The 72,089-nt window shown below is 30.8% G+C and overlaps 1 protein-coding gene across 2 annotated transcripts; it reads right to left on the reverse strand.

Moving 5' to 3' along the window:
- Positions 1 to 16,553: 16,553 nt before the first annotated feature.
- Positions 16,554 to 46,991, reverse strand: LOC129976711 (alpha-tocopherol transfer protein-like). Of its 2 annotated transcripts, XR_008785175.1 has the most exons (7): positions 46,684 to 46,991; positions 38,122 to 38,280; positions 37,764 to 38,006; positions 24,097 to 24,290; positions 18,943 to 19,053; positions 17,544 to 17,772; positions 16,555 to 17,392 (listed from the first exon to the last, which is right to left on the reverse strand). XR_008785175.1 is itself a non-coding variant. In XM_056090416.1 (6 exons), exons 2-6 carry the CDS (start codon positions 38,276 to 38,278, stop codon positions 17,605 to 17,607), a joined length of 873 nt encoding a protein of 290 aa, XP_055946391.1. In that variant the 5' UTR covers positions 38,279 to 38,280; positions 46,684 to 46,991; the 3' UTR covers positions 16,554 to 17,604. The 2 variants fall into 2 exon arrangements, 1 of the variants encoding a protein (XP_055946391.1); XM_056090416.1 differs by having other exon boundaries at positions 16,554 to 17,772.
- Positions 46,992 to 72,089: the final 25,098 nt, after the last annotated feature.

Raw genomic sequence — 72,089 nt, forward strand, 5'->3', positions numbered from 1 at the left:
TCTTAAATTCTCTCAGTTTAATGCCCCAGCGGCTAACTCCAGGATTCAACAACGGAGAACTGCTATTTCGAAACAAGATTCCTCAAATCTTATGTATATGTTCATCTGGTTCATCGCCCTTTGTTTAAAGAACATGGTTCTGCATTAACCCCTCGTGAAAGGTTCTATAATTCGAGAATCCAAAACTGGCGCTTCTGAAGGATTACATCAAAGATATGCCCCATAGGAAAACTTCATTCGTAATCCTCAGTTCGTAATAATTTGGGGGACTTAGAATTCTAACAGCCAACTTTAAGAATTATTTTGAGATCTAATAATTAGTACCTCGAAACAAAATTCAACAAAGATATATTATATATAGCCTGGTTGGTAGGGCCTTGGATTGGCGTCCCTTGGGTTGTGAGTTCGAACTCCGCCGGCAGAAGACTCTCCGTGTGTGTGGTGGCTGGCACAAGTATAAATTTGTCGTGGTCACAAAGTCCTCCATGTTGAGAATAATACCACTGGGGGTACTGGATCAGGGTGATTGTTCTCTGACTCAGGTCTAAATTACGATCTATGGATGAGTGAATGAAATGCATGAATGAAGTCCACCCCGTAAAAAGGGTTGTGACGTATATGTAGCTAAGTCGTACTCTTGTCCCTAGATGGCGACACTGAAAAAACAAGAGACCCTTGGCTTAAAATCACTGACTTCTAAAGTCAGTGGGCTTGTCTATGACCAGTACCATTAGAAACAACAACATATACTAAATGGAGGCATGAGATGTCCTAATGGCATAATCCAGAATTCAAAAATGGAGAATTACAATTTTGAAGTAGGGTTCTTCAAAAGATATGTGTACTCGATCTTAGTTCATAATCCTTGACTCAAGAAGTTTAGGCAGAGTAGAGTGTTCGAGAAATGGGAGCTACTGTTTTAAAACAGCGTCTCAAAAATTTGTTAATTTATTAAATTAATTATTAAATTAAAATTTGTTCCCAAAACGTTTATTAATGTTTACTTTAAATCATTCCAAAACTGCAAAAAAAATCTCTTTTTTTTTCAATCTTTTGTTTGTAAACTATTTCAGCATATTACTAAATTCGTTATCTTATAGAGACAAACAATACAAGGTTAAACAATGTTTTAGAAATATGGCCTTCTATATAGAAATCTCGAGAGTGTGCTCGTGAAACACGTTTTCGACTTCTTCTTTCAGATAATAAACAAAAAAATAGATGAAAAAATGTGTAACATTGTAAATTATAAACACAACATCTGGAATATTTCTTCTTAAATGGACTCAATTTAAGACAAAGGACATCAAGTTTCTTACTTTAAATTCCTGCTACCTGTTTCGGATGCTTTAGGCGATCTACAAACTCTCTTTCTAAGAATTGTTGTTATTTAATAAAATCGCCTCTCATGTGTTGAAAATTCTTGACCATCTTACAATCACTTAATAAGGCATTTGTGTGTTTTAAATCATTTGACTGCCAATTTTTTACAATCTTTATCTCTGCAATCGCGGAAAAATGGAAAATAATAGCTTCTATATTAGATATATCTATTCAATTTTTTTCAAATGTTTTTAAACCCCTGCGGCTAGAACATGATGGCCAAATACACCCTTCCTCCCCCCCCCTCCACCAAAAAAATTACAGTTACCTGGAACTATTTAACTGATTTTAAAAGGTTAGTGGGATGTACAAGTCCCATTTGTAGTCAAAGGGTTAAAGTTGCAGATTTTATTATTTTCAATATGCATTCAACTCATTTACCTAGAAACGTGAATTTCATTTAGTCGACTAGTTTTTCCAGTTTATTTAGCTATTATACGACTAAGTTCAACGTTTAAGTTGTTCAAAGCAATTCATTCTGAATAACAACAATCATATCTAATATATAAAAATGAACTTCTGTTTGTTATCATTTTATGTACTTCCGTACCATCGTTTATCCGATTACGTACCGAACCGATATATATATATATCCTAAGCCACTTGAATAGAGTAAATATTATTTATACTTTTCCTTTACACATCATTCAGTTTTAATGTTGTTGTTACTTATGGCACTTTACGACAGTCATCTGTCACCAATTTAAGCCGAGTGAGCATCTCTTGTTTTTTAAGAAGCACCAAGAGTACGACTTAGCTCATTCATGCATCACATTCACTTGCACAACCCTTCTTCACGGGGGGGGGGCACATTCACACCCTTCACAGATAGAACATAGAAGAAGAACAACCATGCCCGACCCGGCACTCGAACCTAGGAAGCCCAGATCAGGAGGAAGACGCGCTACCCCTATACCAGGACGCCGGCTTCAATGTTAATGAATGTGTTCATTGCCTACAAGAAAATAAATATCATTCTTTCTATCATTTCCAATTAAACAAGATAGTTATTTCAAATGATCTGCGACAGCAACGGCCCGGGTACCAGCCATGCAATATAATAATCATGCATCAAATCTTGAAATGATATTTTTTTTTAATTTAATCACTTTTAATGAGCTATTTTTTTCTCTCCTATTCTCTTCATGTGTGTGTATTCATTTGCGTGTGCGTGAGTGTGAAGTGGCGAGCAACATTGAATTGTGAGAATATGTATTTCGGAAGTTTTCTTTTATTTTGATTAAAATTTTAAAGTTTAAAAGGTATTGAAATTGATTACTGAATTCAATTGTTATATTTATCTATACATAGTATGAAATGAAGTCTCTTGACAGCGTCTGTATGTTTGAAAGAGAAAAACTCGAGAAATGCTTAACTGATATTGGAGATATTTGTACTATTTTCTAGGGCATTTATTGGTGAAGGTTTAAATATAATGAAGCCATATCAAAATAAAAAAAGGAATTTTATAGTAGAGATTTTAATTATTTCCTACTATGATTTGAGCATGCGAAAAACAGCAATATCTGTCCTTTGCACTTATCCGCGCATGTGTGAAAACCTCAAATTGCTCATGCGCAAATAATAAGAGCTTTGGTATGCATATGCGATATATTTCTTTGCTTACGTCTGATTTTAAATAGAGATACAAAACTCATTAAGCCCCAAAAAAGGAAATCCAACCTCGGTCAGAGCACATTAAATGCCAAAACGCTTCGTTTGTTGCGCGATAATGAAAATGTAGAGGAGAAAAACGTTCGGTTAGCGAATATCAGACAAAAAATGTCCACATTTAGGAAAAGTGAGTCTTCTGTTGCACGAGCAACGCTGTGCGAGTACTGCTAGTGATTGATATCTGAAGCCGTTTCAGTTGCATGAATTAAGTCACAAAATAGGCATCATAAAATTTACAAACGGAGACATTGAAAAAGTTGAAATAAGCTAAACTGTATCCCAATTTACATACTTTAATTCACAGTCAATACAATATATAACCTTCATTCATTAAATTTCAAATAATTATTTTGTTATAAAAACTTTGTAATAAAATTTAAGGAACAATCATGAATGAAAACTTTCACGTATTTCCTTTCCTTTCTTTTCTGAACACAGTAAACTCGTAAACAGGAAGAAAATTAAGGACAGGCCAGTCTATCGATAAAACTACCACTAGGTTAAACAAAATAAAAAGAAAATTAGACTTCACAAGCGTTTTATTATTTAGGGTCAACGACTCTAACTGATATGAAGATTTTTAGAAGTGGTAGCAGTAAATAAAGACACGTAAATGTATTTCTTTCGCGAGGGGTTTACACTTCTTTTATACCAAGTATAAATTGCCGTTTCGGTGTCCCTGAATTTTTCTTTTTCACTACGTATCATATTGAAATGATGGATATTTACACAAAGAAATATGGTAAAATAAAAAAAAAGTCAACATACTTAAATTTGGAAACTATAGAAAAAATGGAAAAAAACACAACCTTGCATCAGAAAGAACAAAGAGCAAAAAATGTCGGAATTAATCTATGATAAATGATTATTTTTTTTTTGACGGAAAAAAAAAAACAGCTTAGTTCTACAAAAGCAGGCGCAGTAAGAAAAAATACGATACAGTGGCTTGTAGTTGTCCTGTTTGAACAATTACTTGCCATAGACCGAACAGCATTTTTCAACCTTTCTGCGCATGGCTGTCTACTGGCCGAGTGCAAACCCGGTATTAGTTTAAAAGAGAATGAAATTGTGTAAAATTTTTGTAAAAAGAAAATGTGACATCTAATACCATCAAATAATTTTAAAACTTTATAAGCAAAATAAATAAATTAATTAAATTAAAAGGAAATCTACGATCGAAAATTTCAAGTTATCATGTGAGAACATTATTATTTTTAAGTCATTATTTGTCTTAATTAATTTAAATCATTAACCAGTTTAAACCAATTTGAAACAATCACGAGACTTCTCTATCGGACTCTTTCCCTCTCTCTCTCTTTCTCTCTCTCTCTCTCTCTCTCTCTCTATATATATATATATATATATATATATATATATATATATATATATATATATATATAGTTACGAACCTGTGATGCTGCTTCCCAGCATAGTTGGTTCCATGGGAGGTCCCAGAGCTTGGCGACCATTTGGCGACGAATTTGGAGACTTTGGGGCCGAAATAGATTATACCCGAAATATCGAGAATTTTCCTGATCCGTCCAGTAGGAACGGAGATACGCCTCGAACGTTCCTGATTGGTTGAGAGGCTTCTAGTCCCGCCTTCTGAGACCTATAAAAGGAAGCACCCGCAGCTGCCTAGCAGTAGTGGTGAATTGAGTCGTGGACCATTGGAGTCGAAGAGTAGTCGGAATCAACGGTAAAGAAGAGTGGCCTTCCAGAGATAAGCGGAGCAGCGACGGAGTCGAGCTAGTGTTGAACTAAGCTGTATGCTGTTGTTGCTGCACGTCTAGGCTGAAGATAATCGTCTTCTGTGCTGTATATGTGTGTTTCTTTTTTTTCTGTCCTATTTAATTATAATCGACGACTAGTTTAAGACTTTCTTTGCTTATCATGAAATGACAATTATACTCTTTCACAATTTTTGTTACTGTCAATATAATTTTGTTTAAAATCATTGAAATATGATGCATGTTAACAGGCAAAGGAAATTAAACTTAAGAATTCATATATTGATATTATTATGCTTAATTTGTATATCTATGTATTCCATTATTTACTACGTCAATCAAAAATTGAAAATGAAAACAATTATTTCAAAAGTTTTAACAAATATTAAAATTAATTATTAAAATACATTTTATATAGTGAAAAAACCCAAAAGCATCCTATAAATGTTTTTTAAAAATTTTATCATTTCTTTCTTCCACTTTACGCTTCCATGAAAAAATTCCTTGCCAATAAGTATGTTCCAATATCTCTTTTTTAGGAAAAGATAAAATATAATTCATATAAATTACATTTTCAACATAAAATTTAACAAAAATATTTTTTCAAAGGTTTTTTTTTTACATTTATAAAATAGGCTATAAGTATGGTTTATATATTTAGAAACTGATAATAGTTTAGTACTTAAATACTATTATCAAAAGTTCGTTTGATGGTATAATCTTTTCCATTTTAAGTCAGAACGGAAAGTCGATGTCAGAAGGAAAGATATTTATTCACTTATTTATCAATTGCGATTAAATAATTCACTTATTGCAATAACTAATACATAAGTAAATTAAATTATAAGATTGTTTGAGGAGAAGGGGTTTTCAGATACATTAATTTTATAATTCCCCCGGGGGGCACCTCAAAATAAGGATGAGATACCTCCGGTATGGTATTTGGGTTTCACGACCCCGAATGATACACGAAAAGGTGAAGGTCTGGCTCCTCTCATCGATGACGGGACGTACTTCCTTCGGGAAGAGTTGTATCGTGGCCTGTGATGGCCCTTAGGACTCAACCACAGTTCCCACCAGTGTTGATGTTGCGGCGGTCTGGTCTTTCAGTAATATTTATTATCCGTGAGCCGTCGGGTGGGTCGGGTAGTCAGTGATATGACTTACATTAATTTTATGAGAATGAATGAAATTGTGTAATCATATTATGCCTACACGGATTGGACAAAAATATGGAATCACCTCGTGAAATTCATATTTATAAAGAAATGTTTTTTCTAGTAAATTGTGCAGGTGGTGATTGTGTTTTCGCCAACTGCCCCTACCTGTACAACGACGTGTATGCAATATGCAGATCATTTGTTATCGGTGCACTGTTCTTCGAAGTTGCAATTGCATCATATCAGAGCTAACAGGCTTCGAACACGGGTAAATTTTTGGAACACATATGGTGGGTTCTTCCATAAGCAAGGTAGCTGAGGTGTTTTGTGTTTTAAGAGGATCGAAGATTTATTCTGTATATTTGGAATGTTGAAAAACATCATCCACTAAATCACAGAGTGGACGAAAGTGTGTGTTGAATAATCGTAACAGACGATCATTAAGGGGGGTAATGACGAAAAGGAAGCAAACCACAGCTACCAAAGTTTATGCTGAAATGAATGTCATGCTCACAAACCTTGTCGGTACCAAAACAATCAGAAGGGAGCTCCATAAGCAGGCCCTTTCTGGCCGAGCTGCAATTCACAAACCCTTCATCAGTGATGCCAATGCTCGAACCAGGAAAAAGTGGTGTTTAATTCATAAGATCTGGACTGTGGAGCAGCGGAAGACAGTAAAATTTTCGGATGATTCTTGCTTGCATTGTTTCCCACTTCTGGCCGAGTTTACGTCTGGCAAACGTCATCCCAAGCCTATAACACAGACTGCTTGTTGCCAAGAGTGAAACATGGTGGAGGTTCTGTGATAGTTTGGCCAGTCATATCGTGGCTTTCTGTGGGCCCCACGATAACTCTGATAAGCAGCATTATTGACAAGGATTATGTAAACGTTTTGGCTGATCAAGTCCATCCCATGGTACAAATTATGTCCCGTAAAGGTGATGTGGTTTTCCAAGACGACAATGCACCTGTTGACACAGTTCACATTGCCCAGGACTGGCTTTCTGAGCACGAGGATAATTTATGACATTTCCCATGGCTACCAAAGTCATTTGACTTTAATATTATTAAACCCTTATTATCTGCATTGGCGAGGGAAGTACGCAGTCGCTATCCACTACAATCATCGCTACCTGAATTTACCACCGTTTTTCAGGAAGAATGGCACAAGATTCCCTTGGCAACAAGGCAGAAACTGTATTTATCCTTTCCGAAATGACTACAAACTGTTTTGAATGTCACCCGTTATCCTACACCATATTAGGCAAGGAACCGTTTTATTATTTTTTTAGATATTTTGATATTCTTGTCGAACTTCTGTAATAACAGGTTGTAATTATGTTATTATTATTATTATTGGTTCATAATATTCATCAAGAGTCTGCATAATTTATATTATTAAAATAATCATATATTCAAATAACTGATAAAGTTACAAGTGTTCATTGAGTTTACGTTTTCCCAAAAATAAAGAAATAGTCAAAGCCTGATAAATAACTGACCAATCCACACTAACTCAAATATTAAATAAGAGCATAAGTGTTATTGAAAGATAATTCAGCAAATTGTCACATTTTATAAAAATGATTTGTTAAGCAAGAATGTGTCAATGTCTTCAAAATAAAAGTCATGAAAGCTATGATATTTTAATTGCCTCACATATGAGCATGTGTTTTTCTAATAGAAACCAATCCCATGATATTAAAACGCTAAGAAAAGAATTAATGTCCGATTAATCTCGCTTTTAAATTTCTCGGTATTATAAACTCGCAACTTTTTTTTTCTATTTTTTTGTTTTATAAATTACGTAGATACAAAATATAATCCTTCTTCTTCAGCTTTCTAATATATAAAAAAAATACGCGACTAAATATTTAATGAAATAATGAACACGGTTTGAATTGCCGAATAAATAAATGTCAAAATGTTGACGATGTCAATATAGATAATGTTTGGAAATTAAGAATAGAAATTAGAAATATTTGTAAGTATTGCCAAAATTCAGAAAATATTTGTACGAATCTTTATTTGGTGTCATTAAAAAGACAATTTTTAAAAGGTTTAAATAGTGTAATGTTCATTTTTGTGCAATACTATTTTTGGAATTTATTACAGAAAAAATTAAAATTCAGTTTATTTCAAATTATTTAAAATTTCAAAACAATTTCGAAATGCAATGCTTACCTTCAAGTTATATATATGCTTGATTTGATGCATATAGACCAAACGATCACATACATATTCATCTTTATTCGTGGTAGCTTTATAAATTCAGATTGGTTAATATAAATTCACTTTATAAATTCACGAAGTCCAAAATTAATATAAAAATATTACCTTTATATCGGGTCTTTTTTCTTTATTTAAAAAAAACAAATGCGAAATATAATTGATTGTTTTTTTTCCCTTGAAATAATATATCCTTGATTGCCTAGTATCCGTTTTTATTTTTATTTCAATTTTTTTCAAGTAAAACACAAATTTTTCATTCAAAATTTTTTTTATTAATTTTTTATTTTATTTCAAGACGTGCCTTATTGCAACACGAAAAAATAATTAAAAAATGAGATTATGAAATATTATTGGGCTATCTAATCTTACTTTGATACAGATCACATAGATTTTTATGAATCCTCTATCGCTCGTTTTTCTTATGTCTTTTGTGAGTAACTATCTGCAAAATTTTAGAGCTCTAATGACAACAATAGAATATTATTTTTATTATCTTCGTCCTGTATTATTCTTTTGCTGTTTAATGCAAAAGGTAATGAAACAAAATTCTAATTGGCACATTGCTTTAAAACTTCAAATCATTTGTAATGAACAGATTGACTGCCACGGAGGTTAGGCGAGCCCATTAAATTGTAAGAAATTGTATATACCCATATAAATTGTAAGAAATTCAGCGGTACAGACAATGTGTTAACCCTTTCGGCAAACGAGAAAGATGTCAAACGAAATTCTCTAGCAAGAGATACACTAGATAAGAATTTCGTTTTATATTTTTTTACCACATGGCTTTACGAAAGCATGACTTTGGCTGCTCTAGCAGATCCTTTAGACGACTTTAATCGAAGTTTAGAATTTTAGACTCTTAATAAAATTTTGCATATCTGTTATTTGTATTTCAGAGATATTATTTGTATTTCAGATGATCAAGAGTAGAAAGAAATATCTGTCATTGTCGTGGCGCCATCTGAGTTTTTGATGAAGAACTACAGAATTTCAATTTAATCAAAATCATGTTCTTGCCTTTAAATCGTATAGAAAAGAAAAACAGAAAAGAAAGTTTAATATTCAGTCTTCTAAACTGAATTCGGAAATATCCACACAATTAATATTACATAATATTTTTTTAATTCTAAATTAATATTATGAATGAATATATTGAGAGTTGCTACCTCTTTACACAGTGAGTTGAAATTAAAACTCTTTAAAAAAAAATCCCAACTGTGTTTTGAAGAAGTGAACATTGCGCCATTATAATAAAAAAACATATATCACACAAAGAACGCAATATAACATTAAAAAATATACATCATATACATAACATATATAGCATAAAAAATATACATCACATAAAGAAAAAAGATGCAAACCTGGCAAAAAGACACTGTATCAGAAGCTTTAGCAGTGAAATTTATCAGGAATTTATACTTTTGAATCACTCAAAGCACATTTGCTTTCATTGAAATGGTGCAATAAATTGAATACGAAATTGACAGCTTGCTTTTCATTTCAAATATATATATATATATATATATATATATATATATATATATATATATATATATATATATATATATATATATATATATATATATATCAGCCAGCAATGTGTATATACGCTGGCTATAACGTAAACATTCCAAATCTAAATATTTTAATTGGAATGTTGGCAATTTCATGCATTTTATTTTCACACTATTCAGGTGATTCTTTGGTCATTTTATATTTTTTATGTATTATGATTACGCTATTTCCATTTCTTTTTAGATAAAAATTGTTTTAAACAATTGTAATTATTAATCTTTGTTCAATTATAGGCTAATTTTATTTTATAATATCGTACCTGAGAAATATGCGCTCCCTTTCATGTTCAAGAATATTGAAGTTCCCTTTCATATAGAAGGCGCGCTAACAGGAAAGTTAAAAAAATTAAATAATGCAAAGATAAAAACTGTCGTGGCGCCATCTGAGTTCTTCATACAGAACTACAGAATCTCTTTTAATCAAAAATCAAATTTTTGTCTTTAAAGCGCACAGAAAATAAAAATATAATATTTAATCAACTAAAATAGATTCTAAAATATTTGTGCAAGAAATATCACATAAACTTTTTAAAATTCAAAGTAAATATAGCAAAAGTGGTGTTTCTAAAAATAACGTACGAAAAAATTCATTTCTTAAAGAAATGTTCGTTGATTTTCAATACAAAAATTATTACTATTTTTTTAAGAATTTCATTAAAAAATTGATGAATCAAATATATTGAAATATTCGATGACTTTCAGTAAAAAAATTATTTCTGTTTTTTTTTTAAGAATTTCATTAAAAAATTGATGAATCAAATATATTGAAATATTCGATGACTTTCAATGCAAAAAGTATTTCTATTTTTTTTAAGAATTTCATTAAAAAATTGATGAATCAAATATATTGAAATATTCGATGACTTTCAGTGGAAAAATTATTTCTATTTGTTTAAGAATTTCATTAAAAAAATTCATTAATCAAATATTTTTGATTAATTAAATCAGTAGAGTTTGATTAATCAAAAATATTTATGTAGTGTTCACATTCATAATTTTTAAGACAGTGTACTTACTTTTGCTATTATTTATATTTTAAGATTCTTCAATCATAAGAAAAATAAGCACTTATGGGAAGATAGAGAAAAGAATATTTTCTAATTTATTCTGGCAAAGCAGTAAAGGTATTTTGAGCTATGCTGACTTAAAACCTAAAAAGCCATTTTAAATTTAAAAGAGTTAAATTTAATTTTATTAAAATTAAATTTATTTTAATTAATATAATGTAATTAAAAATTATTTTTAGTAAAAATAAATTTTATTTAAATTAATTTTTAATTTAAACTGGCAGTAAGCTGCGTGATAAATCGTGCAAGATCAGCCAGCCAATGAGGACATACAAAAATTTCCATGAAAGAAATTGGCGAACATAAAATGTTTTATCGCCAAAAACGTTTTTCCCTGTTGATTTCCGAAAAAAAGTGTAAATAGCAGAACTTTCTGCTTCTAACCAAATTTTAAAATTCTTTAAAAAATCAAAAGAAAATGCTTTAACATTCTAAATTTCATATACAGCATCACGATGTTTATTTAAATGCCTTAGACAAAGACTTGATTATAATCAGACTCTACACACACACACACACACACACACACACACACACACACACACACACACACACACACACACACACACACACACACACACACACACACATACACACAAAAAAAAAGTTCATTTTTCTTGATATTATTGCAAGTTTTCTCAAGATTTTTAAAAGAGTTATCATTGCTGAAAAACCTACCGCATTTTTAAAAAAACTTTCGGTGATTTTTCATATTTATTACTCATAAATTGAGAACTATGCACATCTTGATTGGTTTCTACATGTAAAATGGGGTTTATAATTGATTCCTTGTGAGAATTATTAATGTCCAATACAATACAGCTATTTTTAACGGGTAAACACAGTACAGCCTGAATCACTGGCAATGTTTTAAATGATTACAAAAAGAGGATTTAGAAGAGTAGACATCTAAAAAGTCCATAAAAAAGTTTTTTATTAAGCTGAGAAGATAATTCAGAGATGTTGAATCATTTTATTTCGGTTTATCCATCAAAATATAAATGAAAGCGCCAACCACAGTACAACCAAGATTTTCACCTTTCCTATAATATATTGCTTCCTAGACGTAATCTATTCGAAATCGTAAACAAAAAATAGCATCTTAACAAAGAGTAGTATCGAACTCCAGGGACCATTAATTATTGTTGCTGTTACTTATGGCACTTGCCATAGACAGACCCGCTAACGAAGTCAGTGATTTTAAGTCGAGTTTGTGCAGTAGCTTCTGAGCGTAAAGGCTCCTGAGCACAGGAGGACAGAATTCTGATTTCTAGCTCATGTGAAGATGACACTCACACACTCGCTTGCACAACCCCTTTTTTACAGGGGGCCTCTTTCAAACACCTCACAGATAGAAAGCAGTTTAAAGAACAACCATGCCTGAACCAGGACTCGAGCCTGGGACGCACAGATCACGAGGAAGACGCGCTACCCCCAGGCTGAGATTAATTGGTATTATTAAATATCTTTTTTTAATTTTGAAAAAGTGTACAATTTATTTTTGTCCAATAACATTTTCAAAAATTGGTTTTTGTGGAAAAACGCCAAAATTCAATTTAATTTTTAATTAATCAAAATTTTGATTAAAAATTCAGAAAAATAGTTCCGACATGCTTTCCCACTCTCCAAAGTATATATGTGCAAACTTTGACTTCTTTAGGTCAAACATAGATTTGCCCCATAGAGCGCCAAAACACAAACACGCACAGCCATCTTTATTATTAGTAGAGATAGAGATAAGAAATGAATCACATTATGGAAAGTTAGTCTGCAAAAGACCTTCCTAAAATTATGGAATAAAATGAAGCATAATAAAGTGTAAATCTTCTTTTGAGAATTCTTCAATAATACACTGATCATAGTTGAAAGATTATTTTTAAAAACTTTCTCTGACGAATAAATCTGAAAGTTTTTAGAGTTAAAACATCTATTAACTTTATATCCTATTTCATTAAAAAAATTCTTCAGCTTATAATTATTTCATGTAAATGCGTTAGAATCTCTCATGGTGTGCCGTCTATTAATTATTGTTTAAACTAATAGAGGATTATTAAACATTTTATTTTCGAATAATTCTGACAGTTATTTTTTGCTATAACTTTTGGCTTTCAAAAAGTAACTATAGGCTGCTTGTTTCTACAGTAGAAATAAATTTGTTTTAAATAATACGATGTTTTTTAACACAACAGCAATTTTTCACAATATGAATTTATTACTGCTCAAAATAAAAAGTAAAGCACTCTTCTGAAATGAACATGTATGGAGGCTTGAAATTCATCAAGTATAAATATTTACACTTGTTTTTTTCTCAGTAATAATAACAATAATTCCTTTCGTGCGTCCTCAACACTTCCCTACCTTTTGGATTCATTTTGTTGCACGTACCTCAAACGTAACTAACTGTCAAAAAGTAGAAAACCTGATTTCAATTAAACAAATAAAAATTTATAAAAATTAAAAAACTTTCAATTGACATATAACCATTATAAATCTCAGTAAAGAAATCTACCTTTTTTCCCCCTATAAAGTGCTTACAAAAAAAAAAGGACTACTAAAACGTTTCCTAAGAGAATAGTAATAGATAATACTAATAGATGGCAGCCTGTAAATAATGTTCGTTATTTACGGGCTGCCATCTATTAGTAGATACCAAAACTATTTTCTGGGCATAAGGAAAACCAATCATATGGATGCAAAAATCTAACATTGAATATAAACCAAAGAAATATTTGATAAAATATCAATCCATCCTATATATTTTAACTATGGCATTCATGCTTATCCAACTAAGCTGGTGAATTAATGCAAAACATTATATAAAATCAAATGCAATGGATTTTGTATTGAATTGCAATGCATCTAAACACTTCTATACATGTAAACTGAGATAAATCGAATTTGCAATTAAATAATTGCTTGTTGCACATTATCGATAACATATGAATCAAATTCATATGCAGTATTAGCCCCTGTAACTGTTATTCGCTCGCATTTATTTGTCCGATTCATAAATAAGAAAAATCTAATATGCATATAATTTTACGTCATGCAGTTTTTGAATTCTTATATTCAACCATTCCAGTGCTTAAAAGCTGTCAACCTTTATTTTAATACTAATTAATTAATTAATGTCAATTAATTAGTATTAAATAAGACATATCGCATAGACAAACACTCTTCACCAGTAAACTGATTTTGATGAGTATACTCGTCAAGGAAAAAGTACAACATTTTGCGAAATGACGAATTTATTCAATGACAGTAATTATATTTCTATAGGGAATTAAATTTCAGTTGTTTCCCAGTATATCAGTCAACATAGTTTGACAAATGAGAAGAAACTTATGATTTTATTCCAAACATAGAAATAAAAATAAGAAAATATCATCCACTGATAATCCAAATTATATCAGTACATGGAAGATTTTCCACATATTTCCAAAGTTTTCGAAGAATGCGGAAAAAGAAATACCTTTGTGGAGGAATCGGTACTGTTTACCATTATTTAAACGAATGTGTAGAAGTCTCAGAACTAAGAAATAATTTGAAAGTTGAAAATAATGACTTAAGCTGAATACTAATGGTGCTAGAAAATCTTAAAAGACTGAAAGATATGTTGTTGAAAATTTAGTTTTTTGTGGGGGGAGGAAACTTTAAGTGTAAAAATGTTTTCCTTTCTTCCGTTGTGGGACGTACATTTGGATGAATAAGATAATTTTGAGAAGGTTTTCTCAAAGTGTTGACCTGCTGCTCGTAAAACAGGATGATGCGGAGGAAAATCAATGATTGATCACCTGATCTCCGATCTGGCATCCACTTCGAGGGCCAACAGCCTCGAAGTGGATGCCAGATCGGAGAATTTGTTAGTAATATGCATGGATTACGTTAAAGACAGCAGTCGGCCACAACAAATCCTGTGGATGCTGTTTCGTTCAGTGGTGGCAGGGTGGTCTGCTGTACACACGAAGAGTATATCAATCAACAAATATTTCTTAAAATTAAATAGTTTTAAATGGATGATGCTTTTGTTCAAGAAAATATTATGAGAAATCAGCTAATTGTAAAATAGTTTTACAGTCAGAATAATTTAGAAATAGACTTTCGTTATTTTATTCGCTCTATTCCTTGTACCAAGAATGAAAGCAATTCTTTGAGTGGATATAAATGGGAAGAGGAAAATGAAAAAATGATGGACACCCCTTTCCAAAGCAGACGGATACGAGCAAAACCACCTGGTTCCTTAGCAAAAATTTAGTTCATTCTATTATGCCCATTCTATCATGGGTGGTCTTCTCTGGGATCTCATCCCGCTGTCTGCTTGCTGACTACCTAAATCTTTATACAAAAGAAACTCAAGCTGCTCTTGGTGATGTGAATATTGGCCTTTACAGGTTATACCAGGCAATTTTTAATTAGTATCGATTTACATGATATTCACTATCATTGTTACTCAATATCTAAATCATTAGAGTTTTAGTTTAGTTTAGTTATATTAACGTCCTGTTTAAAGCAACACTAGGGCTATTTTGGGACGGACCTCGAAATTTTGAACCTCGTTCAGATGACGAGGACGACACCTGAGCAGGCACCCCCCTCTCCACACCACGGCACACCAGCGGGAAGACGTTTGGTCATGACGAATTTAACGTGCAACAGACCCCCTTACACGACGGCTCTTCGGTGGAATCGGGACACGAACCTGAAATTCTCCGGTTCCGAAGCCGAGACCTTACCACCAGGCCACCGCGGCCCTCTAAATCATTAGAGAGATGCATACTTTTTTCGACTTGTAAAAACCATTTAAATAATATAAAGAATGTATATTACACTGTTTTTATCTATTAATGTACTGCTTTAAAAATGACTAAATTATGATCCTTTATCCTATTGGTCATATTTAGTAAGAAATCTTTAATCCCTTACGTCATCAAGAATAACTTAATTATGAAGTTTCTTTATTTTAGAAGGGCATTCGCTGATTTGCGGACCTTCCTCGAGACTGGCATTGAAATAGTCTAAAATTGCCTATAATAACTATATTCTAAACTTCATACCTTGGCCGCTTTGTTAATTAAAAAAAAAGAAGAATCTGTTTTCTTTAAAATGTTATTATGCAAGAGTATATTTCTAAATATTATTAGTAGATCCGGGACACTATAAAAAATGTTTCAGCAATATATTTACTGGCTTAAGCAACACGATATGTAATTATTTAGGTCATTTAGAACATATTTCCATTTAGAAGTATATACCGATGTATAATGGCTTAAAAATTGGACCCAATAATGACATAATATACATTCGATAAGTAATATAAAGAAACAGTTGGTACAGATATTGATATTCTGCTTTAAAGGATAAGGATCTGTGTAAGAAAATGAATATTATTATAAAGGACTTTAATATTTTATGTTTACTTTTTCTGAATATTTTTCTGCAAATTAGCATCAAGATAAAAATTTGTAATTTTGAATTTCCATTTTGACAATTTGTTCTATGTATTTCCGGGTATCTCAGAATTAAGAGAATTGTTTTAACGGAAACATTCGAAATTTTCGAAATCCTTTATTCAGGCATATCAGCTCAACAATAATGTGTAAAAAAATAAATCATACAAAACAACAATACGTGGAAAAGCCACCGATAAATAAATTATCATACAAATATTTATGAATATAATAAGGAAAGGCATTTCGAAACAAACTGGGAGGATAAACGTAATAAAACTGCAAAAAATGTTGCAATAATAATAATAATAATATAACAAATAATTTGTAAGATTTTTCAGATAAGCAAAATCATAAAATATTTTTTAGACACAAAAGACAGTAATTATTAAATATCTGTATTATTACAGATCTTATTCCATTGTTGTTTCACTTACATTAGATTATCACCAATTTAAATAATAACTGGAGGAAAATAATGGTTTGGAAAAAAATTTCCACATATCACACATATGACAATTCTAATATGAATATGCTTATTGATATAAAATATTATCCATAAGCAAATCTAAAAGATGTTGGGAAAATTTGAAAAGGCTACCAGACAAGCAAAATCCATATTTTTGGCTGGGGTTCTAATCATGACTTAATAACTGACCAGTAATTAAACTAAAACATTTATTATTTGCTAAAAGTTAAAAAATTAATCTATTATTATAGCATAAAGGCTTATTTAGTACCATTAGGGACTTATGAGGATTATGAAAAAAGTACGGACTTGAATTAACGAACATTTTGCAAGAGAAATCAACTCATAAGTTACTAAAAAATAAATAAGCACTTTCATTCTTGAATTTTGAAAGACAAGCTGCAATGCACAGTAAAGACTTTTTCTGCGGTTTTCGCCAAATATGTGAAATTTCAAGCTTCAAATATTTATCTTTCTAATAATATGACCCATTTATTAGAAGCACAGAGTCACTTCCAGTCCTATTTTTAATAGTTCATCGTTCTTACTTTCCATTGTCAGTTCAGATATCACTCATAACAGAAAGACTTTCAAACTTTTCAATCCTAAACTCTTGATAAAAGTTTTTGGGAGTTTGCAGTGTTTTGTAGCTAGGAGAAAAAGTAAAAATTAATACAAATAATTATTCAGAATACAGTATATATTAAACTAACCATAATAAATCAGAATGCAATTTTTATTATTTAAATTACTGAAGAAATTTAATTTACTGTAGAAAATTAAGTTCTAAATTTTAATTACTTTTCTAATAAAGTTAGTAATTTGGGCACCAATATGATATAAAAAAAAAAGGTTTTTAATATCAATAAAAGTTTGGTTGTCCTTCTACGGTATATTCTTTATGGTATTTATTGGCTATTTTAATCCAGTCTTCAGTATCATTATTAAGAAGAGTTCCACCGTATTCCGCTGGAAGTACAGAGCGTGGAAAATAATGAAGCAGTCCTTCAGGTTTTGAGTGGAAGATGACCTAAAACAGATGGAAAAAATACATATATCAGATAAAATCAAACCTGAACAATTACTGAATTAAATAAATTTGGATAAAATATGTCGGCCTTTTAAGAGAACCAGTTACGTATTTTATTTATTAAACGGCTTAACTTCATGCTTCTTCGAAAGATTGGTCAAAGTTAATTTATATGCACAATATTTTAAGTCATCAAAGAGAAAAATGAGAATCAAAACATACTCGCAAAACATTGCTCGCTTTGTATTTCAGATAAAAAATACGACTTATAATGCTATTCGTGTTCTTGTATTATTATATTATATTATATTATATTATATTATATTATATTATATTATATTATATTATATTATATTATATTATATTATATTATATTATATTATATTATATTATATTATATTATATTATATTATACGCATATGTGATGATATTTTAAACTCTTAATTTAATCCAAATTAATTCCCAAGATTTTATCTTAATTTAGCCCATAGTAACTTCATTCTAAAAATATTCTCTTATTTCGTGATCCAATTCCACTCTCGGTTTAATTAATTCCTCTGTAAAAATAATGCGCCATCAATACTACGTATCAAGGGAAAGTGATATCTTCGGTTGCCCTTGAAAAAGTGTCAAAGGTCACCACGTGTATTGAATTGGACCCTAGCCAGAAATCCTATGTTATATAAGACTAGTGAACATTTGTTTCGGCCCTTTTTTGCCTTCTTTTGTGCCGCGCATTCTTGTAAATAATCGTGTTTGCCTCTCGAGAGAGAATAAAACGAAATTAAAGATACAAAGTCTCTTCACTGCTTGTCCAACCTGCATTCTGCTGCAACCAAAAATACGTTACATATTATTTGGTCGACAGGATTCGAAATCCTTTACATATTATATATATACACACTTTTGAACTCATAATAGTTTTCAGAAGATGAATTTGGTGAATAAAAATCTGTTTTAATTGCTTACAGAGTTCATTCACTTAATTAAAAGAAAAAATATTTGATTTTAAATACTTGCAGTGACTAAATATTACCTTCAGTTACCTTAGTTACTTATAGAGTTTCTGAATTTGATGGATGAACAGAAAGACGCATTGGTATAAATACTTATTTCTGATATTTGAAATTTTTACGTGGTATATTAAATAATTAGAAATGGAATATTTACCCTATTTCTTATTTTTTCTGAAAGAAATGGTTTCACTATTGCCCATAGGGTTTTCATTACAAAGGATTCGTTGACTAAATGGATTTCCTTATATCTTCCTGGTACGCAATTCTGAAAAACATAATTGAAAAACAATATTTTTTATTATTTATTATTATATTATAACATCAATATATTTGTGCAATAAAAAAAATAATGAACTTATAAGAAAGTCTTCTGGAGAAACTGAAAATGCAAGAGATGATATCAGGGCAGAAAATATAATACCGGTCTAAACATTAAATTAAAATAATTATAAAAAAACAATGCTGCACGTTAAGAAACGAAACCGTAAAAAGTAAAAATAATTATTTTCTTGTATATGAATTACAAAATATTTTGTATTTCTCAAACCATTTTGATGAATCTCCACATTTTTTATCTCCCTGAGATTGAAGAAATTCTTTTCTAGAATTATAGACTGCTTGTATGCGAGCATGTGAACATTAAAATTAACTAACACTATGAGTTTCGGATGTTGCACCAGCTACAAACGATATGATTTCATTTGCAAATGCCTCCTAAGAACTCTACACACAATTTTCAGGTCTACTTCCAACTTGATATACCGAATTTTGAGGGCTTCTCCCTTAGCTGTCTTCAATATGCTCAATTACATCTTCTCTTACAGAAGATTATGTGGCGGATTGTGATGCGCGAGGATAGAACCTGGGACCTTGTGGTTCACAGCCCAGTAACATGGCCACGATACAAAAGCAATTGCTCGTGTAGCGTGGCTGTTAACTGGCTTATAAGCTTTCACCACAGACTCTCCCTCCAGTGAGTCGGAGGCGAGACGAACGATATGGCTGTTGAGTGGTGATGTATTGGCTGTTGAGTAATGTGCAACCCATTTGAGTAGCGCCAAGCGTTGTGGCGAGCATGTGTGGTTGCTGTTACTGCGTCAAGTGAGTCTGACGGCTTTGTGTTGCTGCGACAAGCGATTCTGACGACCTTGGCTTTGCTGTGAGTAGGTGGCGCCACAACAGCTGTACGAAGGTTGAAGGTTCATCGTCCGAGGTCATCAATGTGGCATATTGGTATACGCGAGGATAGAATCTGGGACCTTGTGGTTCGCAGCCCAGTAACATGGCCACGATACAAAAGCAATTGCTCGTGTAACGTGGCTGTTAACTGGCTTATAAGCTTTCACCACAATGACGTGTTGAGTCTCCTTCACATATGCGACACGTTTCTTGAAATTTTGCATATCAAAACGGATTGTTTTATGATTAGACCTGCGTGTTCGCATTTTGTTCGGAATTGGCGTTGAACAGAACAGTACCAAGAGACTCGTTAACCTCAAACTCAAGCACGCAAAACCCTTTTGGCATTTACGAAGGCGTTGTTTTTCTGCGCATTTTGTTTTCGCAGAAACGCTCATTATGATTGGATTTTTAACGCCATCTATTGACGACTATGAAAATCTTGCTTATTTTACATCTTATTATTTTTTTAATGAATATGTTTATTATATTTTGAGTAGTACACCCATGAAATTATGGCATTTATTTTAATTTATCCTCTATTAATGCGAACACTTTGATTTTTTTGTACTATATTGAAAAAATGCGAACATTACTGGTATTCTGATTTTCGTTGTTTGTCAAAGTCTGGAATTTCTTATGTATTACTTCGCTTTAAACTTTCCACATAATAAGAAATTTATTTTTCAAGTGTGTGGATTCTGCTACGTTTCTTTCAGTACATTGAAATAAATTGCAATTTTTTTATCCATTTTATTAATAGAAATTTCATGGTTCCCATATCAAAAAGAGAGTGGATTAATCAAATCAATGATATATCAATGGTAATGGTAATAATTAATTGATATACCAATTAACTATAAATGACATGGAACTATTTGGACATGGCATTAACAAATGAAGCATAGTAAAAATTTGTTATACTAATTACTTATAAGCCACATTAGCAATTGATATGTCACAAGAATGTAAAAAAAAAAGTTAAATATGAATCCTAAATAAGTACTTAAATCACAAATAGAAAATTTTCTAAGAATTCAGTGACTTTTATGAATAAAAAAAGTGAAACAATTTAGTGAATTATTAAAAAAAAAAAAATTTCAAATCTAGTGATTTGAAAACACTACGAAGATAAACAACAATAATTGTTTAACTTTCAATAATAACAATATACTATAAAAAGTCGATGTTTTATGTAAACTGTAAGTATAGTGTCGAGAGAAAAATACTAGTAAATGTCCGATGATATACATATTAATGCCTTAATTAGTACAATTTTAAATGTCCAATGCCTTTATTTTTAAATATTTCTCGAATGCCTGAATTTTATCAAGCATTTTAATGTATTATGCATGTTATATAATTTGATGATTTACAGTTTATTTATTCTGAATAATTGGTAAAATTTGTAAAGAGACTAGGAATTGGTAAACTTTGAAAAGAGACTAGGAATTGGTAAACTTTGTAAAGAGACTAGGAATTGGTAAACTTTGTAAAGAGACTAGGAATTGGTAAACTTTGTAAAGAGACTAGGAATTGGTAAACTTTGTAAAGAGACTAGGAATTGGTAAACTTTGTAAAGAGACTAGGAATTGGTAAACTTTGTAAAGAGACTAGGAATTGGTAAACTTTGTAAAGAGACTAGGATTTGGAAAATTTGTAAAGAGACTAGGATTTGGAAAATTTGTAAAAAATTTGTAAAGAGACTAGGAATGGGAAAAATTTGTAAAGAGACTAGGAATTGGAAAATTTGTAAAGAGACTAGGAATTGGAAAACTTGTAAAGAGACTAGGAATTGGAAAACTTGTAAAGAGACTAGGAATATAAAATCAAGTATTAATGGCTTAAGACGAGGGGGAGGCACAAATGCAGGATACGATCAGCACGAGAAAGTTTACAATGAAAGCAAAACACTTTTTTTTCGGGTAGGCTTACTTTTCAAAAAGCTTTTTTTCAAGCATGCAGCGGAATTTCCAAAGGACAAAATGTATAGCTATCATTTGGAAGATTTTAAATTTGCGAACAACAAGGTAGCTTGTAAATAACAAGACTTCAGCCTCGTTGTTTAAGTTGAAATCGAAGGAAATTCTTCGCTCTGCCCGTATCCACTGTGCTGGCGAAGCGGTAGTGAGGCTCACAATATTATCTCCCTCCCCTCTCTTATTCCTACAGCAATTATAAATGGTATTCAGACACGGTATTTGCTTTTCGCCTTTTCATCAAAAATGATTTTTAAAAAAAGTGGCATTAACGCACTATCGATTTATTCATAGTCCCTCTAAGACTTGTCACTAGAAATTGTACACCATTGTTTCCCGATTGCTATGCCCTTGATTTACTTTCAACATAGCTCGAAGGGTGTAGCTAAGAGATATTCCTGTGACAGATGTTTCCTGAGTTACAATCCAGCAGATATTCGCTGTTACAGGATACCCTGAGATGTCTGATGATGATGATGTGTCACCACGGAAAGAGGGGTTGCAGTAGCTTCTGAAGGTAAAGACCCCTGATCACCCGAGGGCAGAAGTCTGAATTCTAGCTCATATAAAGATGACACTCACACACTCGCTTGCACAACACCTTTTTATAGGAAGGCTCTTTCACACACCTCACAGATAAACATAGGATGAAGTAAAACCATACCCGAACCAGGACTCGAACCCGGGAAGCCCAGATCACGGGAGATACGCGCTACCCCTAGGCTAGGAAGCCGGTTGCAGTGTCTGATATCCTGGGGTTTATTTTATTATTATTGCTTCGTTCTAATTTCTGATGTTGTCTTCCTGTTGTAAATGTCCAATACTCCTTCTTAAAAATGACTCATCTGTGAAATCCGATGTTTCTTCAAATAATTGAAATGCGTTATGATTCTAATATACACTATCTACCAATAAGTATTTGGACACTCATGCAAATGATAATATCTGCAGTCCTGATCTACGTCACGCCTTCTCTACTTAAATATCGTGTAGGTAACAGAATTCACATTAATTGCATATAACATGCCACGAAAGTCAGAGCTGTCTGACTTCGAGAAAGGCGTAATTGCCGAATATGATAGAAATGGTCAATCCTTAAGGGGCATATCTAGTGAGTTAAACATTCAAAAATTGATAATGGCTTTTGTGATTAAGTAGTGGAAGGTGAGAGGTGATTGTCGGAATGAGCTTCGTCCCGGTAGACCAATGAAATTAAGAGACATAGACCGACGAGTGCTGTCCAAAGAAATTCGAAACACCCACCCCAAACCAATGGTCCACATACTCCAGGAGTTCCAACAAGCATCGGGAATTGTTGTTTCTATAAGTGCATTTGTTTGGTTTTCATGATCATGCTACCACCCATAAGCCTTTGATTACAAAATCCAACCACGCTGTTCAGTTGAGATGGTACACGTCGAAATTGGACTGTAGATCAGTGAAAACAGGTTCAATCTCTACCAATTGGATGGTAGAATCTGGGTTTGGCGCATGCAAAGGGGACGCCTTTTGCCAAAATGTGTATTGTGTCTACAGTAAAGTTTGGCGGAGGTGAAATTATGGTCTGGAGATGTTTTACGTGGAATAAACTGGCATCCTTGATCCCAATTCATGGTAAGCTCAACAACGACTCCTACTCTACTATTCTAGACAACAATGTGCTTCATACACTGTGGCAATTTTGAGGATGGATCATTGTTATTTCTAGGATAGCACCGCCACTTGCTATATTGCGAGGTCCACCATGGATTGGTATGATGACAAAGCGGTGTTCAATGTCCAGACTTGAATCCTATAGAAAACCTCTGGGAAGAAGTGGATCGTCGAATTAAAAGGTGCAGCATGTAAAAGAACTTACATGTCTTCTACAAGCTTAGAGGAAGAAAATATCTCTATCCACCATTGACAAACTTGTAGAAAGCATGCCTGGAGAGTAAGGTTGTAATTGCTTCAGGTGGAGGCTATACCAACTATTGAATAAGAATAAATTGTGTTTCGCTCTTATCACAGGTGACCAATTACTTATTGTTAGTGTATTTTACGATATTGCATCCTTAATGCAATGTATTAATACTATTCATCTTAATATAGTTTGCATATGGATTTGTAATCTTACTCTGTGCAATGAAAATTATTCAAAATTTGCTCACTATTGCGCCATGGTACAGCAAATGTAGATTTCGGAATGTACAGAACTTGAGATGCTGGAGGGAGGTTCCTTTAAAGTCGTGAATAATCTTGAATCCGTTGATTTGCGTCATGGGATCGCGTAGCAGCTGGAGGAACAGGATGGTGAACAACGATTGGAGCTTTTCGAATGGCATCTCGTTAGGATTCCATCTACCTGTAAAATGAAAAATTTCATTAGAATTTTGAATTCCCGATTATAGATCATCTATAAATAAATTATTTATGTAGATAAAGCCCATTTTATAAAAAAAAATATGTGACGATGATTGGTTTCTGTATACGAGTACAATGCTTTTTGCTTTTACTCAGTTTCCTTTATTGCTTTTGTCACAATAAATAAACAGTAAAGCAAGACTGATAAAGAAAATGAAAAAATACATTAGACAAACAGTCATATGGGAAATACAATCTCATATGTACAATCTATTTGACATTGCGAAATCCGCTTATTATGCGAGTTTTAGTGAATGAGTTTCTCTCTCTCTCTCTCTCTCTCTCTCTCTCTCTCTCTCTCTCTCTCTCTCTCTCTCTCTCTGTCTCTCTGTCTCTCTGTGTGTGTGTGTGTCTCTGTGTGTGGGGGGGGGGACTGTTTTTTAACATTTTCCTGATAAATAAAAACTGAATAAGAAGATTAAAATGATTCAAAAGAACCGCAAAAGAATTTTAACCCAGTGTGGTTTTATATCCTACATCTCTATTCACAAATTAGAGTGGAAAACTAGCTTCCGATCTGTATGAACTTATTTTTTATAATACGAAAAGCTTTATAAAGCTTTTAGCTACCTTGCTACTATTAGATGCAAACTTTCAAACAAGAGCTGCGTATATGAAAAAGGACCCGCTTCTTTACATAAAGACACCTTGTGTTAATGATATTGCACATTTTTATAATATTGTTCCAAATAGCAAAAAATGGAGTTGCATTAAAGATATTTCTATCTCGATATACGTGCATACATTAATATATTCATTTCAGAAAGTTAAACAGAATTAAAGATTTAAAATGAGTTGCAGAAAAAGAAGAATAAACCATCTTTGACTTAAAAAAATTTATGTTTTGAATGATAAACTGGACATAGCGTAAAAAGATACCCTTGACTATTATAATAATCAAAACACCTTTGATTATGGTTTCTGGTTGTGGCACGAATTATTTCCCGATTTTAATCGAAAGCATCAGTTTTAACGACATTCTCTGAAATGAATCTCGAGTCCAATTAATCTAAATTAACCTTACTTGACACAAATTAAAAAAAGAATAGCATGAGAAATTTTTCTGCTGCTACAAACAACTTTTAGATTACAGCGAGGCGAAATTTGAAGATACCTTCCTAAATCCGAGGATGTGGTTTGTGGTTTTGTGTTGGTTTCTGGCGCAATAGCCATGCTTGCCTATGTTGCGCCAATCAAATGGTACCCAAACCCGAGAAAGTGCTCTTCTCAGAAATTTCTCGTATACTCTTTAATAAACTTGCCATTCCAGAGAACGTTTTACATGGCATTGGCGTACAGTAGTTACGAAATATGAACTTCTGGCGTGAATTTAGCATTTTTACTGGATCTTTCATGCTATCCTTGGAGAGTTATTTGGCGATTAATACCTGGCATGCAATTTATAAGATCAAAAATCGAGTTTGTGTTTTAGATACGTTTTTCTCCACCGATTGGAACAATAATTTGATATAAAACTATATTTGCAATCTTAAAATCCCATAATAAAATCGATATATTTATGTCACTGCGCTTTTGAATTATCGCATTTACTTGCTTCTCAAAGTACCGAGTTCAAACCGAGAGACAGTCAACCTGTAGTTGAATTTGGCTCAAAATTTTACAGGTGTCTAAACTATAGATGTTAAATCTGTGCACCAAATGATGTTTATCTTGCTCTCTTTTCAGCTATCGTGTTAACATATATTCGAACAGCCAGACAGACGGATTTCTTCTGAACAGATTTTACTCAAAATTTGACAAAACTCTGCAGATTTGTTCCATAGTCCCTACACAAAATTTCGTCCGTCTAGTTGAAAGCTTGTTTTTTAGTTATCTTTGCCACTGACATACAGGCGGATATTTTCCAAAAATGTGTTTTTCGAACTCAAGGATGTCTAAAACTTGGACTCATCAAAATCTTGAGCTCGATTTCTATCCTTTCTTGTTTACTATATACAAGTGAAAGTAAAAGGGGATTGTGACAGAGAAGATTTGCTGTTGGTTTTTGACCTTACTGGAGAAGCATTTGAAAATCGCTCTCAAATCAATGTCTCGTTTAAGTTCAACTTTTCGCATGATTTTCGAATCGAATTAATTTAATGGAATATTATTACCAGTTGACTAAAAAATATTAACAATATTAGATAAACTTGGTTTAACCTAAAAATAAGCACATTAATTCTTGTATTATTGCTTGGTGAAGATATCCTGTTAAGATAAAAGTGACAGCGATGCAGATAGGAGTATTTCCTGGCTTTTGATGTCGCTGGGAAAATGCTGCCTCCCTGGATCAATCAAGCTGTTTTCTACATTTTGAAACCCAACTTATTTAGAAATATAGCCGCGACAAAAGCGATGATGCAATACGAAGAGGAAGTGAAAGATTACTCCTAATAAAAAGTACTCATAACCTTGCTTAACAAATAAAATGAAAGTTTAATGTGTTACTCGTTTTGATGGCAACATCATTTCATTCCTCATTTAAAAACATTAAAGAAGATTCGAAACTCTGGTCTTAAACGTGACAGGATATTTTTCTTGATTGGTCTATTTTGCTTTGTTCAGCTTCATTCCATCAGCTGTTAATGCACCAAGATACTACACAGTTTACAGGGGGAAAAGCATTCAATGGAAAAACATTATCATGCTTAAAAACATCCTTATATTTAAATTGTTTTTTAAAGCATTAGTTAGCAATTTTTGTTTAATATTTATTTTTTCTTAATCGCAGAAAGGTTAATTAAGTAATCACTCTGATTATGATTAACAAAGCTCTCTCTTCCTGCAAAAATTAACAACAAAAAAAAGCACCTACTAAAGCGAGTTCGCAAATTGTACAGACTAAGTCTATGTCAAAGGATACCGACGTGCTCTGATTGGTTTAAGCCTTGGCATCTTTTTGGCAATGTTTTGTACTCATAATAGTGTAGTTTTCGCTTATTTGGCTCAAACCTTGTACCTTTCATTAGTTTTATGGAAGATACGAGTGATTATCAACACAATCTAATTTTGATTAATATAATTGTTTTCTCTAAATATTACTAGTAATACTATTAATACTAATTAATAATAATAATAAATATCACTAATAATACTAGTAATACAAGTAACTAATGTTGTTTATGCACAGAAGTATAAAAACTATATGAAAGTAATTACTCAACATATGATGATGAATAATTTTTATTTTTCTATGATTTTCGTGCCTTTATTAGATAATTTATGCAGTCATTGAAACTTGTTGCTGAACATTTGTTACTTTCCCATTACTTTCGCATATGGGGAGATGATTACTTAATGCCCAAAACGTATAAATACGTAAGCATTAACGGAATATGTGATTTCGTAGCTAATTTTTTTAGTTATAGCATAATAATACCAAGAAGAAACACACAAAAAAATATTTTTAATAAATTGTAATTTTTATATTTCCTGAATTTAGGTTTCAGGATTTGATCTTTTCTTCTGTATATGTGTTCCAGATTAATATTACATGTAAATCGTAAAAAAAGGGCAGGGGATAAATTTACATATTTTATTTATTTTTATAAAAATATATTTCGGATTGCCAAAAAGATGCCAAGGCTTAAACCAATCAGAGCACGTCGGTATCCTTTGCCATAGACTTAGTCTGTACAATTTGCGAACTCACCCTACTAAAAGCAGCTGAGCAAATATAATTAGCTGTTAGAAATAGCACTGTAGCAAAATTTCCTTTAAATATAATTTTTAAACAATTATTAACATTAAGAAAAACCAAAGGAAATTTTCTCGCCAAAACTTAATCGCATGCTCTGCAATAAAGATCCCTCCTCTCACATAAAATTGTGGACCTTGGGTAAGATCGCGAATGCTTTAAGGGGCTTTGGCGAATAATATTGGCGAAATATAGATCTTTAGCGTGACGTATATATATATTTTAGACAATTCTATAATCAGACACAAATTTTTTATTTGGCTCAAAAACATTTTTTTTTTTAATCTACAATCTAAAACCCATATACCGAACCATTTAATCTGTTTTTGAGCTACCTCATTCACTGAAAAGTAGCCAAAAATAATGCCAAGAATATGTTTTTTGAACTAAGCGAAATCTGAAAAATAGATTTGTCAAAAAGTTTTGAAGATGAAAATAATTTTTTTGTACTTCGACTGCGAGAGACAAAAAATTGTTCGAGTGAAGAATTAATTTTCTGAAGTTTAGGCAAGAGAAAAATTAGTATTTTGCGATAATATACTTAAGGATTATTGAAGAATAATTTAAATTTATTTTTAAAAAAACTACTTCATATTTTAAAAATCTTTCTTAAAAAGCCCTTTCTATCCAAGAATTAACGGCAAGCCAAATTCGGTAACCATAGGTCCAACTGTCTGCTGTATAGAGTATTTTGATGGATTTTCACATAATTTATGCTGTATGACTCATCACATGATTTAGAAATAACATGCCAGCCTAAAATTATTATTTTGCTATAAATCAATCTACCATAAAATCATAAAAATGTTTTCTTTTCTTTAAGTGCGTAAAATTAATGGAGACAACTATTGTTTAAAAAAGAAACTTTCATTACTAAAAACAGAAAATTTGATGAATTCTCTTAAAATATTCTAATAGATCATTTTGGAATAATTTATTATAGCAATATTACCTCTGTAAAATGCATCAAAAATGCATCATGTTCTAGAGATATTGTATATTTTATTTAGTTTTAAAGAAAGGCAAGATTCTGCGAATTTTCTAAATTTTCCTTCGTGGAATTCTGTTTTTCTCTGTTTTCTTTTGAATATTCTTAAGACACTTACATTTTGCCTCTCTAGTTTAACTATCTTTTTCACTTTTGATAGAAATATGGAAAAATATTGACTGTCTGATAATAATACAAATTTCTAACTATCACCTAAAATATATTAAGTTTAGGCTGTCCCCTGGCACGATAGGATCATGGTTCATAAAGTTTTATCGAATACATAACTTACTAGAAATATCATAATTCATAATGTTTTATCGAATATATAACTTACTAGAAATATCATAATTCATAATGTTTTATCGAATATATAACTTACTAGAAATATCATAATTCATAATGTTTTATCGAATATATAACTTACTAGAAATATCATAATTCATAATGTTTTATCGAATACATAACTTACTAGAAATATCATAATTCATAATGTTTTATCGAATATATAACTTACTAGAAATATCATAATTCATAATGTTTTATCGAATACATAACTTACTAGAAATATCATAATTCATAATGTTTTATCGAATACATAACTTACTAGAAATATCATAATTCATAATGTTTTATCGAATACATAACTTACTAGAAATATCATAATTTATAAAGTTTTATCGAATACATAACTTACTAGAAATATTATAGTTCATAAAATGTTATCGAATACATAACTTATTAGAAATATCATAATTCATACATTTTATCGAATACAAAATTTACTAAAAAATATATCTTGAGTTTTTTTTTTTTTTTTTTTTTATAAAGCAAACTATTATTTCTGAAATGCATCATTATTTGCGCCCACGAAGAAACATGTAGAAATAAACGTAACACAATTAATTCGAATTCATATTTACTTCGAAATTTCTCTTTTGAATTTTCAAAGATTTGACAAAAAAAAAAAATTTCTACTAAAAAAAGTTGATATATAATCTATTATCAAAATTTATCTTGGTTTTCATTTAAATTCAAATTAAAAAGTGCAACAAAATAAATTTTTTGAGCTATTTGTTAGTTGAGTATGTTTGTGTCTTAAATCTTTGACGATCAATCGTTAATTCGTTTAAAGTCTCTTACCCTATTCTTCTACATTATTACTATATAAATATTCAATCATAAATCGAAAAAAATACCAGCATCTTTACTTATTTTAATATTTTGACATAACAAATACAATTAAAAAGTTCTACATTGCTATTTTATTAAAATTTGTTTTATTCAAAGAAAAAATTCTAATTTCATTTTTTATATTAATTATTTATTTTTATATTTATTTACTTATTTATTTTTTAATTTATTAAAAAATTATTTAATAAAGTAGTTTTATTTAATTTATAATTTATTTTCACTTAAATCTTATCACCTACTATTCATTAATTTATATAATTTGTTGAAGCTTAAATTTAAATGCCGTTTTTCTTGGTTATCACCAGTTTAGACCCATTTTTTCTATTTTTTCTTAATTTCTATTTATGAATGAATCGAATTTTTACCGTGGTTTCATCTATTTAGCATTAATCAAGATTCATAGTCTGAACATCTGGTGGGCTGAATAAAAATTTATTAACCCTTTAAAGGGTCATTTTTTTCTAGTCATATTATGTTTAAATATTTTTAGGCTCGAAATTAGAATAAGAAAAAGGATTCATTTAGCTTATTAGATAAATTTAATTTGATTAATTAATTAGGTTAATTAATAATTAAGTAACAAATCAAGACACATCATTTTGTGTAAGATAAAGAACTAAAACCTAAGTTTTTGTCTTTCTAAAAAAAATTGTCAGAACTGATGTCAACCCACATAAATTCATACAAAGATTGATAAATTTGGTGTGGAAGCATACTTCATATGCGTTTGTTTTAACCCGTTACACTCCGATATCTCTTCTCAGCATTATTCAATATTGGGTATAATTCTGAAGTTTTATTTATTTATTTATTTATGTTCAATTTTTAAAAATACCTACATAGGGGTAAGAAAATGTAAATTAGTTTTCAAAGAAATTAAACTTACAGCAATTATACAATTTTATTTTTGGAGCAATAAACAAATTCTTGCATTATGTGAATAATTATGCATAGAATTATTTTTCACGGTGCAGTAGTTTCAATGACTGAAATCTAAAATAATTTTTTTTTCTAATATAAAAAAAAAAAATCCCAAAAATAGAAATCAGCCTTTTAGAAAACCACAAAAATGCGAAAGTGATATAAAATGCAAGAATTAAGTTCCTTGTAATATTTTTCTTTTCATTTCTATATAGAAATTCTTTCACACACTTCTCTGAGATTCAGGAAAACTCTTGAGCAATAATTACAAAACGCCAATTAATAAAAAAAATTAAATGCATAATAATGAAAAAGTGCGCGAGTTCAGAATAAAATTAATAATTTCTTGCTGTTTCCTACGAACCTGGCATATAATTTTCCTTCTAAAATTTTAAAAGGAGGATGTAAAATCTACTAAAACAAACAAAATTTGATGATATGGCAGCTCATTATCATGTTGCTACGTAAAAGTTTTTGAAGCGTCTTAAGAACGTCTGATTGATAAATTTAAAAACAAGTCACACTAAAAAAAAAGAGACGGCATTGACATTTAAGGTAAGAAATGCGCAATCAATTTGCTTTGTTGTCTTTAACAAGGAAGTCTTCTTATATCAACACTTTTTATTGCGTACAAGCGGAAAAATTGTATTCTACAACTAAGTAGCCCAAGAATTAGCTTACGTGAAATTCTGGCATCTGAACATCTTTCTTTCAATATATCAATTTTAAAGATATTTATAATTTTAATTGCTTTTCCTTGAGTGTCATATTTTTTTTCATATTTAATTTATTGCAATCGAGAAGTGTCATTCTTCTCAGTATGTTACAGCAAAGAAATCAACTCATATTTCTGAATACAGGGTGTTCATTAATTATTGTCGGGGTTTCCGTACCTCATAACTTTCGAATAAAAAATTTTACGCAAAAACCGATTACGTATTCGTAAATTACAACTCAAAGAATTTTATTAATGATATTAAAGTGTAAAGCTTGCACAATTTGCACTTTGTAGGCATTCAGTTGAAGGCGATTATGTATTCGTAAATTACAACTCAAAGAATTATGAATACGTAAATTACAACTCAAAGAATTATGTATTCGTAAAGTATAACTCAAAGAATCGCCTTCAGCTGAATACCTACAAAGTGCAAATTGTGCAAGCTTTACACTTTAATATCATTAATAAAATTCTTTGAGTTGCAATTTACGAATATGTAATCGGTTTTTGCGTAATATTTTTTATTCAAAAGTTATGAGGTACGGAAACCCCGACAATAATTAATGAACACCCTGTTTATGAATCGATTCAAATACCCTGAAACAAAATTAAAGAATAGACCAGGAAGGAAGTGCTGAAAATTCTTTTCACAATAGAACACAGAATCGCAAACGCTAAAAGCGGCTGCTAAAGTTCACATTTTGTTAATGAATTAAGTAGGAAAAATAATGCACATGATAAAGAGTACAACACAAATCTAATGGAATATTAATTTAGAATAACACAGTAAAATTGCATGAATGGCAACAGCATGTAAATGGCCTGTCCTTTTAATACTTATTTAAACTATTCGAAACGTTTGTTATTAATATTGCGTCCTACTTACTATTGTATTCATTATAATACATGTAGACTCCTGAGTATCCGGCCTAATGTGGCGGAAGGCATTTCAGATAACAAAAACAAAAAAAAAGCCAGATAGGCCGGAATCCTATGAATTCATTTGTTTGTCCACCAATACCTGAAGACAAAATTTTTACATCCAAAACTCACTGTTATAATATGCATTTTCTTACTTCTTATTGAATACTAAGCCCTCCCTTTATCTCAAGCCTCGTAGAATGTGAACGCGGCCGCGGTCCGGTGTATCATAGAAGCAGTTGCCGGTAATGAGTTGAATTAAAACAAAAAGGTCTATACTGATAGTTGATATATGTTTATATACTGCATTGATGGTTTCAAGAATAGAGAAAAAGTAAGTTAAAGCATATAAACTGTTCTAATTTTAACATAAATTCTGTAATGCCTAACTTAAATGCGGGAAACATAAACAAAACATTAAAGCAAATCGTAGACCTGATTCTTAAGAAAATTGTCTCAAACTGATTTTATTTTTCACTGATAAATGATTACACAGATAGGAAAAGATAACTTTGAGATAAGAGTCAAAATTTACAGCTTTTAGGTTTTGAAAAAATTCTTAATACATGTCTTGCCCTCGTCATTTAATTACGATAAAAGAAAACTAGGCCGGATAGTACGGAGCCGGATACTCAGAAGTGTGATGTACATTCTATTTGTAATGTTATTCAATGAATTGTGTTACTGAGTTGTTGCAAATTTGGGTTCCATTAAGCCTTTGTTATTCTCATTCCATTTTCTAGATCTGCAGCAATCACTCCTTCCATTTATAATCTTATAATTTATTATAGAAAAGTCATTATATATATGAAGATAAGCAGCTCCCAGTTCAGCGATTGGTTCTCATTTCTCTAGTGAGCATAATAACTGTGTAAGGTCGACCTACCTCCACTCCAAAAGCATTTAGTTTTTCCCTTCTTGCTGTCTCAACAATGATCATTTAGATTATCTTAGATATTTAGAGAAAAAGGAAGTACCTCTTTTGTGATTATTCTTAAAATTTGATAATGATTTTTGAATCATATTGTAGTGCATAATTCTAAATCCGTTCAGTGAATTATTCGTTATCGTATCGAAACGACCAAAAGTGAGATTCCAGAGCAGTGTTGCATGGGGACTGTTACTCTTTTTGCACCTTGAAACTGCCACAATGCCATGTTTTATGGAATAATACCCTAACATAAGATGATTGTTGCATTTTCTGTCTCGGCAAAATCAACATTTTACACTGTGGTTATGGAAATTGTGCTGTTAGAATGCATGTCCTCATGTAAGAGAGTTGTCCGAATTTTCGCACCATATTATACAGAAATCTCCACCTTTTATACTATGTGACATGAGTATTGCATTCTTAAGATGTCATTTTATAGAAGGGTTGTCTCTATTATAGAACTGCAATATATGAAAATCTTGCCGGCAACATGCTGTACTGGATGATAACTGTTAAATTACAATATCAGTGAAATACAACGATTTCTGCAATATATCATTCACACTCATACACATTATTACATCATTCACTTCTATTATTTCAATATGCAAAAGAAATAAAAACATTCTGAGTTTCTATAAAATTCAGTAATGCAAAAGAAACTATAAACTTAGCAACCCTTTAAACGAAATCTACAAGAATAATATGTTTAAAAGTATGTGTAACGGATGATTTGGATAAATTTCAATGAAGTGAAGTAACACAATTTAAAAAGTGTAACCAGTTAACTGGGTAATTAACTCGTATTTTATTTGTTTCCCATAGAAATATTTCGTCATACCCAGTTAACAGGTTAATAAAAGGAACTGGGGTCAAATTCTTATGATCATTTTAATTTAATTAAAATTCATTATATACTTTCATTTTTTACTAATCCCTCTAAAGATCATAAATTGATATTTTTTTTTACATTGTGCAACTTTTATTTGTCAAAAAATATCTTTATTTCAGGATTGCTTATATTTTATATTCATGCAATTCTTATCATAAAATTGATTTAGCGCATTCCTCTCCTTCCTTAAAACATTCTGTTGAACCTTAATTTATGAACATCAGTGTATATTGAACATTTATCAAAAAGCAAAGTTTTTTTTTAAAGATACTAATGCTAGTACTAAATTTTTAAATATCTGAATATTTCCTTTAAAAAAAAAGAATTATCTCATTTAACTTATAAGATAAAAATTTATCCAGCATTGTAACAAAACTTCATGATCCGATTCCTTAAATGGGCAAAACACTTTCTGTAAAAACGCCAGATTTCTTAGTCTTTTGTTATATTCCAGTGTTTAACCCTTTACACTCGGAAAAATAATTCGATGCAAAATTATTCAGCTAACAAATACTTTCTCATTGCCTATGAAAAAAAAAATTATTATAGTTTTAAGTTGAATTTTGCCGAAAACTTAATCTACATCTTCTAACCATCCTTTATCCCCACAAAAATCTTTTTTAAATTTTTATAAGCAATTGCTTTATATCATCTTATTTAGTATTTCATCTTGTTGCTATTTTTTTAAATCTTGTTTCTAATTTTAAGAGATATTGCCAAATATTTTTTAATCCGCTTCTAATTTTACAGTATTTTTACATAAAGACACGCTTTATCTATTCTAACCGTATATCTGGAGCAGTATAGTCAGCTATTGGTGTTGCGCCTTTAAATCCCACAATCCAATCCAATCTAACCAATCTTTAGGTATTTTTAAAAAATAGAAATTAAAAATAAATAGATAAATAAATAAAACAGGCCCCATCTGAGTACAAAAGGTTAATATACATAAAAAGTGTGTACATATGTACCACTTCAGTATCCTGATGCGAACACTTTTCGATGATTCTATCTCGCTAAGGGGTAAGACGTGGAAGGATGTACTCATTTCTAGAATTTACTTTATTGTTTAAATGTAAACATCTCCCTTCATTTTCCCTCTCACCCCTACTTTGTCAAATTAAACCCACCCTAACGCATGCGCGAAAGTGCGGAGGATTTTAGAATCCGTTGGCAAACAATATTTAAGTATTCCTTGAACAATTCTAAAATGAATATTTTGACTCACTCACTTCTATTATAAAAACATCTGAAAGTACATCAGAAATTTTTAAAAATCATATGATCTGTTTCAGAACTTAAGTTTGAGGAAGGAATTCATGCTTTTGTATTTGAAGTGAGCATTTTATCCCTAAAAACTATGTTTACGATTATTTGATTACCAAAAATGGTAAGTTTTTAGAGTAGTAATTAAAACCATCACGATTGCATCTAGCGGAAAAAAGCCCCTAAACCATTCAAATTTGGCGATGGTAGATTAATCTTAAGTATAGCTCAGATTTTAATTTGCCAATTTCTTGTAACCTGATTCCATTTAATTCACACTTTTCAGTCTTATGATATAAAATGGTGACATTTTAATAAAGGTATTCTTGATTAATAGCTGAGCATATCCTAAAAAGTCCGTATTCTAGGCGAAGAAGTTGGTCTCCTAAGACAGCTAGTACAATTGAAACGAAATAAAATCGTTTTGGCGTTGTTTTTAAGTTAAATATTAAAGTTCAAAATAAAAAGGAAATATAAAAATGCCAAATTCACCAATTTAATTAAATTTATGCTTCATTTAATTTAAATCTACGATGCCTCTCGTACAAAGGAAAATTGATACAACGTGACAGCGCATCATAATTAAAAGCAAGGTGACATTAAGCAGTTAAGATGCAAGATGTCCAAAGACATTACGAAATTTGAAGTTGCGTGATTTGACTACTTTAGAGAATAGTGACTTTCATCTGATTTCAAAAACACGTATCAGGAATTGGCTACATTACATTGAGTTCATCATGTCTTGCTTTATGAAATCATAATAAAATTTGCCCTTTTAACCGTTTCACCTACAAAATTACTTAACCTTCTAATTTGATATCACATTTTATTCGGAACATTTATTGTTATTTCAACCCCAAATAATAACATAAAATGAGATATGAAAGTGCTTCCAAGTGATTTTGCGTTAATCTCAAAGTTAAATTTGAAAAAATTCATTGATAAACGTGTCAGACTCGTTATTGTGAACGAAGGGGTTAACTGCGTAGCCAGTTACAACATTTTTCGTCATGATAATTATATGCAAGAGAAAATTATCTACACCTCACTACAAACCGTTTTAGAAACTAAAATTATTCTTCGTTGTGATTTTGAAAAATACCGCTTATTCGGTACTTCAAAATGTATTACATCGAGTTACTATATTCTCTCTGAGGACTGAGAATGTCAAAATTGCCTACTCAGCCTATATAAAATGTATTACAACGAATTACAATATTCTTCATTTTAATTTTTTGTATGACAAAACTACTGAGCACTTCAAAATTTATTGCAATGAATTGCAATATTTTTCATTACGATTTTTGTATGAGAAAACTGTCTACTGAGCACTTCAAAATGTATTACAACGAATTACAATATTTTTCATTATGATTTGGATATGACGAAATTGGGTACTGAGCACTTCAGAATGTTTTACAACGAATTACAATATTTTTCATTATGATTTTGTGTACGGTAGAATTACTTCTTCGATATTTCAGTATATATCACAACGAGTTAAACTTATTTTTGGTGACTACTGCATACGTCAAAACAGCCTACTCAGTACGTATAAAATGTATTACAATAAATTACAACATTCTTCATTTTAATTTTGTGTATGACAAAATTGTTCACTTGCATTTTAAAATGTATTACAACGAATTAAACTCATTTTTATGGACTACTATATACGTTAAAAAGGCCTACTACAGTAAATTAGAATAGAATATTCTTCATTTTAATTTTGAATATAAAACTGTCGACTTAGCACTTCAAAAGGTTTTAAAAAGAGTTAAAATTATTTATGGCGATTACCGCGTATGCCAAAACAGCCAATTCATTTCGTACAAAATATATTACACTGAGTTAAAGAGTTATCCATTATGACTAATTTCAAATACCTAATTGGCTTCTAACAATTGTACATCCATCCGGACACCTCTTGGGCAGCAGCACAAGACCTTTACAAGATGGCAAGTCAAGATACTTGTCCGAAACACTTTTAAACAAGTAGCTTTCTTTTCTATGGATGTTAACGAAATTCTGAACGTTTTGGAAGGCATCTCGCATTCGATATTTGTTTCGTCTCAGAAACAACACCAGAAGATCGTCATGAAAATTATATTCACTTGTTTCCGGATTGTCTAATGAAAAGATACAGAAAAACAGAACGGCAGATTAATTTCTGTTAAAGATTATGCATATGTTTTGTGACAATTAACAAATTCATTCTCAAAATATCTAATGAAATGATCATACTTTTCAGCATAGACCGTAGCTCAAGAACAGCTTTTGCTTTTTTGCCTGGAGTTTCATTTAATTCTTCTTCACATTTTCTGATCACAAATTTTGGTAGGCTATGAGTGTGAAATGGAAGCGTGTCCTCACTTTTGTTTGAGATAACTTTCGAACACATTCCTAGAGGGTTATACAAAAATGCTCATAAGAATTTTTATAGTATGCATGCAGACACATACATAGATATACGCACACATGAAAAGAAAGAAAGAGAATGTTGGCATATAGCTGAGGACTCTCTCAGACATTTAAATTAAAATTTTTAATTTGGTATTTAACAACTTTTAAATATGACTGATTAAATAAATTCGCAGTGCTAAATTGAAGGCTTATTTGGCTTTACTTAATAGATTAATACAATAATTAAGTGGTATATTGTAAAAATACAGCAATGGAATTTTTTTATGTAATCAGCATTAATTTATTGCTTACATTCTAATGTTATATCTGCCTATTAAATTTTAAAAAAAGAACAATACATAGAAGGATTTTCTTTGGGAACAGAATGATTGGTTTCCCGTTTTGAAGCAACATGAAGGGCATTTTTCAAAGATAACGTTCGTTTAAGCCAAGGTCAGATGACGAAGATCTGGCATCCTCTCTCCAAATTTACCCTTCATTGGAGTGAGGAGAGTTTACCTAGTTTTCGACGAAAAATTTGAATTGGAACAATTGTCAAAGCTACAGAAGACACATATGCATTCATGACAAAAAGGATAATGTCAACTCCGGTAAATGAAGGTTCAGAAACAAAATAAATTTGGCTTATTCATAAAGCCCGTTTATTAAACAAAATCTAAAGAACAAAAAAGATTGTGTATTTCTGATACTATTCATAAAAACTACGATTTTAGCTCCCTGGATCAATTACAGAAAATATCTCCCTTGTAAAAACTTAACATGGTTGGTATGATGGTAAATATATATGTCTCCCAGACGATGAAATATAATCAGTACAACGCCTAGTCGCGCTATCAAATTATCGAGCTGATCTTGGGGATGATTACACCACTAAACCAGCAATGCTCTCTGAAGTTCCGGTAACACATGTAAAAAGGGATTGAGGGTCTGCGACCCTTGGCCAAGCCTGTACCACACATTCTGTATCGGTTTCAAGTCAAGGGAGAATTCTGGCATTCCATATGGGCGATATCCTCAGATTGAAGGCATTCCTTTATGATGGCAGGCATTGTCATCCATAAACACAAATTTTGCGGACATGGCACTCCTAAACAAAAGTTCATGTTGTTACAGAAGGATATATAGATAAATTTAGAATATCATGATTCCGATTTGAACATGTAGTTCTGTTCTGTAACCCCGTATAATTCCGCCCCAAACGAACAATCCTGCACCACAGTAACTCTGTCACTCAGTCATGTTCTCTTGGTGGTAACGGGTACCTGGCATTCTCCATATGAAAGTTCCGACTTGAATCAGACTGAAAATTATACCATTATTCTTCAGAAAACATCACACAAGCCCAGTGTGCCGATGTCCACAATGGCCTGCTCTCTACTCCAGACTAACAGCTGGCAACAGTTAATTGCCGTGAGCGGAACACATCTGACAGGCCTGCGAGCAAATGGACCATTGGGTCCCAAACGTCTGTACACAATTTGCGTTGAAACTGTCGTAAGCTTGATTGAAAATAACTGACGATGCAGGTCTCATACTGCGCTTCTTTTGGCATTTATTGCCAAATACTTGCAGTCATTTGGCATTATTGGCATTGCCATCATCTTGGAATCGGCGCCAAAGCATAGAGATGACACTTTTGGCGATTTCAAGTTCCTCGCATACTTCCATCTGAGTACGCGCACTTTCCAAACGACCGATAATTCTACCATATAAAAAACCTCTGTATGATAACTATTCGGTTATGACACTGAACGGTTCACATAACGCTTATAAACAATTTTACTTCTTTACCACTATTCAAAACACAGAGTGGTAATAATTAAAGTTCCGCTTTGAAAAGGTCATAAAAGGAAAACTACTGGACCAAATGTTATCAAACTAAGTAATGGTTTAAAAAAGGTCATGAGAAAAGAAATGAGGAAAAAAACAGTTCAAAAACTCACCACCAGGGAGTCAATGGTGCCGTATAAAATATTGTTAAGCAAAATACGACATGAAGACATCGGTTTAAGATGTGTTTAATCATTTCTGAAACATGCTACAAAGCATGTTCAATGTGGCATCCATCATTTTCTGAAAGCAAGTTAAATCGCATTACTGCATTCTCAACAGTAGTTCTTAGCATATCAAGAGGAATGATACGCACATATCGGTGAATCGGATCTTTCCATTTCGCCAAATCGTTTAGATTATCACCCTAAAGAGTGCTTTTGAGATAACACATATTGAACATGCTTTGTAACACGTTTCAGAAATGATTAAACACATTTTAAACAGGGTCTCCATGTCGTATTTTTCTTAACAATATTGCATACAGCGCCATTTTCTCCCCTGGTGGTGAGTTTTTGAACCTTTTTTTGGTGGGAAAGAAATTGTCATGATGTAATTTAAACTACTATCAAAATTAATAATACTTGATCCAGTAGTTTTCCTTTTATGATTATTTCAAAGTGGAACTTTAATTATAACCACCCTGTATATCCGTCTCGCACTCTTATCATTGTGGTATATTTTCGACGTCATCTGGTGGCATCCTGTAATTTGCCTATTATTCTTGAAGATGTTTGTGGTAATTCTACAGGTGAAATTTTGTATAGGAAAAAATCCGTATGATCTTGAATTACCTTTAATTTATGGACATGAGTGTAATTTCCATGTTTTAAGGATGGAAACAGTTCAGCATTTCTTATAAAAAATCTACCAAAAATAGACTTATGTAGACGTATGACACAAATATTTTGTTTTTGTCTCAATATTATAAATATATAAATAACGTCCAAGATTCTCAGGAGAAGAATTGTACTGGAAATAACTGCTTCTGTAATCATGTTTCAATACAAACACGACGAAAAGTTAATCGTGCTTCGTAGAATTGCTTCATTTATGTTTGAATAACCATGAACTTTTTATTCTCCAACTTCGATAAAATGGCAAATGCCAATGCTTTGATAGCTTTCCGCAAATAATAAAATACATATTTTCAATGTTTGAGTAAATTGAACGAAAATACTTATAGAAAGAGGGTGCCACATTTCACGTTACATTCTTCAATGAAGTCAAATAAATATTAAATGCTTTGAAAAAAGTTTTAATTTCAATAATGTTATATATATGCACTAAATAGTACTTAGAAATATATTTTTTGATTTTTTTTCAATGTTTCAATAAGCAAATTTTTACCAGTTTAACTGAGAATGAACTTCAAATAAACTTACAAGCAGTCAATAGCATTTACTTTAAGAATAAACTCTAAATTTGCATACAGTGATGTGACCTGTATTCTTCCTCTAATTTAAAATGAACTTGGGTGTTTGTTTTTGGAATTTTGTGAGAACAATTACTTTGTAACAGATCTACCCGTCACCTGACCTGGGTTCAAAATTACAAAGTCCGTCCCAAATTCGCCATAATGTTGCTTCTAGTTAAAACATTAATATTAACAGAAATCTCACATAATGCTATAGATTGTTAACAATTAACACTCATTATAGTGAATAGAAAACACATACTATGCTTTTTTTTACATAACCCATAAATGTAATTATATCTCTTAATTTACTTTAAATTTTAATTACTTTCCTAATTTTTATTTTAAATTAGCCCATGTTACTTCATTCTAAAATTTTCTCTTATTCCCTGATCCAAATTCAATTTTTTTTTTATTTAACCCTTTAAAAGGGCCATTTTTTTCTAGTCATATTATGTTAAAATATTTTTAGGCTTGAAATTAGAATAAGAAAAGGAATTCATTTAGCTTATTAGATAAATTTAATTTGATTAATTAATTAATTTGGTTAATTAATAATTAAGTAACAAATCAAGACACGTCATTTTGTGTAAGACGAAGCATCTAAGTTTGTCTTTTTTTTTTTAAATTGTCAGAACTTATGCCAACCTACATAATTTCATACAAAGATTGATAAATTTGGGGGGACGCATACTTCCCACGGCCCTAGAAAGGGTTAGTTATGTCTAACACGCGCTCTACAAAATTGCTGAGTTTTAGATTTCCCACGCCCCGAGGAAAAGGATTAAAATCTCTATCGCCAACGGCATTCTTTTAAAAATATCTAAGATTTTCTTTCCAAAGTCGACACGTGTCAAAGAAATCCCTATCAGAAATCGTAGTAAAATCACTAAAAGGAAAATTTCTGTATCTTCTGCTCTTGTGTTCTGGTGCGAACAAATGTGTTCCGCCTTTAATCCCCTTGTACAAATTATGGATCCCGTGGAAAATTGAAGTTCGTTCCAAAAGTTTCTTCTTTTCGGCCACGCATCTGCAAAAAATTACACATATATATTTGTGTGTGTTCTTGTATTTCTGAAAGAAAACGCATTTGCGCCATCTATAGGGTGATACAGAATAATTTTTTAATAATTTGCGGAAAGAATAGGATTAAAAAATAAAACAAGAATGAAAGAGGTTACAAATGAAACGTAAGATTTATGAAAGGGCTGCTGTGACATAGAAGCAACCGATAAAGTTTCACATTTGTGGCACATTGTTTTTGAGTTGCCATAAAAGAGAGGATAAACGCAAATATAAATCCAAAAATGGCTATGCTTCTCAAAGAGCTTCAAAAGCATAAATTCACCGAAATATACAGTTCGAATTTTTTTGCTAATAATAAAAGAAGAAGTTCTTATTTTTCAAGCTCCAATGGACCATAAAAAATCAAATGTGATGAGCAAAATGAATTTAATCTAAAAGTTGAGTATGATCATAACTTTTCGACATAAACATTGTAAGATTTCAGACATTTTTCTATACCGGTGGATGAGGTTTCCTATTTATTTTCTTCAAAACCCGTTTCCTCCAACGACGTTAGATTAACCTTAACCTTACTTTGAAGCTCCACCTCAGTCTGAAATTATTGTTTTGACAGACTAGCCAGTTATTTTAATTTAGAAAGATGTAATTCAATCAGCTCCAAGTTGCATTTTCTATGAAGGGTACCAAGGCTGCTACAGAATATATTTTACGATCAAATAATTTGAAAGAATTGAAGAATGCTGGAAAATTAAGAAAATTAGAAAAGAACTCGAAACAAATTCATTCGATAGTATTTTATCAGTTAATACATTGTGAATGGGCCACGAGATTTCTCGTTTTTAGCAGACCGAACGTTGCGACCGGGTCACGAGATACTTCGTTTTCATGTTTCTTCGGCTAAATTGATGCATAACCGAACAGAGGCAAATATTTAATACATTAAAGACCGCAAAGACATCTATAAGACATACGCCTGGGACCGAACATTTCGGGCAAAACTTGTACGTTCTAAAATCCTCATAACTTTGTTCTTTATGAAGCAATAACAGATGGGAAGCAAAACACACGAAAACTCGTGAGCGGTCAGCGACAGATGCGGCTAGAAAGGTGAGGAAATTCTTAAGCGGTCCTTAATGTCTTAAAACAAGATACTGTTACACATCGTGCCGAATACCATTGCACAAAGGAATATGCTTTACCAAACATCACACTCTAAAGCATTATTCAAGTTTGTGAAATAAATAGTTAAAATGTAAAATATCTTATATAATAAATACATGTATAAAATATATAGTAATATTTAAGAATACTTTATGTAAATGTAATATCAAATGCAAATTAAAAATGTACATATATGCATCTTATTGCTTGCCAAGCATGTTTCTAGAGCATTCAAGAATGTGCAGGCCCAGAGAGTGCGTTGAGCACAATACGCAATGTGTTAACTACTTTCGACGAGTATACTCGTCATGGCAAAAGTACAACATTTTGTGTTATGACGAGTAATAATCTTTTATTTGTCAGGAGTAATAAGTAATGACAATTTACATTTTGAATTACAATTTTAGTAAGAACTCAAAAATATTCGTAAATTTAAAATTTTGAGGCCAAGTCGAAATTAAAGGAACAAATAAAAGATTATTATAAAAAACCCCATCATGTAATATGAATGATTTTTCTTAAATATATCGCTGTGTAGCATTAATCATCCCTGGTAATAAAAAAGGGGATGAGGATTGTTTCGTAGCATGCTTTAGCCCTACCCTAACGGCAAATTAAAATAATAGCTTAATTTTTTAAGTTCTTTTCGTTCATATGAAAAAAATGTATGTTAGTTTAAGTAAATAAATAAGTGTGATCACTGAAATAAAAATATAAGTCACTTCATTACAACATAATTTCATACGACACCAACTCTGTGTTTGACAAGTATACTCGCCATCTTCAAATTTTTGAGACACAATTTAGATGCGAATTTTCAGAAGTCGAAACAATTGACTGGTTACTGCTAAGTTATTGCATTCATAAATTAAAAGTTGCTAAGAAATGAAAGCAAAAGTGAAAAATGTTGGGGGGGGGGGCAATGTCTACATCAACAAAAGCGCTGGAGTGAAATGTGATTAAATATAAAACAGACTTAATATATCGAAGGAAATAAAGACCTTGATATATATTATGTTCAAACTAATTTTGAAAAAAAAATGAGTAAAATTAGAGAAATAATCGCATGGAAATAATCTTTATTTCACTGGAAAACCAGTTTAAATTTTGAGATGGTTTAACCGCTTAACTGTTTTGCCCGAGTGCCATACATGCATCGATTTATCGAATTTTGATAGTTGTAAGCAAAAAATAAACCATAACAATTATAATTCAATATTAAAATTACTTCGAATACATATACCAGTCAAGTATTCAATAGATTTCCATTCCATGAATCCAAATAAGAAAATATTCCTAAAATGTAAGGTGTCCTCTTATTAGATAGTAAAAAAAAGGAACCAATTAAGGGGTCAAAAATATTTTTTTACGTCCATATGTTCTGATATTACAGTTGAAAAAATTTTAAATCATTCTATCCTGATTTTGTACTTTTTAGTGAGGCATAGCTTTTAATCCAATAGAGTAATTTCTCTAAATACTGATAAACATATGTGAAAAAATTCATTAAATTCTGTCAAGAGTTGTGAAACTATATAAGATCCAAATAAACAAGTGGACATTCACTTTTATAAATATTGAAATAACTTTAAAAAAAAGAAGGGGGGAAAATGCTTCAAATATAAGTATCATAATAAAAATTCAATACGAAAATATTCTGCAGTGAAAAAAGGTAGAAGTTTTCTGGTATATAAACATTTAAAGAGGGTTTAATTTATATTAATTACAAGCACGTAATTCGTACATTTTGTTTGTAATTAAGATATTACAAATATTTTATTTATAATTAAGATGATTACAAATAAAACTCACGAATATCCATACTTGTAATTCTATTATAGAGATCATTATAAATTTAGAATAAACTATTTAAAAAGAATTAAAAACCTATTAAAATTGGAACTTGTTTAATTCAAGTGTTTTTTAGTTCGAAATCGTCAATAATTTGAATTTTTCTCTGCCTTATAAACATAACGTTAAACATTGTTCGTAATTCTAATTTATTTTGGTTAATTCAAAATAAAAGTCAAAATTAGATTTTCAAGATTCAAGTCAAATTTTATTCCGTTAATTAAATAATCTTTATTTTGTGCACACACTAAGACATTTTCATAGTACCTTCGTATTCGAAATACTTTATTGGCTGTACAATGCATTCAATAAAAAAAAAGCACTTTAAAAAAAAGAAATATTAGAAAGCAATAGAAAAACTTTGATCAGTTTTAGCCCTATTTAATTTGAAATTTTATAATGCAATTGTTGTATTCAACATGCTTTAAATGATTTGCTTATTGAAATTACTTATTTATTCTTTTTCGCATTATATTTAAAATGAATAAAAATTTTGAATTATAGTTATTATTACGTTATTTATTACCTTTGTTTACTATTTAATAAATATGCATTATTTAGCGAAACATTTGGAATATTAAAATCAGGTATTTATTTTTGAGTTTAATTCTAAAATCATCCCCCTTTTTTCTAAATGTGTTCATTTTTAGATTCCATTATTTTAACGTTTCTTTTTAGTTTCATATTCCATTTTTATTTTGGTTCTATCTTCTTAAATTTAGCTAAATTCCGCAGCATTTGAATGAAAGTGCACATTTCAGTTTAATGAAAATTTTTCACTTGCTCCAATTTGATTTATATATTTTTTTAAAAAAAAGATGAGCTTTTCGCAACAGAATAGTGTTAATTAACTTTTGAAGTATGGGTTCTAAAACACAGAACTATATTTAAGCTTTATTTCCTCGGAAATCTTAAAATTTCTTCTGTTTCCAGAGTATCAATTTCATACCAAAAAAAAATGAAATTTATATACTTCAAAAGAGCAAATTTTAAAACTTCATCTTTTAACATCAACATGCGAAATACACAGCATTTTAGCTTGATTAAATTCCACAAAACATTTCAAAATAAAGAATTACAACAAAAAGATATCATACCTGCTTATATTAGGGAAATTTCGGGAATGCTCTCAAGTGCTGGTCAACAAGACAGTCTAAAAGCTTTTGTATAAATTGAAGCTTCCCTTTTTTTATTTCAGGTTGAAGTCGAGCGGCATCAAGGCCATGGTACCGGTTTAAGAAAGTAATAGAAACAAAAAGTTGATGACAAAAAGAATTTCGTAACCGCTCAGTTATTCTATGTAGAACGTCAGATACCTTTAGTGAAAAGGTAACTGACCTTCGTATTCGGATACTTCTTGATTATGAAAATAAAAAGTCGCTTTTTAAAATAGTGATATAGATTTTAATGATGATTTTATATGCCGCTCATTAATAATCCGTTCTCGTTCGCGAGTCGTTTTCTATGCTCTCTGATCATTCTCACTCTTTTAGTATTTAAAAAAAAAAAATCTTAATAACATCGTAAATATTCTATAGTGCGTCGTTCTAACGTAATAAGAAGAAAAAGTTTTTAGGACCTAAATTCGATTTACAAAGATTTGACTGGAATCTTAAATCATAAACGACAACAATTAAAAATTACAGATTTTTTTTAATGGAATTAACCCTTTGAACTCGATTGATGACTGTCATTCACCATTCAAGACGGTACATCAATTAGACTTTTTATTTGTAATTTTTTTTAATTTTAACTGTTAAAAATACCTATAAATTAGTAAGAAAATGCGGGAAATAATTAGGGAAAATATAAATTAAAACTATTATATGTATATGTATTTATTTTTGGGGGCAATGAACAAGTCTTTTTTTTTTAAGTGAATAAATAGACATCAAATTACTTTCCCGAGTGTAAAGGGTTAAAAGTTGAACCTTGCAAACTTATCTAAAATGTCAAAAAAAGCGAAAGGTTTATTGAAGTAAAAGTAATTTAAGTAATTAATTAATATTAAACAATAAAAATTAAACTAAGCAATAAATTAATTATTTATAAAATAAATTAAATTAAGTAATAAAAGTAATTTTTTTATTATCATAAAAGAATACAATACGACATCGTAATATTGGTATCCAATAATAATATTTATATTCATAATATACTCTGTGATAAAAATTCATTATAAAAGAAATATCTTTTATACTTTTACTCAAAAAAGATTGTTGTAGAAAATGTTTTGCAATTTTTATTATCATCTAACTGTTTTGCTTTAATTATTATCTGACTAAATAATACGTTCAATTTCGGAAGTGAACTGTCTTACGCATTCAATAACCATCTTGTCCTGCGAATTTACTTCCTAATTAGATGACGCATTCTATTTGGGATATTTATTATTATTATTTATTATTTTATTTTCTATAGTAATGTAAGGGTATTTAAGTTATTGAGGCGTTTTTAAGTAATTTTTTAAGCTTTTAAATTGCTTAATATTAGCACTTAATTGCAGATTTAAAATTAAATATTGTTACAAACCCTTGATGCGGCTTCCCAGCATAGTGGGTTCCATAGGAGATCTCAGAGCTTGGCGACAAACTTGGAGACCATTTGGCGACTGGGCGACGAATTTGGCGACTTTGGCGCCAAAATAGATTATACCCGTAACGTCGAGAGTTTTCCCGACCATCCAGTAGGAACGGAGATACGCCTCGAACGTTCCTGATTGGTTGAGAGGCTTCTAGCCCCGCCTCCTGAGACCTATAAAAGGAAGCACCCGTAGCTGACGGGGAGTCGTGAGTCGTGTCGTGACCCAGCAGTGGTGAACCAGGGAGTAGTCGAAGAGTTGTCGGAAGCGACAGTGCGGAGTCGTCGTCGGAAGCGACAGAGAAGAGTGGTCGTGGACCAGTGGAGTCGTCGTAGTTGTGAACAGACGGTGAGTTGAGTAGTAGTCGACGGGGAAGAACAAGTCTTCCAGTAAGAGTAGTCGGAATCGACAGAAAGAACTGGCCTTCCAGAGATTAGCGGAGCAGCGATGGAGTCAAGTGAGTGCTGAATTAAGTTGTGCGCTACGGTCTGCATTAGAGTCTGTTGTGTGCACGTCTCGGCTGAAGATAACTGTGTTCTGTATATAGTCGTTGTCCTGTGTGTCTTCGTGTAAATAAACTTCGTTGTTTAATTTTCTACTGCCGCCTGCTGATTGAGTGTTCTCCACACCATATAACTCCCACTATCCAAAGAACCTCGGAAATTTCGTAACAATATTCATAATTCGAATCAGAATCGTCCTTATATGCGAAGGGTTTTAATATCTATAAAATATTTGAAGCGTTTTTTGATTATGTGTGACTTTTGCATCGAATTATAGTTTTTTGAATGAATTAATGTCAGTTTGTAAGTTTCAGAAGCAATAATTAATTGCTAGTTTGACGCACGGCATGATGATTAAGATGTTAAATATCATTCGCTTTTTTTTGTAAAAAAAAAATTGCTTAAAGATTGTGATCTTTCTTAAAATCACTTAAAATTATTAATCTAATAATGTACTCAAATGAATATGAAGTCTCATTTGAAAGCGGACTTATACCATTATATTATAGCTTTAAAGTAAATAGTTTGTCTCATTTTATACCAAATTTTGATTCATTCTGGTTAATATTTTGCTGCAGAGCCGTCCTTCAAAAGACGAGGTAAGTGGGTCTTATTTTATTTGATTTTATTAACAGACACATTCTGTATGATTAGAGATACTCACGCTTCTATCTTGCAGGCTCATTAAAACTGAAACTTAGAGCGTCAGAAGGGAGACCTTTGTTACAATCTGCAACGGATTAAAACGAAATGTTTGACAAGAACAATTTTTATTTTGCCTTCTTTTAAATTATTATGTATTAAATTATCATAACTCAATGAATATGATAATTATCATTATTATCACTCTCGTGTAAAAAATGATTTTAAAAAATTCCTGGAAAAGAAAAGCAAGGTAGAAATGTAAAAAACTTGAATGCTGCAGTAATTAATATCCAATAACAATTATGTTTAGATTCCAGTTAACACTTTCAACGCTACTGACGAGATATCTCGTCTTTCAGATACTTCCAATTACAGGTTTGACATAAATGAAAAAAGTGAAGGTATTCAAATATGTAATAGAAAGTTCAACCCACAAATTTTAGCCCATAGAAACTTGTAATTGGAAGTATCTGAAAGACGAGATATCTCGTCAGTAGCGTTGAAAGTGTTAAAAGGAGCTTATTAAAAAACAACAATTAAAATAGCAATCAAGCTGTAACACGCGAAATTCTGCTATCTAATTTTTTTTACGAGATAATAACATGGATTTTATCAGGGGTGTTTGTGCTCCGGGGAAACCCCGGAATTCCGGGGATTTTGAACTTTGATCCCCGGAATTTCCGGGGATCGTCGTTCAAAAGGAAGTAGGAATAATAATGAATTATTTATTTTGATCTGGGTAATTTTGTTTGCTTTTAAAGCAGAAAACGCAAGGTCAGTGTGTGTGGTGAAAACTTTTCCTTTCTTTCTCCAAAGGCAGTGATAATGCGTGAAAAGGGGGAAAAAACTTCTTTTTTGTTCTTTCCTTATTGCGAGTTATGACTCATTCCCCCGGTTCTCGGACATTCTCTTCTGGATTCTTTTCGGCAAGTAGGTGCGGCAGAAAAAAAAGGGGGAGACTTCGTTCGACCAGATGTGCGATAACGTGACTCTGGGTTCAAAGGTCTTATCTCTACTGGCGTGGCGCCAATAAGTAGAGAAGGGGGATTTTTCGCCGTATTAGCTATTTGTCATTGATCGCTTCGCAACTTTTTTTTCTTCGCTGTGTAAAATTTTCGTTTCATTTATTGATGCACGTGTAAATTTTTCATTTCGCTTATTGAAATATTTTTTTATTTATGTACGCAAGAGAATTTCATTTAGAAATTTCAGCATATGAAACAGAAATTACCCCTTAAAAATTCATATCTAATTAGTTTTACAGCATTAGATCCAGAGCTAAGAGGTAAAACCAGTACAATATTAACTTTTGAAAAATTATCATCTTTTATGTCCCATATTTTTAGTGATAATGAAAAGTCAAAAGTAGAAGCTGAAATAAGGTTATACCAAAGTGATATTGATATCACCAAAGAAATGCTCTACACATCTGATGAAAGTGGAAATCAAGTCAAGTGTACAATTGATAAATATTGGTCTAAAGTTTTTAATTTAAAAGATGATTTCACAAATGATTATAAGTATCCTACATTGGCTAAATTGGTCAAAGCCTGCCTTAGCTGCTTCCATGGCCCATTAGTGGAAAGTGCATTCAACTTAATGGATACACTTGTCACTGACTATAGAACCTCTCTTAAGATTGATTCCCTAGATGCAGTGCAGACTATTAAATATGATTTAATGGCTTCTAAAGAAACCTCATGTGAAAAATATGGCTCAAAAAATCCAATGACTGATCCAATTCACAAAGATCTCTTACTAAATATGAACAGAAGTTGGAAAACATATCAAGAGGACTTAAAAACATGTATTTCAGATGAGTCACCTATAAAAGTCTCTGAAAAACCTTCTACATTAGCAGAAAAGCAAACTGCTTCTACCTCTGCATGTGCAGTTCTTGAGGAAATTTCTTCAACTGTAAATGAGGAAAATAAAAGTCAACCTTCCTGCAATTATGAAGTTCACCACAAAAGACAAGCCCACAAACATCAGAAAATAAAAAAAAGCAGCAGAAATTAGATATTTTTTTTAAAAGAATTAATTCAGGTAATTTAAAAGATTTGCATAAAATGTAGTAGTTTATATGTTTGAAAATTTATGGTTATTAATTTTGCAAAAAAAGTAATTCATTGAACTTTTATAATTAGGTCATTCAATACTTCATAATTGTAATTTTTCATTTCTCCCCCCCCCCTTCTCGAAACTCCAAAATGCCGGTAGTAAGTCCGTAAAAGTTTCAGGGGATTTTTTGGGGTCCCACAAACACCCCTGTTTTATGTTAATCTTTTTTTTACGGACACTTTATTTTTTTAAAAAATGTTTTTCCTTCTGTACTGCATGTTATTTTATTAAGAGCATTTATAAAATATTAATTGTTAATAAAAAAAAGAAATAATAATTCCTTAGTAATATTCACCTTACAAAATTAAATTGTAAGAATGATAAATCTTAAAATCAAATGATATTGTTTTGAACATGAACATTCGAATGCTGTTGTTATTTGCTTGCAAAAAATAAATAAATGTATAAAATCGGAAAGCAGTTTAGGAATGTCTTATGTTTAAAATTTTTCCTTTATTCTACATCAATTAATAACTTTTTTCCCCTTTATTTCTCATTTATATCTTGATTATAAGTTTTATCAATAAATTACTGCCCGAATTCAAAGCAGAAATGTTAATAAAAGCAGATAATTCCAGAAATGCCAAAAGGTTTCACAACATCCGGAAATGATTAAAAACATTTAATAATAATAACATTAATTGTTTTTATATTCATTACATAAATGTTGAGAATGCAGGGTGATTCAAAATACTTGATTACATTTAAAGAGTAAGTATATAAAATCTTTATTAATTAGAATAAGTAGATTCAGAAAACAACATCCAAACATTTTAAAGCACACTCAGATGTGGATTAAAGCCAGTGAGTAAGGTCTCCCGGAATCTTCCTCGCATACTCTCTAACAAATGTAGTTGTGTATCATTAACCGTATGCCAATGGAGAACAATAATTATGGAAGAAACTATTAGAGTGCGATTGTTGGCGATTTATCGCTAGAAAGTGCTATAAAACCAAATGTACATATCTATGCCTTATTTTGGTGCTATTAAAACTAAAAGTACACACAGGGCTACATTTGCAGCCGCAAAATCACATTTCAAATATCATTCATTTAAGTTAGTCTGCATTTGAATTATAATGTTTATTTGCATGAAAAAGTAGACACTAGGAGAAAATCAGTCTTTTAGTAGATTGAATAAATTTGAAACTAATCTACACTTTAGATGCTTTTGAATTATTATGTTTATTTGCATGGAAAAGTAGACACTAACAGAAAATCGGTCTTTTGGTAGATTGAATAAATTTGAAACTAATCTACACATTAAATGTTAAATTTCGTAAAAAATTTTATCCGTTTAGCTTTCTTTATTTTGTAGCTATCGTGTTTATTCAGATAAACGGAGAGACACTTTCTTGAATGGACTTTGTTCAAAATTTGGCGGAAATCTACAAATTTGGAATCATATACCAAATTTTTACTTTTACTAAAGTAAACTAATACTTTTATCTCAAGGTTTTTTTTTTTTTTAGTTGTCTAAAACAGGCAAAATTCCAAAAATGGGGTTTTCTGATTCTGGAATGTCTGAAGCATGAAGATTCATCAAAATATCGATTTCGTTTATTTTTTTATGGTTTTTATGTTTTTTTTTAATTTTATTTTTTATTATTATTATAATACTAGATTACAATACTGCCTTTATGTATTTTGTTTATAGAAACTAATAATAGAATATTTTTATTGAAAGAAAACATAAGAATTGAGAAGAGGTTGCATAATTACAAGACTATTTATGCTAACAATGATGAGATTATTAGGATTAGTAATTCACCACAGAAAGCATGAAGCAGATGGTGTAAAAATTATTGCAATTCAAGATTACACAATAATTTATTTGATAGTGAAGATTGTGGTCTAGGTGAAATGACTTGAAGACACATGTTGTCTTTTAAGTGGTTTATTTATAGCATCAACAACAAAAGGCACATGATTACGCGAAAGTGTAGAAGGCCTAGAGAACTACACATAAAATTTCTCGGGAGAGACAGAGCCGAGATAACACCCACCCTGGTACAGGAGTCCAGTTGGCTTCTACTGGAAAAAAAATATACTAAACAACTGGAAGATCACGTGATACATGATTGGCAGCTAGCTCCGTCCAGGAAGACCACGGGGTTAACTGAATTCTTAACAGATGGTATTTTTGCATGCTTTAATCCTAGCGTAGCTTTGTTATGTACAAAGAGCTCCGTTCTAGAAGTAACATAGAGTAAATAATGCCGCTATTCATATTTTTCATAGGTTCTAACTAGGGCTGTGCCGATTTTCGATTTATCAAAAAAAATCGGCATTTTAAAAAAATCGATTTTTTGATGCCAATTTTCAAAAAATATCCATATATCGAAATCATGATCATGAATAATAGCTCACGATTAATCGCGATACAATAAATCGATATTCACTCTTAATTTGCATTTTCGATTTCGTTTTGGTAGTCGGTTAGTATTTATTTTTGTTGCATTTCATTCTTTTTCACCTTCATACAGAATTTTTGTTAATATTTCTTTAAATAATGCAATGTTCTAATATATAAAAGGTCTTGTTTTAAACGCAATGTTATAGATTGTAACATGTAGACATGGTTGACACACTTTATTAAAAGGGTTTTAATAAAATTATTTTCTGTTTTTATTCAAAAGAAAACGAATATTTTTATTATATAAATTGTAACTTCCTTTTATTTGGAGTCGTTCTGATCAGCCAATATGTTAAGAGATAATATTTATAATTTATAATAGCAATAAATAAATAATGATATCATGAAATATCGATATGTGTTGGACGATATATTGCGACAATGATCACTAACCTAGTTCTAAACCAAATTTTCTTGCTAAAGTGAAATTCTTTAAGCGTAAATTTTGCTGAAATTTGTTATTCCAAGTGGAAATAATTTTCCATTTGATTATTTCAATAATTTTCATATGATTTGTTTTTGAACCTTTATTTGTTATATACATATAGTAATTTTTTAATATATTAGAAATTAAATCTATTTTTTAAAGTAATAATTACATTTGCCATAATAGCCATTTTGTAACGTTGCATGACATGTAACTAAAATTAAAACTTGTGAAGCTCTTTCAAGCATTTATGCTGTCATATTGTTAAAATTTTTGAATTAAAACTGATAAATGTAATTGTCAGAAGCGCAAATGCCAGGAAATCGGGAAAAAAAAACACTAGTGACTTTTTTTTTTTTCATATCTTTTGAATTACTTGAGTAAAAAAAATTCACACTAGTGACTTTTTTACATGTTCTTTTGAATTACGTGAGTAAAAAAAAAAAAAAAAAAAAAATTCACACTAGTGACTTTTTTACTTACTCTTTTGCATTACTTGAGTAATTCAAAAGAGTATGAGACACATCACACATTTTTCAAGTTTATAACATTATCAACCGATGTTCAGCATTCAAAAGGTATTTTAATTTTTTTTAGTATTTCTATCTTTCACCACTTTTATTTCAATAACTTACCAATCCACAATTGATCATATTTACATAAGAGCTTGTGTTTCAAAAATTTCAAATGTGTATTGTAGTAGAAAAATAAATAAAGCATAAGAGTAATAAATTCATTTATTACTTATTGCTTCCTCAACGATAATTTTATCTAAGGTAAATGGACGTTTTATTGGAATTACGTAATTCTTTGGAGACTATTCAACTCAAGTTGAAATGCAAATGCTAACTGCCTGTAAGTTAATTTTACTGCTTTTTAGTTCTGCAAGAGCTTTAGTATTACCTACAAAGCTCATTCATTATTTGCTAGCTACCTTCGGTGACCAATTGGTTCTCCCGGATTACTTATTGCTAAAAATTTTAATTTAGTAATTTACACAAAGCATAGTCTTAAAAATTTTCCTTAATAAATTATTTTTAAATTTTAAAAAATTTAAATGACATGCAACTTTTACTTTCTAAAAGGCTTTATATTTATCTGCGGTAAGTATATCTTTAATTAATTCTCTTTTCGTTTTAAAAATCATTCTGTCATTTTCGTTAATGCTACACCCGTAGATAAAGAATTGCATGTGTTTTGCAATTCTGACAATGACCACAGAGATCTTACTAAATATCTCAGAATAAACGGACGTTGCTCCATCTATCGTTAAGAAACTCATAAAAATAATGATCAAAAAACTGCTTATTTATTATACTAGAATCGAAATTAAAGTTGGATAGATGAAAAAGAAACTCTCATAGTTGTTGGTGTTAATGAGTTTAAATAATCACATCAGTAGTTATTACTAATTATAATTATTATTATATATTAATTATTATTATATATTAATTATTATTATATATTAATTATATTATATATTAATTATTATTAGTAGTAGTAATATCCCATTAATAATAATTAAGAAAAAAATACCAATCTTCCGAGTGCATTTGTAAACTGCCAGTATTTATGATTCAGAAACCTCATTCCTAAAATGTGAGACTAGCACTGCGCCAAACAAAGCCTCAGTCGAAACATTGAGAGTGTCGAAAATTCTCTAAGATTATTTCTACCATAGAGAAAGAAAAAATCCAACTTGTATTGTTGTTCAAAAAAGAAAAACTGAAAAAGAAACCTTTTGCTAGAATTACTAAAAAAACAGTTCAAAAGACGGCGCCCCAGATGCCCTCAACCCGTTAGCCGATAGAAATTAGCAGAACTGAAGACTTGACTGATGTCTTCGAAATTTTTTAAGAAATTAAGAAAATTCTGGAAAAAAATCCCTAACATCAAGCAAGTCCTAAAATATTCAGAAGACGAAAAACGCTGCCTCGAAGCTGTTTATACTTGCTAAAGAATTTACAAAGTCTCAAGATTATTGAGCATGACTTAATATAGATTTTATCTCTGCTTTTCTCTTATATCCTAATTTCTTCTTTTAATTCATTTCTCTCTCTCTCTCTTTCTTTTTAAAAAAAATTCTTTTATTTTATTTTATTTTTTCAAAATCAGTCCATCTTCTTACCAGTACTTCGTTCTTCTAATCAATGCCCAAGTTTAAAGAAAAAAAGAAAGAAAAAGAAAGCTGTATTCCTTAGCCATGGAAGCAACATTAGAGTGCCTACATATAGGCTCCTCACCAGCGTTCTTCCTACAAATGTTTCACTGAGACAGTTCGCTGTGTTGTTCATGTGTTTTTTAATTACTTATATATTTCTGGAAATGAGATGGTCTAACAATGATTGTCTCTAAACGATCGGCAGAGACAGTGACATTCTGGCACAATTTTATCTAGGCCTAATGGTTCCTGAAATCAGAAGTTATTAATAATGTGTTAAACCTTCTACTTTGGTGCAATTTTGTAATCCACTAGCGACTCTGTTTTTTCTTCTTTTCTTAAAATTTAATCCGTAGCAATAAATGAGGCGGCTGCAATAATTTGCATTTCACTTTATAGGAAGGTCTTGACTATGATACTAATGATAAGCACCTACCGAAACGAGCGAAGCGACATCGTAGATGGCGCTAATGACGTTAGCAAATGTGAACTTCTTAAGTCATTTACTTTAGTCGATTATTCTTCAAAATTATATTCTTACAAATATTACATAACAGGATAAATTCAAAAAAATCAAACTGGCTCACATTCGGATTAAGTTGGGAATTAAATGATAGAGTAACATGTTGAAATTTAGAAATGGCAGGGAAGTCAAATACTAAAGAGTTTCGTTCTTTTACAAGTTGTAGCCTAAACAGCAGAATATAAACATCTCCTCTAAGATTTTTAATTTTTACAGTACTAAATTTCGAAAATAAATTAAAAGCTAACCTTGTTTTCCTAATATTCGCATGAGGTAACAAAATATTAAGATCTGAGGCAATCCTAAAATGTTCGTTATATTGAAAATTTTCAAAAAATGTATTATTTGTTATTTCTGTAGGTACATATAGATTTAGGTAAGCAAAACTGCTCTATGAAAGACTAAAGCGGAAATATGAAACATTTAAAACTGCTTGGGACTGAAAATGTTATGCAAAACCAAAGGAAATTCACAAAATTCAAAATAAAAAACATGTGAATAAAAAAACATATATAAAATACAAAGTTCAAATATTCACAGTAAATTATTGTGAAAGCGTATAGTACGCCTGTGATATCAGAGTTTTTAAATCGAGATTTAACTGTACGAGTTTCACTGCAAGGCTTTGAATATGCAAAGTGAATTTTCTATTAAATAGTACAGTTCTACAATTTAGCATTCCATTTTTTACGTACTTCTCTAACCGTTTTCGATATAAAAGCGCAATTCTACCGACATGACGCTCTAAATATCATACATCAAATGAATATTTTAGTATAAACTCGAAATCATTTTTACTACAGTAGCTGTTAACTATGAACTATCTGATTAGTTTTAAAAAGAGTCGAAACATTGCTTGTTACTCGCACACTAAAAATGCGTACGCAAAAAGTGTCCCTGTCCTTGGAAATTTTTCTCAGAATATTTTAAGTAGGATATTCCCACCCCTTTTTTTAATCCTTTTCTTTCTACTGAAACTTATCTCAGTTTAAACAAACCACTTATATTATTCTAAGTGCATACTGCTGGGGTTTTGTCTGGTTATGTATTCTTTATGGGTGAGTTAGAACTAATGATTTGGTACTTTTCAACGAATTTGATTTGAATACCTCGCCAGTGTTAAAGACTAATAGACTGATGAATCTAAATTTCCCATTTTATTTTAATATTAAAAGCGACATCAATCTGGACTGAGACAAAAAAAAAATCATTTGCAAAATTTCACAGCGACTTTGTGAATACCTCTATTATTTTTATGGGTCTTGTATTCTTGTCCATGAGGAATTTAAAATCCTTGCTTGGCTCTTAATTTAATGCTGACTACGATGATAGAGTTGCTAAGTGTGCATTTGCCGATTATTTTTCTTTAAACCCATTGCAGTTATTGTAAAGATCAAAAATTTATATTCCGACAAAGTTTCTGCTGAAAACAATTTCAATGAATCGGATTAATATTTACTCAGCTTCTATTTTTAGAATGTCGAAATTGGCGGAGATTTTATCATTTTAACTTTCGTGGAGTTTATAAAAGAAAAAACATCTTCGTAAAAATAAAAAGTGGAATTATTTTTACCACTTTAAAAAATAAAAATATTGATATACAAAATTCAATATATTAAATGGAGTTACGAAATCATTCGGGAGACGGACGTTCCGATAGCAGATGCTCAAGTAATCTTTCTACGAGCAGCTCAGGCAGAAATCGTAGAATTATGGTAGTAGGCTTTAAAAGCGATGACGATCCCACCCGATATGTTGCTAATCCCAGGGCTAGAATTACTAGTAGCAATAAAGAAAAACAGGGAATTTCTGATTTTCGGACTAGTCCGGAAGTACGAAAAGCTACGACAAACATAAAACCTAGGAAAAAAGTCTTCGACGGCATTTACCCCGAATTTTGGGAAACTTATGAGACTAGAAGGGAATATCCAAGCAAAAAAAGAGTTGAGGAAGGACGAAAAACAACGAAAACCACCAACGACAACTACCCCAACTTTGAAATTAATCTAGCCGTAAATGAAGATAAACAAATGGAAGTTGACAAACCATCCCAAGCCAAACACAAAATAGATGATGATAATACAGAAACCTTCCAACAAGTTAACCCCAAAAAAGCAGCTAAGACCAAGAAAATAGAGGATAATGCTGAAAACATGGACACATCCAACAGATATGAAGTACTTAGCGAAAACCAAGAAAAATCTATTAACAGGCCCGCTGCAATAAACATGAAACTATCAAGCAAATACAATATTACGCTCCAAGAAATCCATAGGAAATTCCCCCAAACAGAAAACAAACTCATCAGAAATATGATCGCTATCCACCCAGCAACCGAAGATGAGAGAACCCAAATCATAGAACTTTTAACAGAAACACAGGAAGAATTTATCTTATCAGAAAACCAAGATGAAAGACCCTTAAAAGTTATTATTAAAGGACTCCCAATTAACGCAGACAAAGAGGAAATAAAAAAGGAATTTGAGGAAAGAAATTACGTCATCAACAGAATCTCCCAACTTAGAAATTACAAACAGCAGTCCCTATATCCCATCTTCCTGTTGGAAGTCAAGAAAACTAAAAATGCCATCAGCATATACAATGAAAAATCCATCCTCCATCTAAAAATCAAGATTGAAAGTTACCAAAGAAAATCAACTGCAACAATGTGTTACAACTGTGCTGATTTCTACCACTCCGCTAGAAATTGTAGGTTAGCACCCAAGTGCATCAAATGCGGTGGCAAACACGCTACAAGAGACTGTAATATCACTGAAAAGATCATCGATCCAGTATGCGTTAACTGTAATGAAACTGGTCACACAGCTGCCTGGAAAGGATGTCCCAAATTCCCCAAACTGACAACTATTAATGGAAGACCCTCTTATGCAGAAATGATGAAGAAAAACCTTAGTAAACAAGACTCTCAACCCTGTCCCCCACCACGAAAACAGAACACGGAGCCCACTTTGACAGCAGCTGAAGAACTCCCCTCTCTCCTAGAAACCTTCCAAATACTTAAAGATCTCAGAGAAATACTGAAAGAGTTCCCAAAACTAATTGAAGCAGCCAAGCTCGCAAAGAAAACTGAAAATAAAGAAGAAAAAAAGATGATAATCCTGAACGCACTGATCGGCTAAGTCCCACCAAAAGTTAAGTCAACCCTCTGCAATATCCCAGCTTTCTGATTGGTCACCTACGTACAATAGTTTATCCCTCACCGAGCTCCGAAAACCTTCTGCATCACCCTCTCCCACTCCCCTGACAACCTGCTTTCCTATTGGCCGAGACAACTCTCCCACTCTCCCTCACCTTCAAGGACCAAAATTCGCTTGAAGATCCATGCCACTTGCTCTCCTTCCACCATTGAGTCAAGACCCATCACAGTTATCATGGCAAAATACTAAAAGTCAAGTTTCTACCAGTTATGTCATTTAAGGGGATAGTCCTACTCCAAGGACGGGTACCCCGATAAGCTTTCATCGTGAGATCGTGAGATCATGGAGTTACGAAATGGTGTCAGATAAATCCAAAACAATTCGGTTACATACCGAGTCATAAGATTAAATAAAGCATTCGTAATGTCTTCAAACGGAATATATGTTTCGCGTTTTCCCGCAATAAGCGAAAGATTATAGTGTTGGCACGGAGAGACGAAGAAGGAGACAGAGGTTTCACTTCAACTTTTGGTTAACGATCGCAGCGCCATATCAACCCAGCAATTCTAAGAAAACTACAAAAGACAACATGGTAACGTCACTTGGGTAACATATTGGATTTCTTCGTCTTGGTTATTCTATTGTTTCTTTTCTCGTCCCCGAGTTCTCATTGCTCCTGAGATTATCTTTCATATTTTGCCTAAATACAATTTTGTATACGTACTCTTTTCTGTGTGTGTTTTATATTTTTCAGGATTGTATGGATGAGAACGCCGATGATGCCTGTCCGAAAATTAGAACCTTCTTTATGTGAAACTCCTGGACAAGTTTTATTAGGAATTCCTCTAGATGACAACAGTTATGATTTCTTAATCAATTTATATATTTGCATGATATGTATATGCGAGGTAACTTTCGTGTTTGCTTTTTCACAGCCAGTACATATTGTTCATCATATGGATTAATATATGAGCTCGTATAACTGTACTAATTTGGTGAAATGTAATTTGTGTTGATTATAAATTTTTTATGTAATATTTTCCAGAAACAAAAAATGGTTCTCAGCCTTAAAATGGAACATTTTGCATAACTTTCGTTTTTGCTTTTTATCAGCCAATGCATAGTGTTCATCATATGGATTAATATCTGAACTCGTATAACTGTACTTTAAAATTTGGTGAAATGTGATTTGTGTTGATTATAATTTTTTTATATATTTTCCAAATACAAAAAATGGCTTTCAATCCTAAAATGGAACATTCCACCAGAAAAATTAAGGTACATCTTAAGGAATGCCAGAGCGTGTAACAAACATTTCTCTGATTCCTCTTTGTTCCATGTAAAAAATTATTAGTAGATAAAGTCAAAATCTTAGATAATCATATATATATATATTGCATTTGAAAGAATATGATTATGTTACATCTGCGTTAAACTGGCCAGTAAATGATGTTTTTCAATATTTTGTAAAATTACATGAATTTTTTATGACTAACTTCCACTTATTTTATGAAAAAGAATGTATAAATAAAAAATTTGCTTTTGTTTTGTGCAATATAAAAATGGACTTTTTTGATAATCATGAAGGAGAAAGTGCTGGGATGAAGGAGAATAACAATGTGAATGTGCAAATATTTTTTTTCTCTTTTTAAGATGATGATAAAACATAAAGTAAAAATGATGAATTTGAAACCCAATTTTAATTATAAAAAAGGTGAAATATTTGTGGCATTTTTTGGAATGTTCCTAATTTGTAATATTTATTATGTATGCTCAATAAATTTGTTTTATAACATTTTAAGTCTGACATTTATTATAACAGTTTGGTGCAAAGCTAAATAACATCCCCCCCCCCCATGGTTACAAAAAATGATAATTAACTTTACAAATAAATTTTCTTTACCATAAGTACATTCCATAAACTTTTATATCTTTTTAAAAATGCATGAGAAATTAGAAAAAATTAATTTATTACTTCAATATATTCTGAATAGATAGTACGAAGTTAAATTAATCTCCCTAAAAAGTAATTTCCTAGAGTTAATTTATTAAAAATTGTATTTGAACAAAAAAAAAATTTGGGAAAAGAATAAAAAGAAAAATAATTTGAAAAATACTTTACCCTTCTTAAATTTTTTATCCTCGTATTTTAAAATATTCATTCTCTGCAAAAGGGATAGTTATTTTCTGTTGATATATAAAAAAATGAATATGATTTTATTTAAAATAAACTTAATACTTTTTTAATGAAATTTCCATGTGCTTTAAATTATTAGTTCTCTACAAAAAGTGAATCTGAAATAGTGAGGAAAGGATGCTGGATTAGAATTTTTTGTTAATAGTCATGGAGTGGATTATTCACACAGAAGAATGAGAAGCAAAACTAGCTTAAAATTTCAGTCCGCCGATATCTAAAAATAAAGTACAAACTCTACTCCAATCTGTTGAAAAAAGCTGAGACTTCTTTGATTGATGATGACATTAATGATTAAATAGTAATTCTAAATTAGCAATGCATAAAGAAATTACGGCTGCTCTTAAATTTCATAATTGTCGAAACATGATAAAAATTTAGAAAAAATAGCGATAGCAATTGCAAAACTTTTTACATCGTTGTCATGGCGACAGGCATCCTCTCCTGCCGTGATGACGTCACGATGATGTAGTTCAATTGTGGGAAGTTAGTGGCGCCACAGTCTATGGGAAGCGCAATGTTAAAAAAATTTCCATTAGCGTCTATAAAGTTAGACCTCTGTTTCTCTCCTTCTCTGTGGTGTGGTATCGGACTCATACCGAGGGCCAGAGCCGAAGCTGAAATGGTTTGGTTTTCATAATAATGAATTTATTATTGAAATTGAAGTAATAATTAAATAAACTTTTTATAAAATAAATAAATCTATAAATTAATTTCTTTTGGTAAATTATAATTTACATGAAGAACGATGTTATTAATTTTTAAAAAATGTTTAATCTTCTAATTATGAAATTTTATAAGTTACTTGCCACAGTTTTCAATATTTCGTCGCAGATACGCGCCACTTTGGTTTTATTCTATACAGTTTTCAATGCAATCTATCTATTATTTGTTTTTTTATTTTCTGGAAACAACCTGTAGTTCACTGAAGCGCGCAGTGATAAGATGGCAATTCTTAATCAAATAACCAATGATGTCTAGATCCCTTTTCCACAAAATGTCTTCATCATCAAGAAACTAAAAAATTTCTTCCATTTCTGGAAAGATTAATTACTGGCAACGAAAGTGGATAGTTTATAACAACATTAATCGGAAGAGATTGTGGATGATGCCAGAAGGAGAATCAGATGAACCAACCTAGACGACGCACTTTGGAATTTTACCAAACGATCAATTCAAACGTGTACATTCAACATCTCGTCAAACTCAACAATGCAATTCAAGCAAAGCGGCCAGAAGTGGCAAATCGTAAGGGAGTTGTTTTCCACCATGATAATGCAAAGGCCTACACGTCTAAGGTCACTCACCAGAAATTATTGAATCTGTCCTGGGATGTATTGTCACATCCGCCATATAGCCCTTACCTTGTACTTTCAGACTACTATTTATTTTGATCCACGCAGAACTCCTTAAACAGTATAATTTTTAATGACGCTAATGATGTCAAATCACAATTAATTCAGTTTTTTGATAGCAAAAATCAGAAATTTTACGAAGGTGGAATTATGACACTGCCTGAATGATGGCAAAAGGTCATCTACAAAAACGGACAATACCCAATTGAATAAAATTATATTTTTAAGCAAAAATTTTGAATTTCCATTCTTATTTAAAATCCACAATTACTTAGTTGCCAACTTAATGCTTGTGGCTGAAGGCCAAACCGTCCTGAACAAGTAAAGGGATATTCACAGAGCACGATGACAAAGGATAAGGAATACCTGTCAGGAGGAGTAAAAATACTAGTAATCGCATTGAACATACAGGGTCTCTAAAGCGAGGGGGAGGTCCTACACCTCTAAGATACAGTCAAACCCAATGATTGGGCCATGTGGCATACCCACCAAAGCTACGGAAATATCGCAATTGCTATGGAATTTAGGTGAAGACTATAAGGTTACAGATATATAATAAAAAATTACAAACAAAAAAAATGGATATATACCGAAAACATGAATACAAAAACACCTCCTCAATACAAAATTATATGTAGGAGTTTATTTTGATGTTAAACTGAAGAATGGTGGCTTTAAAAAAAAGCAAAAGTACTTTTACTATATAATGAAAAGCAACTGTAAACAGGGCCCGACATAGCCAAATTGGGGCCTGGGACAAAAACTTCTTTGGGGCCCCCCTCTGCTTCACTACTTCAGTAATGTATAACCGTGTATAAATCTTGTCTATGGTTTTTTTCGTTAATTAATTAAAAATGCTATTTAAACTTAAAAATAAAAAGACATTTTGGTCTTAACTCGAAGTACCACATTTAACCATTGAATTTAAAATGCAATCTGACAAAATGCTAAGGCAAAATTTATATTAGAATGCTTTCTACAACTGGAGATGCATAATCCACGATTTTTTGAATAAAAAATAATTTTGCTATTGTTACTTTTAAATATTTGTTCCAAATATCTGTTATTTCAATCATATTATTATTTAATATTAAATATAAAATTTATTAATTGTAATTAATACTTAATTTACTCATTTAAGTAACGTGTCATTGAATTAATTTATCTATTTCAGCTTACTTCTTAAATTTGATTTTTTTCAAAACTATTTATTTAATTTTTGTATTGGGGTAAACCATTTTCTGAAAAATTTGAATTAAATATAAATGTCATTTCTTTAAATTGTTTACTTTAGTTCTATATTCTATCAATAGATGGCGCCAGCAGTAAATAGAATATATGCAAAGTCAAATCACAAGCAATTAAGAACGATTTGTATGGAACAGTGCAAAAACACATACGAATACCAATAAGACCGGTTACTCTCATGAATCGCACTTTCCAGTGAAGTCACCGCTCCGATAAATTCCAGTGATATGCAATTCAGTGATACGATGATTCCAATAACCGGTCCGTTCACTTTTCAATCCGTTCACAGATCTAATTCCTTTTCTGTTATGTTCGAGAGCTTCCATTGGACAGATCGTATCGATTGTTACTTTCCAGCGAAGTCACCGCTCCAGTAAATTTCAGTGATATCGTATCGATTGTTACTTACTATCGTGATCCAAAACCTGTAATCGAAATATCACCAGTAAAATCGTATCAAGGATTTGAATCACACCCCTCTTTGAAAAGTATTGATCACTTGTATTTGTGACTTTTTGATATTGGTTACGTAATAACCGCTCTTAAAATATTCGTCATCCCTATCTACAACTATCTTGAGCACTGTCTATAAGAGAAACTTCTAAATCTCATAAACTAAATATTAGTACATTTTTAAATGAAAAATATGCACATTTCTCAACAGCTATTTTCATATGAGGGAGTATTTAATTATTCCTTGCGTTTATTGCATACAAACAAAACAAAATTTCTACAAACAAAAAATACAGGCTTTTGATTGGCCAAATTTGTCCATCGTAATTGCGAAAATTTAGCTGAATTCCGCTCTAGAAAGACATGAATTTACGAAATATAGATTTTTTTTATGTTCATACGATAGATTAATGAAGAAGCTAAGACAAAACTGGTGGATTTTATACTGTACTGATATTTTGTTTAAAAATAGTTCATTAAGGAAGAAAACGTAAAATAAACTTTCTATTCGATTTGCCCCCCCCCCTCTGATGTGGGGGCCCGGTACAACTGCCCCATATAACGCTGCCTTAGTCAGGCTCTGACTGTAAATGCCTAACTAGTAACTTGTTTGATTAACATAATCATGTTATGTCATTTAAAAAATATATTAACTTATTTAACAGATCTTTATTATTGAATAAATATATAATTTTGAATAATTTTTGAAAATCTTTTGGAAATATCTATTCTTCTGTAATTTGTTGATACTATATTAAATATATGTAAGGATTTTTACTCATGATTGGGTAACCAACGTTGGAGGGTATGCCTTGGTGTTGCTAAAAGTTAGAATATACATTGATCTGGTATATCAAATCCAGTCAATGTTCCACAGTTCCGTATGAGTCAGCTATACATTCAGTCCTATTTTATTTACGGCAATGTTTCAAAGCAATAAAAATTCGAGCCAACATTGACTGTTGTGTATCCAATAAAAATTCAATTACTTTGCTTGGCAATGGTTTGAGACTCTTTATAATACTAAATTTCAGTACATCATTGAAATGTCAAGACTTGACATCTATAGAACTACCTGTGAATTCATAGTCGTGTGTGAGATATTTCTTTATTTTAGTATGTCAATGTTCTTGCAACTTTTGGAGAGTCATTTTTAGGTAGTCATAAGAATACATTTTACAGAAGATCTTAATGAAGGACAATTCGATATTTTAAGATTATTTATTGAATCAGCAAATCCTAATAACATGCTACAGTCGTTGACAATAATGGAATATGATACAAATTTTTCTTGTGTTTTGTCTCAGTCTCAAATTATTCTTACAATGACTTATTAGTTTTGGACAATCTGGTTCTTTTTTTACACCAATAAAAGGTGAAAGAGGAAAAGATTTATACATATGAGTGGAAGAGGCGAAACAATGAAAAACAATACTTTAAAATATGTTAAGAAACATCTTGAAATCAATAGAAGAGCCATTAAATGTATTCAAATCCATCGTGATGTTAATAGACATAATGAATAAATATACTTAAAATCATCTGAATTGGTTGTTAATGAATATGCAGAGAATTTTAAATATATTGTCACACAGATACTTTAGTATAGAACTTAATGACACACACAAGAAGTAGAGCTAAACCAATTTATTAACTGAACAAAACTGACTGACAAATCTTCTGCTTTTATACTAGAAGGGAAAGTTCCAGAATACTTTTCTGGAGACAGTAAGAAAAGTCCAGAACACTTGTCTGGTAAACTAAAGAAATGTCCAGAATCTTCTGGAACATGATATAAAGGGAAACATAAAATCAAAGAATTAATTATTTACACAAACTATGAATCGCATTGTCTCTAGCGTGATTCGAACTCACAATCTCTTGATTATGAGATCAGTGCTATGTCCATTCGGCCATGGCGAGTCGACTACCTCTTTTCAATGCGGCAATATACACAAAGTTTAGCGAAAAGTTAGAAAATGATTTGATTTGTAAATTTTTTTGTGTGTAAAAATAATTTTTACATTAAAGATATTAGATATAATAGTGTTTTCATTTCAGGCAATGCTAGATATATAGATTAATTATTATATACTAACCTTTTTTTTTTTTTTGTCACCTTTTTGTCAGAGTGTTTTAAAAATCTTGTGAGTGTTGATTTTCTAATTCTAACGATTGTTGAATATACTTAACTACTTTTCCTAACAATGGATGCAAGTTTCATGCCTTTGTTTATTGATTTTCAATGCTGGAAGAAAATAAAATTGTGAACAGGAAGGAATTTTTTATAATATTTCTTCAAAGAGCAATAATTTAATACTTCCCTGACTATTTTATTTAATGTTCTAAAAAAAATTTGTCAATGGAAGTGTTAGCATCTGTTTCTAAAATTGCCCCCTTTCGCTTTTTTTACTTTGAAAATCAAAAAATTTCCAAATTTTTTGTCAAAAAATAGATTTATAAGACTGGATATGGTGATTTAGTACAGGACGAAATTTACACTTTCTATTTCAGCCATGTCAAAATCTTATTAAGAAATATATAATCATATATAAGAAAATTATATATAATAATATAATATATAATATAAATAATCATATATAAGAAATCTAATATAAAATTTTTGATCGTGCTATTCTTCTACATCAATGGTGACATTTTCAAAATTGATGCATCCATCTAAATTTTGATAATTTGTTAATTTTTTCATTTTTGTAAACATTTGAATATTTTTCTCAAAATTAAAAAGACATAATTTGTTCTACAATTGAAAACATTGTGCAAAAACAAAAATAAATATTAAAATTTTAAATTTTTTTAATTAATAAAAACTATGCATTATTAGGAAATAGAAAACATCCTACACTTGGAAAATGCACAGGATTATATATGTGCGTGCATATACAAAGAAGCTTTTTGTTTTTTGCTAAGGTGCTTGAAAAGTGCCTAATCATTGCAGCAATTTCTTGCTGTGCACCCTAGTGGATAAAGAAAAATGAAATTACAATGCCTCAAAATTTAGAAGATAGACAAACCTCACATTTACATTTTTGAAAGATTTCTGATTTTTGCAATGAACAGAATATATGTACGACCATTAAAATAGCATGGCTTTAATTTACGACAATTGGACATAATCCTAGACATGACGTTATATTTACAGGATTTAACTGAAATTAAATATAATCAATATCCCCAGTAAACCAGTTGGTCACTAAAAACAATTACAAACCTCAACAAGCACCTTACGTAGTAAACTAAACAAACTCAGTGACTCAGTTAGTGAGCAATGTTTTGCAGAACAAGTGGCAGGGAGACAATATGACTCCATAATCTTGATTGACCTGTAACAGTCTGTATTACAGGTCAATCCAAATGCTTGTTTGCAGGGCTGGAGGGGGGGGGGGTAACTTTATATCTATATGGAAGAAGTTTTGATACTGTTATCGAAATACCTACTAGGGGGTTTTAAGAGTGCCTGTTTGAGCCTTAATTGATGAGATTTTTAAAATCTCATCAATTAAGGCTCTAGCTAAGATTATGGGCTTAGAAGTGGATAGCAATGACATCTATTAGTGAATGGGAAAGTACTCTTTAATTCACTACAGAAGATTTTATGGAAATGTATTCTCTATCCTGCAAGAAATTGCAGTGGAGATTGGATCAAGAGAGGAAGAAATAATTGATGCAACAGAGTAAAAAGCTTTCAGTGATGACAAGTGCAGTCAGTAGAACAATGCAGTTAAGGGAGATGCTTGAAAGTATGGGAAACAATTGATCAAATATTGAGAAGCATCACCCTGATAAGGCAATGGATATACACTCTACAAATTCATTTAATACTAATGCTCTATCTCATTTTCACTAAATTTTGAAGCAAAGCCAAAACAAATGTTTTTGAATAATTTTCTTGTAAAAAATGCATTATAAATAATGAATTCATTATTATAAATTTGCTTATTTCTTTTTGGAATGAATGCATTGTCCTATTTCATATGATTCCTATAGGAAAAAATTATTTAAAAATCACAAATGAATTATGCTTGTTAAGTGAGGTTCCATTGTACTTTAAAACAATTTTTCAGAAATTACACAAAAGTTGATTTAATATTTCCCCCTCTTATCGGATAATTATTTATCCTTTACATATTTGCATACTTCTTATTTACCAGTTTCAGCAGAAAGCTTCTTTTTGTTTTGTTTCATGCTATCAACAGCTTTGTTTTATTATTTTTAATTCATTTTGTTATTTTTTTTTTTCAGAATGTTGAAAGAGAAAGAGATGCAATCATGAAACGGCTGTAAATTGCAGCGCTTGTTTTAATAAAACTATGTTTAACTTTTTTTTGCATAATCTTTTTGTAAAATCTCTTCCTATTTATTGAAATTAAAATTTAATTTACATATCATTATTATTTATTATCATATTTTGATGAGATATAATTTATTGTTTAATTTTAGTATAATCTCTTATAATGAAGCTTGGTCTACATTATAAGAAATTCAGATATATATATAGAGAGAGCTTATGCAATAAAACAGGAAGAAATTTTAAAACATTATATTATGATAAGCATTTACCCTATAATGCAAGGAATCTTTTTATCACTTTTACTATTAATATTCTTTTATTTCTTTCGTTAAATCTTAATGATGGTATTTAAACTTTAATTTGCTGTACAGATATAAAAATGATTAAATTTCAGCCAATTCAATAGTGTTGTAACTAAACTGAAATATGATCACAAAAACTGAAATAAAATAAGTAGAATAATCCAGCATCCAAATTTTGTGGTCAGTGCAAAATAAATTTCATAATTTACTAGTATTTTATTAGGACTCTCCCTATAGATGCAATGAAAGAATCAATAGGAAAGCAAAATTGCAAGTCAACAAAGGCAGATAGCTGTTTTGTGCCGAAACTCTTCTGTTTTTATATCCTAGAATTACTTTTTATACTTATTTGATATTTTCATTTAAAACTCTTCCAATCTAATATTTTTATTTTAAAAAATCCACTTTTTTAATTCTCGATATAGAAAGTCTTGAAGATTTTTGAAGAAAAGAAAAAAGATTAAACTACCATGTATCATATTTTAAAAAGAAAACCTTTATTCATTTATATTTTTAGATACAATTTAAACTACACTGAAGTAATTTTTTTTTTTTTTTTTTTTTTTTTTACAAATAGAATGAAATGTACATGTTAATCTAATGTAATATTCATTAATTAGTAAATATTTTAATTAAAAAATGATTGACCCAAAAAAAAAAGTCTTCAAAATTTGTCTCAAGGAGCATTTTTGACAAGAAATGTTTATCAGTGTTATTTCTAATTCAAATATAATCGGTATCAGTTTTCTTATAAAAAAAACTAACTTTATATCTGTGCCTAATAATTAAACTTGGAATCATAAACAATCAATAAATTAACATGGTAATATCAAGGACTTTAATGTAATTTTCGTTGATAATTAACAAATCAAATATTTGCAATCCCATATGCAAAGTTCTACTTTAATTGTGATTCATTAGCTAATTGCTAAATTTGTAAAGGTAGGTGCATATTTCCAATTAGTGAAATGTTTTAGATAACATAAAGAATTGCACTTTGCATTGCTTTAATCAATAAATGTACCGCAGAAAATTTTTTTTACAAATTTCACTTTTTGTATTGTCACTCAGTTCTATTTAGTATGGTTAGGAGGGGATCTCTTGATAATCAAATACCTACGATAAAAATAAAACCCATTTTGTTTTTTTACAACCGAGACTGACAAAATAATATCTGTTTAAAGTAAATAGGAGCTGTGTACAAATTTATTTCAGGGAAAATTTAACAGTTTTCCAAAAGATAAAATGTTAGGACAGATAAAAAAATATTACAACTTTTTCATTGTTTCAAATATTTAACAGTAAATTGTGAAATATATATTCATCTTGTAAGCAGAAATTATTACAGAAAAATAAAAACAAACAAATTGTTCATGATTATTGAGCAGTAAACAACATGATGATAAGAAATAAATCATTTCATTAGTGAAAAATAAAATGTTATTTAAAATACAATTATAAAAGTTGAAATAAGTTATTTCACTTTAATATTGGCTTGAAATAACTTCCTTTAGCTGAAATGCAAAAAAAGAAAAAAAAATCTTTCTTATGTGGTATTGTTCATGATACATATTTACATGCTATGATAAATACTATTATATTATGATAATACTGATCTCAGATCTATTACATTAGTATATTCTCTTCCATATATTCTATTTTATTTTTATAATCCAAAAGAAAGAAGGGCCACTTACAATAGCCTACATATTCAATAATGTTATTTCATGCTAAAATTGCCTTTTTGATAAAACAAAATAGACTTTTTAAAATAATCAGTTTTATTCTAGATAAACTAGCTGTATATATACATATAAAAAAACATTAAACAGTTATTGAAAAGAAAAGATTCTATTCCTTCATATTAAAAAAAAAAAAAAGTGCAGACTGATGCACTCTATACAAAGATTTTTGTTTGGAAAATTCTAAAGGAATAAAATTTCTTATTATTTTTCTAGCATCTCAAAGTGACTATTGATAGTCTTTCAATTTTTAAAAACATAGAGCAACTTGATATATATAAGTAAGTATTAAGTCATTTCTTTTTTTCAAGCCTCGAAAATCTTTTTAAGTACATTACAGATTACACCTTAAAACTAAACT

Source organism: Argiope bruennichi, chromosome 7 (genome assembly GCF_947563725.1).
Source record: "Argiope bruennichi chromosome 7, qqArgBrue1.1, whole genome shotgun sequence".
Classification (NCBI taxonomy): Eukaryota; Metazoa; Arthropoda; class Arachnida; order Araneae; family Araneidae; genus Argiope; species Argiope bruennichi.

Bases quoted from the DNA above. Each gene is read 5' to 3' on its own strand.
- LOC129976711 (XM_056090416.1), bottom strand. From the start codon at position 38,278: ATGTGTTCGAAAGTTATCTCAAACAAAAGTGAGGACACGCTTCCATTT. The intron at 38,007-38,121 runs GTATGATCATTT...TCTTTTCATTAG, and splicing joins GCTACGGTCTATGCTGAAAA to ACAATCCGGAAACAAGTGAA. The intron at 24,291-37,763 runs GTATTTGAAATT...TTCATTTTACAG, and splicing joins AATTGTTAGAAGCCAATTAG to GTAGATGGAATCCTAACGAG.